General features: G+C 32.6%; 1 protein-coding gene and 1 long non-coding RNA gene across 4 annotated transcripts; both read right to left on the bottom strand.

The window, feature by feature from the left end:
- Positions 1–16,537: 16,537 nt before the first annotated feature.
- Positions 16,538–39,092, bottom strand: LOC129227690 (nucleolar protein 58-like). Of its 2 annotated transcripts, XM_054862282.1 has the most exons (9): positions 39,047–39,092; positions 38,366–38,413; positions 37,677–37,724; positions 37,036–37,083; positions 36,354–36,401; positions 33,880–33,927; positions 28,045–28,131; positions 24,714–24,778; positions 16,538–18,651 (listed from the first exon to the last, which is right to left on the bottom strand). In XM_054862282.1, the coding sequence occupies exons 1-9, from the start codon at positions 39,077–39,079 to the stop codon at positions 18,639–18,641; spliced, it is 438 nt and encodes a 145-aa protein (XP_054718257.1). In that variant the 5' UTR covers positions 39,080–39,092; the 3' UTR covers positions 16,538–18,638. The 2 variants fall into 2 exon arrangements, with proteins under 2 accessions (XP_054718257.1, XP_054718258.1); XM_054862283.1 differs by lacking the exon at positions 38,366–38,413 and having other exon boundaries at positions 39,047–39,091.
- Positions 39,093–39,762: 670 nt separating this feature from the next.
- On the bottom strand, positions 39,763–56,742 carry LOC129227689 (uncharacterized). Of its 2 annotated transcripts, XR_008580867.1 has the most exons (5): positions 56,648–56,742; positions 56,366–56,417; positions 50,239–50,286; positions 40,451–40,498; positions 39,766–39,814 (listed from the first exon to the last, which is right to left on the bottom strand). It is a non-coding gene; the product is annotated as an uncharacterized LOC129227689 (long non-coding RNA). The 2 variants fall into 2 exon arrangements; XR_008580868.1 differs by lacking the exon at positions 40,451–40,498 and having other exon boundaries at positions 39,763–39,814.
- Between the last annotated feature and the right edge of the window lie 15,347 nt (positions 56,743–72,089).

The following is a 72,089-nucleotide window of genomic DNA, read 5'->3' as shown; positions in this document are numbered from 1 at the left end:
AAAAAAAATTTCCAGCTTGTAAGAATATTTCTTTCAAAAACAGATTTTTGATTCAAAACAGTATTTTTTCAAACTTGTAATATTTTTCTACTTAGAAAATGAAATCAAAAATTTTTGTTTTCTTTAATCATATAAAATGTTTTTAAGAAATAATTTCTCAAACTTGTAATATTTTTCCACTAATTAAAAAAAAATCAATTTTTTTTTTTCAATCATATAAAAATAAATTTTTAATCTTACAACAGTAAATTTTTCCGCAAAAATATTTTTTTCAAATCAAAATAATAATAATAATAATAATATTTTTGTAACATATTGTTTTTTTTTTCTTTTCAATCTTTTTTTTTTTTTTTTTTTTTTTTCGCAAAACTATTTTTTTTTCCAAAAATTTTCAAACTTACAAAATAAAATTTTTTCAACTGAATCTTCAAACGAAATGATTTAATTAAATTTAAAACTCAATATCACTTTACTCTTAGTATTAATAACCAATAGCACTTAACCATTTACTCTTTGCACTCTAAGTATTAATTAACACACACGCATTACAAATAATAATAATAATGTTTAAGATACTTACAAATCATCTACTCAAGCTTTCAAATATCCATCTAGCATGTTATTGTTCATTCGTGTGAGGGAACTTGTAATAAAACTTTACTTATCAACCGAAATTATAAGCGAAAATATCGCATTTTTTAGCACTTAATATAATCCTACAATTAACAAATTGGTTTTAACTTTGAATTTAAGAAAAATAAAAACTATTACACACTTAGTAACATATCTATCGATGTATATTATTTCATGACAAATCACAAATAGGTGAGGATCTTTTATCGATCATGTGACCAACTAAGTTAAGAAAGAGCGTTCTTATCTCATATGAGAATTTATAAGTCTTTAATATTTCTCTTTAATGTAAGTGTATTGATACGTACGAGTTTGTGTATGTGAATATAACTGTGTATTGTTTTCAAACCATTGTCATGTTTAAGCTTTACGGTTCTAATTTTGACTTTCCACTTAGCATTATTTGAAGTCCTTCGCATGTATTAAACTATAGAAATATCACAAAAATTATATTTTCATTCAGTCTTAATTACAAAACCATACAATAAGATGAAGACAACACCGATAGTATAAAGATTACTTACAAGAAAGTGCATATAAAAAATATATGTAAGAGTGATTTCAAAGTATAATCCATCAACCATATTCAACAACTCAATAAAAACACAAGTCTCTTTTAAAATGATAAACACAATTTATTCACACACACAGTAAAAGACAATTAAATAAACTTACATCTTTAAGTAAAACTCTTCAAAACTTTCAAGCATATTTTTAACATCGATTGCATCAAATAAATCAGACACATGACATTTTAAACATGGACTATCAACATTCAAAGTAACGAAGTCACGAGTCAAGTTTTCCCAATTAACATTAAAAAGAGCCTGTTCGAAAAAAGTGTCGAACTTTCGACCCCTTGTTAATGATTCACATTCGTGCACTCTCTCTCATGTAAAAAATGAATCCATTTTTACAATCCACACATTCTTTTTTAGAAAGGTAGTTTATGTTGCATATGAGCTCATCAAATAGTCACTTACGTAGAGAATCAGCCAGTTTACGAACTTCTTGTGATGTATATGTGCTGATTTTATCACATCGACAATCACAGGGATATTTTTTCTCAATTTCCGAAAGGATGTACTCTTTTAGAGTATAAGTCATAAGTTTGTCTTTGACACTACGTGAGATACAAGGGGACGCGTAGCACAATTTGTCAATCTGGCTTTCCAAAAGTAGAACTCTATCAGGCATCAACTGGAACACTTCTCGTTTCAGTTTGAACAATCTTTGCACACTAACACAGATGTTACCATTCGCACTCGACTCTCCTTTTTTATAACAAAAGCGAAATCACGGTCTTCGATTAATTTTTGATTTATATTTTTACGTAGGCTTGAAATAAGTGATCTCCACACATCTGGTTCTAAGGAAATACCATCCTTAGTTGGTCGAAGAATACCATCTTTCCCACACGTATATCTTCTAATATGCACGCATGTACGTTTCCGAAAAGTATTCACCTAAAGTGAAAATACAATCACCCAAGTGTATCATATCATCAGGCTGTGGAGAAGCCTCAGTGTTCATTTTCATGTTCGTTGCATCCCATCTGTTCATCTTCAGGCTTCAAAGTTTCAGAATGATTTTCACCAGCCTTAGTCATTCTTAACTCTCATAGGATTAAGAGTCACAATACTAAAACAACTTCCTATGAACTTAAAAAATAAATCAAACTAGGTTTTAACACTAGCGGGTGAAGAAAAATCCTAAGTACATAGAATAAAATTTCACGACGTCTTTCAAAGCTCAGAATCACTCTGAAAATGATTCTCCAAACATCCACTATAAACCAATGAATATTCACTTTAACCAATGAGAAGTGTACATAAATCTCTTGCTACTGACGTCATAGAATATCACACGAACTTTTGAGCAGAATTGAGTTGTTTTACACAGTATTCAGATTTTTAGAAAATGCCAACACTTTGACTTCCAAATTCATCCTGACCCTACTACGAGTAATTTTAATATGGTAGCAGGTTTTCACATCACACCGAATGTCGATGACAGTTTCACATCTCATGCAAATTGACATGATCAATTACACGTGATTGACCATGTCATGCGCGAGATGCGAAACCGTCATCGACATTCGGTGTGATGTGAAAACCTGCTACCATCTTAAAATTACTCGTAGTAGGTCAGAATGAATTTGGAAGTCAAAGTGTTGGCATTTTCTAAAAATCTGAATACTGTGTAAAACAACTCAATTCTGCTCAAAAGTTCGTGTGATATTCTATGACGTCAGTAGCAAGAGATTTATGTACACTTCTCATTGGTTAAAGTGAATATTCATTGGTTTATAGTGGATGTTTGGAGAATCATTTTCAGAGTGATTCTGAGCTTTGAAAGACGTCGTGAAATTTTATTCTATGTACTTAGGATTTTTCTTCACCCGCTAGTGTTAAAACCTAGTTTGATTTATTTTTTAAGTTCATAGGAAGTTGTTTTAGTATTGTGACTCTTAATCCTATGAGAGTTAAGAATGACTAAGGCTGGTGAAAATCATTCTGAAACTTTGAAGCCTGAAGATGAACAGATGGGATGCAACGAACATGAAAATGAACACTGAGGCTTCTCCACAGCCTGATGATATGATACACTTGGGTGATTGTATTTTCACTTTAGGTGAATACTTTTCGGAAACGTACATGCGTGCATATTAGAAGATATACGTGTGGGAAAGATGGTATTCTTCGACCAACTAAGGATGGTATTTCCTTAGAACCAGATGTGTGGAGATCACTTATTTCAAGCCTACGTAAAAATATAAATCAAAAATTAATCGAAGACCGTGATTTCGCTTTTGTTATAAAAAAGGAGAGTCGAGTGCGAATGGTAACATCTGTGTTAGTGTGCAAAGATTGTTCAAACTGAAACGAGAAGTGTTCCAGTTGATGCCTGATAGAGTTCTACTTTTGGAAAGCCAGATTGACAAATTGTGCTACGCGTCCCCTTGTATCTCACGTAGTGTCAAAGACAAACTTATGACTTATACTCTAAAAGAGTACATCCTTTCGGAAATTGAGAAAAAATATCCCTGTGATTGTCGATGTGATAAAATCAGCACATATACATCACAAGAAGTTCGTAAACTGGCTGATTCTCTACGTAAGTGACTATTTGATGAGCTCATATGCAACATAAACTACCTTTCTAAAAAAGAATGTGTGGATTGTAAAAATGGATTCCTTTTTTACATGAGAGAGAGTGCACGAATGTGAATCATTAACAAGGGTTCGAAAGTTCGACACTTTTTTCGAACAGGCTCTTTTTAATGTTAATTGGGAAAACTTGACTCGTGACTTCGTTACTTTGAATGTTGATAGTCCATGTTTAAAATGTTATGTGTCTGATTTATTTGATGCAATCGATGTTAAAAATACGCTTGAAAGTTTTGAAGAGTTTTACTTAAAGATGAAAGTTTTTTTAATTGTCTTTTACTGTGTGTGTGAATAAATTGTGTTTATCATTTTAAAAGAGACTTGTGTTTTGATTGAGTTGTTGAATATGGTTGATGGATTATACTTTGAAATCACTCTTACATATATTTTTTATATGCACTTTATTGTAAGTAATCTTTATACTATCGGTGTTGTCTTCGTCTTATTGTATGGTTTTGTAATTAAGACTGAATGAAAATATAATTTTTGTAATATTTCTATAGTTTAATACATGCGAAGGACTTCGACTAATGCTAAGTGGAAAGTCAAAATTAGAACCGTAAAGCTTAAACATGTCAATGGTTTGAAAACAATACACAGTTATATTCACATACACAAACTCGTACGTATCAATACACTTACATTAAAGAGAAATATTAAAGACTTATAAATTCTCATATGAGATAAGAACGCTCTTTCTTAACTTAGTTAGTCACATGATCGATAAAAGATCCTCACCTATTTGTGATTTGTCATGAAATAATATACATCGATAGATATGTTACTAAGTGTGTAATAGTTTTTATTTTTCTTAAATTCAAAGTTAAAACCAATTTGTTAATTGTAGGATTATATTAAGTGCTAAAAATGTGATATTTTCGCTTATAATTTCGGTTGATGAGTAAAGTTTTATTACAAGTTCCCTCACACGAATGAACAATAACATGCTAGATGGATATTTGAAAGCTTGAGTGGATGATTTGTAAGTATCTTAAACATTATTATTATTATTTGTAATGCATGTGTGTTAATTAATACTTAGAGTGCAAAGAGTAAATGGTTAAGTGCTATTGGTTATTAATACTAAGAGTAAAGTGATATTGAGTTTTAAATTTAATTAAATCATTTCGTTTAAAGATTCAGTTGAAAAAATTTTATTTTGTAAGTTTGAAAATTTTTGGAAAAAAAAAAATAGTTTTGCGAAAAAAAAAAAAAAAAAAAAAGATTGAAAAGAAAAAAAAAAAATAATATGTCACAAAAATATTATTATTATTATTATTATTTTGATTTGAAAAAAATATTTTTGCGGAAAAATTTATTGTTGTAAGATTAAAAATTTATTTTTATATGATTGAAAAAAAAATTGATTTTTTTTAATTAGTGGAAAAATATTACAAGTTTGAGAAATTATTTCTTAAAAACATTTTATATGATTAAAGAAAACAAAAATTTTTGATTTCATTTTCTAAGTAGAAAAATATTACAAGTTTGAAAAAATACTGTTTTGAATCAAAAATCTGTTTTTGAAAGAAATATTCTTACAAGCTGGAAATTTTTTTTATAAGTTTGAAATGAAAAAGAAATTAATTCGAAACTACGAATTAAAATCTAAAATTTTGTTTGGAAAACCTGACATCAGGCTATTGTCGATCTATGTGCTTGATATTTGAGAAACGTGAACTAATTTTAATTGGTCAGAAACAGTGACATCACTTACAAGACGTACTTGCTAAGGGGTGAATCATACTCGCACGTGGGGTTTGTTATCTGTTATCGGTAAAGGGTAGATAGAAATATTGATAAAGTCATTTCCTCAATTCACACCGTTGTGTGTGGACCATCCGAAGTGCTGTAGGATTCCGGTAGTTTTTTTTCAACAGCCGAGTTGATTTGCGATTTCACGGCATGCCTTCTGCAAATCGACGATGGGCAAACAGCCGTATGCAGCGATTTCAAATAAAACATGTGTGTAGTTGTAATTTGTGAGATTGAGTTATAATTAACAATCCACTTATTACAATTTCATTCACTGTTTTTAAATAACTTCGCGATAGCTGGTACTTGAGAGATTTCACCCCAAAAAGGTTAGTCTTTTGTACTTAATTTTAGTCAGTATTTAGCTTTAACTTAATTTGTCAAATTTTAGATTAAGTTTCTTAATCTAACGTATAGCTGTCCATTTGAATGTATCGTTCGAAAAGGATAAAGACTAAAATAAATGATATCGATTTTGTTAAAGAAATTAGTTGTTAAAGTAAAATATTATTGGGAAAATGAAATAGTCAAAGTGATTCTAATTCATGAAGGTTGAAAATTTTGTTTCATTCTAACAAGAGTGCTTGTATGAAAAAAAAAAAAATAATAAAGTAAAACCACTATGCGATAAAATGACTAAGTTAAATACTAATCAAAAAATAATTAATAGAGTTGATTAAATAAAATGTGATAAATTAAATGAAACTCTTAAAAAGCATATAAAGTGATGAAATGTAACTTGAGTGCGAAATTTGCTTACAGGAAAAAAATTAAATAAGTTGATTTTTTTAAAATCGTGAAAATTTGTTAATGATAAGTGTTAATTACTACTAAGAGTAAATTGATTGCAAGTTTTTAAATTAACTTAGTTGGATGAAAATTGTAGACTTGATAATGTTTCGAAAAATTTGTGTGTTCGATTCCTGTTACTAATTGTGAAAAATTTCTAAGTTTAAAAATAACGGGGAAAAAAAACGATAAAGTAAAAACAAGCAAGAAAATGATTAAGTTAAATACTAAGCGATAAAATGACTAAGTTTAATACTAATCAAAAAATAATTAAATAAAATGTGATAAATTCAATAAAACTCTTGAAAAGCATATGTAGTGATAAAATGTAACTTGAGTGCGAAATTTGCTTACTGGAAAAAAATTAAATAAGTTGATTTTTAAAATCCATGAAAATTTCTTAATGATAAGTGTTTATTAATGCTAAGAGTAAATTGATTCCAAGTTTTGAAATGAATTTCAGTAGAAGTTATTTTTCGGTAAGTCTATTTTTAAAATTTGCTGACATGAAGTTTTGATACTCGACTTATAATTTTAACATTTCTTGGGTACTTCATTGATGTTTAACATTTTTGTGTTATGTGTTTTATTTTACCGTAGGTAAAAATAATTAAATAAAAGTGAAATTTATAAATTGTAATGAAAATTCTGTTAATGAAATTGGTTGGTTGTAAAGTAATATTTTGGAAAAGCTGTAATGAATGATAAATAGTAAAACGCAGTAAGTAAAATAGTAAAGTATGGTAAAGTAAAATAAAATATTCAGAGGGGATTTAATTCATGAAAGTTGAAAATTTTGTTTTATTCCATCAAGAGTGTTTGCATGAAAAAAAAAATAAAGAAAGGAAAATATGATTAACTTAAATATCGATGATAAAAAATAATTATTAGAGTTAATTAAATGAAATGCGATAAATTAAGTGAAACTCATGAAAAGCATATGTAGTGATAAAATATAACTTGAGTGGGAAATTTGGTTACAGTAAAAAATTATTTAAGAAGATAATTTTTAAAATTCATGAAAATATTTGATAGTGATGAGTGTTAATTAATACGAAAAGTAAATTGATTGTAGATTTTGGAAAATTAAATGGATAAATGTATAAAAATAATAACGTATGTGATAATTTAAAATATTAACAATGAAAAAGAATCAAAGACGATTAAATGAATCTAAATCGTAAATGAGTTGCTATTTTAGTAAACTCAAACTAGAGTGAAAAGCATTTTAGTAGGAACATGTTAAAATCTCTTGTGCTAAGAAAAATAAATAACTTTTAAGCATAATTTTGTAACTGGAATAAATGTATGATAAAATGATTAAGTTAAGTATTAATGAAAAAGTAATTATTAGAGTTAATTAAATGGAATGTGATAAATTCAATGAAACTCTTGAAACGTATATGCAGTGTTGGAATGTAACTTGAGTGCGCAATTTGCTTACTGGAAAAAAATTAATTAAGTTGATTTTTTAAAATCTGAGAAAATTTGTTAATGATAAGTGTTAATTACTACTACGAGTAAATTGATTGCAAGTTTGACATGATTGCAAAAATTGAAGACATGATAACGTTTTGAAAAATTTGAAGGTTCGATTCCTGTCACTACTTGTGAAAAATTTCTAAGTTTAAAAATATCGGAAAAAAACGATAAAGTAAAAACAAGCGAGAAAATGATCAAACTCTAAAATATACTAAAAAAAATCGAAATCACGAAAAAATAATTTAAGTCTGAAATGCTTGAAATTAGTTAAAGACTAAAAAGCTAAGAAAATAGTTGAAGACTGAAAATAATTGAAAAACGCTAAAATATTGAAAAAAAAATAATCAAAGTGCTAAATGACAGGAAAAAACGTTAAAGTTCAAAATGTATGAAAGAATATTTAAGTTAATTATTTCTTTGAAAATTTAACAAATAAGAAAAAATATTTTGTTGTATGAAAGTAAAAAAAAAAATTAGTTAAGAAAATTATTTCTTCGAAATTTTTACAAGTTAGAAAAATTATTTGTAAATTTGACAAAGAAAAAAGAAATTAGTTAAGAAAATTTAACAAGTTAGAAAAAATAAAAAATGATAAAGTTTGAAATGCATGAAAAAGAAAATCAAAGTTTAAAATATATTTCAAGTCCACAAAGCATTGAACCAAATCTAAAATCTCGAATGGGTTGTATTTAAATAAATCTTTACTTAAGTGAAAACTTTGTTATTATGAAAAATAATAATAATGACGATAGTTTCAATTATGAGCTGAAATTCAGTTAATGATATGCCATGATTAGTACTAAAGAGTAAATTAACTGATGGTTTTAAAATTAATTTAATTGTAATATTCGTTGTCATGGTACAGATTCACATTAAGACTGAAAGAGTAATGAAAAATATAGCATAGTGGTTAGCATACGTTTTTGCTAACTCAAAGTTTGGGTGTTCGATTCCCGGCACTCTGTAAAATAAAAATAATTAAATTCGCGAAACTTTGGTTGTCTTGACAACCATTCGTCGAAATTATTCAAAGTCCGAAAAAAAAAAAAGAATCACCGAAAGAATGATAAATATAACAGAGTTGGGATTTATTTTTACAAGTATAATAAATGCATGAAAATAATAAAATGACAGTGTAAACGATTAATAACGCGATTAAAACATAACTCATGAAAATGTATAAATCATATTGAATATTAAAGCTGATTGGTACTATGAAAAAAAAAAAAAGTTTTATGAAAAATATTTAAAGTTTGAAAACGCTCGAAAATAATCAAAAGAACGAAAGACGTCGAATTAGTCTAAGACCTGAATGTAAAAAATATTCGAACTCTAAAATGAATAATCAAATTCATGAAAAATAATCCAAGTTCATAAAGCAATGAAATAATCAAATTCGCAAAAAATATTCTAAGTACAAAAACGCGGGAAAATATCTAAAAACGCGCGGAAAACCTTCATAACCTTTCACGGTAAAAACGCGAGCGGAAGCGAGGAAGAGCGAAAACGTAGCCGAGCAAAAGCGAGGAAGAGCGAAAACGAGGAAGGGGCGAAATCACGGGAAAAAACCCTCGTCATCTTCTTCAAGATTCAGGCGCAACCCAAGGTCAACCCCAAGGTCGGGAGGAGGTGGAGGGGGGGTCGGCAGGGGGTGGGGAGGAAGTGATTCCACTTCACACTTCCTCCTGGCCCAGAACTGTCCTTTTCCCTCTACTCCCATGTGAGCTTCTATATCTAAAATGGCGGATCAAATATGGCTGCTTAGTACTTTTTGTTTTCCTTATAACTCGGTCAAAAATGAAATCTTTTCAGTTCTAAAAAAAAACTGTATGTTCTAGAAGTAATATTGTCTCGATACATAACTTTAAAAAAAAACAATAACAAATTTCTAACATTTGTTTTGACACCAAAAATTGAAATTTCTGTGTTCTTGTAGCATGCAGCAGAATACATAAGTTTCTAATTTTTTTTTACATTTTTCGTGGTGTTTTTTAAAAGATATTTTCCCTCATACATTAGTCAATAATTGTTATTTTTCAGTTTTAAAATAAGGCTAATGTATGTTTGAATTGGTGCTTGTGTTTCTCCGACATTGCACCTTAAAAAAATATAAACATATATAATCTTCAAATTGTGTGTGTGTGTGTTTTTTTTTTTTTTTTTTTTTGTCTGAAATGCAAAATTTTCGGTGTGAAAATTCAATGTTGATCTGTTTAACTGTTTGAGACTACCATAAGTCGTAAAGTCGCTCTAAATTCCTTTTGTAATATTAAATGAATTTAAAAAAAAAACACTCACTGAAACAATAGAAATTCGTCAAAAATCGTTCAAAACTTTTATTCTTTTTAATAAAACGATCATTGTTATCTTAAAATGGTATTTTTTTGTACATATTAGGTCGCAAATAGTTACTCAAGAATGATTTTTTTTTTAATTATGTTTCAATATAAATATGTGACAATGGAAAAAATGTGGGTGAAATATAACTGCCTTCAACTTCAGGAAGTTTTTTGGGGAAGATAAACTTCAGAAGAAAAAAAGGGGTTAATATTAAGAAAAGAGCGTTTTGTTCAGTCTTCCACAGTTTTTGACCAGGATGCTGCTGTCTCGTAAATCAATCGATAATTTACGAGATATCTCAAATATGAATTAGCCCCTCAACTACCCTTGCTTTTTGATTGGATTTCTCTGCGAAAGGATAAAATCACAAGCGTGGCAGCTATTATTGAATTAGTAGAGCCTTTTGTTAAGCCACCCACCACCAATCGCTTTATCCATTATAGATGAAGGATTTCTTATGCGCGCATTGATACGAGACAAGTCAGACGTATAATAAAAAGACATACTCCTTAAATACTTCAGGTATCTTCAGAAAAAATTTCTTTTTATGTGAAGCAGTGGTTTTTAATGGATACGCTGATGCATTTTACCAACTAGCATTGGGAAGAAACAAAGAAGAGGAATGTCGAAAATGTCTGAGACAACTGCTTTTTGAAGAAAAGGAAGTGGGAACGACTTTATAGACTGACATTTTGCTGAATTCTGAGAACAAATCAAGATTAATTCAAATAATGATGAAATACTTCCGATTAGAAGGAATGACTGTTGTACAAGTGGATTGGAAAGCCAATGTATTAATTTGCTCAACTGCGATAAAAACATGCCAGAACAGTTCCAGACCAGTCGCAGTAATAGGTACTGATACAGATCTGCTCTCGATTCTATGTGAAAGAGGTATGCCTGGAATGTCACTGTATTTTTTACCCCCAAACCAATTTAATACAAAGAAAAATGTTACAATATATTGAAAGTACAAGAAGCTTTGGATCCCTTGAATGATCCTCTTCTTTTGCTCCACGTAGCCACAGGATGTGACTCCGACTCCACGTCAGCTATATTCAGAGAGCGTAAATCTTGATCTTTCAAGTTGCTATCAGTAGGTTTCAGCTTGATCCATCCAGAAAAGGTCACCCAGACTACAGAAGTGTTGCTGAAACATCTTTTTGGTGGCGCAAAAGAATTTTCTCTGTTGATTTGATTTGCCAATTTACAAAAAGTAGATTACTAATTGATTCAAGAAGCATGAAATTATTTGCACACTTTTTCTTTTCCAGAATTTCAACGCCTTGCAAAGTGCTTTCCTGCCAGATGAAGAGAAAAAAAGTTTGATGAACGAACTGAGCTCAGCATATGGTATTAAGCCGATTTAAAAATTAATTAAAATCATACTGAGAGAGGGTGAAATGTGATAAATCAATTTTCAAGAATAAAGCCTCCTGATCTTACTTTCTTTTTACTTTTGTTTGAAACAGACAGAACCCTGTACCATCCCGGGTCTAGTGCAAATGTATGTTTCATGCGAGTCCATAAGCCATTTAACAGGGAGACTGTCCCATGTCCCAGAAACCTGAAAATGCAACATGCAGCAAGAAAGTAGGATAGAACCAGGCATGCAGAGAGCAGGGCCCCTTCCCCCTTCTGCTCAGAGGCTATGGTTTTCAGCTCCAACTTTAGCTCAAGTACCTTCAGACTATTTTCATTCAACAGCTCATATTTCAAAAAGCTTTGAGCTATGGCATATATTTATTGTTAATGCACTGAGCACTATGTTCCGATTAGCATACTTACGTGTTTTGAGTGTGTTAATAATTGGGATGCGGTTTAAGATACATCATACAGGGGTAAGAAACCAAAAATCCCTTTATGGAGCAACAAAATCAGTCGTTTCGAGTTAATTTTATTAATTTTGTAGCAGAAAAAATCCCCATTTTTTTAGCAAGACAAACTAGATTTTATATTAATATTTTACAATTCGTCATAAAATAAAAAAAAATTTTAAAACGTTAAATATTCACTAATCTTTACTAATAATAAAGCTGAACGTCTGGATCTCTGTCTGGACGTCTGTGACGCGCATAGTGCCTAGACCATTTGGCTGATTTTCATGAAATTTGACACACAACTAGTTTATAACATGGAGGTGTGCACCTCGAGGAGATTTTTTGAAAATTTGATTTTGTTCTTCTTCTGTTCCAATTTTAAGAAAATTTTACCAACAAATTATAATAACGTACACAAGTGCAAATTACCACAATGTGGTGAATGAGGAAATTATCATAACGTGGAACATGGGCGAGCAAATGAACATAGCAAATTGGCGAGAAATTCATCATCCATTATTTGTAAATATACAAGCAAACCAAAACGTAGACAAGTGCAAATTACCACAATGTGGTGAATGAGGAAATTATCATAACGTGGAACATGGGCGAGCAAATGAACATAGCAAATTGGCGAGAAATTCATCATCCATTATTTGTAAATATACAAGCAAACCAAATGACCTCCTAATTTTCTACTATGGGCAAAGCCGTGCATGTACCGCTAGTAAAGAAATAAAACAAATCAATAAGTACATAGTGTAAAAACTAGAGCATTTGTATTTTAAGTATGCTGCAATTTTTATCATTTTACTATGCCTTTAACCGAAAAATTCTTTTCTTGATAATTTTGAGAAGTAAAACTTAGAACTGAACAACTTAAATTAACTTTATTATGCATCGATTTCGATATTTTTGAATATTCTGCTAGACTAGTTTTCATTTAGCATGAAGTTAGAATTCCCATGCAGTAACACATGGCACAGCAGGTGACATGGTTAAGCCCTTCCCCATGCCAGGAATCAAGCTGGGGCTGCCAGGGAGTCCTAACACTAGAAAACATGGTATTCACAATTTGTAACACTGGATCTCCGTTTTCATTGCAAAAATGCCAAAGATAATATGAAACTATAAAACAATAAGAAAAGATACAACTTAATTAGGTAGTTTTTTTATTTTAATGTTAAAAATGTCAGAAAAATAAATAAAATGTATGAAAATTATAATTCTGAAAAAAAAAAAATAGCTTTTGCAAATCTATAGTAAAAACATACAATTGAAGCAGTGAGAAGCAAAGGGATGCAAGTGGACATTTTCAAGTTTTGAGTAAAACACTTATAAAGATAACGTCGTAAGTAGGCTTTCATTGATTTTTTTTCTAAATCATGATGTATCGCAGCAACTACCAGGAATACTAGCAGGCCCGGCTCTTGGGGTAAGCGACCGGCATGCATAGGGCAGCAGATTTTAGGGGCGGCAAATTTTGAAATTTAAACACTTTTAAAAGTATGAATATCTGTTTCAGCGTCATAGAATTCACTGCTTCATGCTAAAAAAGAATAATAATAATAATAATTTAAAGTGTGTACCAGTGCTTGGATATGCAAAACAAATTTGGAATTTAACAAGAAATTCAATTTAATTTTAGAGGCGGCAAATTGCATGATTTAAAAGTATTCTTAAAATATTAAGATATGTTTCAGTGCCATAAGTTGCACTATTTTAATGTTAAAAAAGATAATTTAAAGTGTGTACCAGTGCTTGGATATGCAAAACCTAGTTTAGAATTTAACTAGCAACTCACTTGAATTTAAAGCACTTTACAATTATTTTAATTTTATTAAAATATTATTATTTTATATTATTATTATTATTCAATGGGAGGGAGGCCGCACTTGTTAATATTGCCTAGGGCGGCAGAACTCCTAGAGCCGGCCCTGCTACTAGTACCATCTCTTGCCCCAAGACAGAGAGGTTCACCTACTACATGTACTGGTTATCTCCAAAATTTAAATTTTGCCACTTACATCCCTTTGCTTCTCACTGCCTCAATTGTGCTCTGTTAAAAAAAAAAAATCACACATGGCACAAGTGCAATGGTGAAGCCCTTCTCATATTGGAAATCCAGCTCGGGATGCATGGGAGGAAGGTCCTAAAAGTAGATCACATGATGTTCACATCTCGGAATACCGGATATCTTAGGTTATACTAGGGATGAACTAACAAACAAATTGGCCGATTACCGATTAATCGGCTGTTGATAATCAGCTCAATCGATTATGATCACTTAATTTTTTTGGAGACTACTATTGCTCTGTCACTTTTTCTTTCTTTCTTATTTCGACAAGAAATAGTCAATAGTTTTATTTCTGAGAGATGATTTATTTTTCTCCTCTTTACTAACTTTCCAAAAACAATTTCAAAATTTCTTTGAGCCAGTTTTCTTATTATTATTGATGTATTTACATAATGTTACCTAGACATGAAAATTTTAAAATATTAAGGGGCAGCCTGTGGTCAGAATGCTAATTTAGGAGCACTTTAAATTAAAAATTATTGGTAGTCATTTTATTCAAGACTTATTCTTTATAAAAATAGTTAAGATTATCCAAAAGCTGCATTCTATTGACGCATGGAAAATGCTGCAACAATATACTACATACTAGAAAGTCACACGTCAAGGTATGACAGGTGAAAATTACTTCTACTCTTCTACATTTTAAAGAAGCAAATTGTCCGCTTGATGATATTTTGATGGTTGAAATTTTAAACCTAACTCCAGTGGATTAACGCTAAACTCCAGTAGATAGCCTTCACTGTTGACCTCCTTTTTGTTTCTTCATTCCCCTGAAATGAGTCTTACGAGTAAAACAGTTAAGTGACCGGATCCATTTTAGCCTAGTCAGAACAAAGCATTTCCCTGCATGTCAAACATTACCAAAAAATATTATCAAATCATCATGCAGTGGCGCGAGTTTCATTGTTGATGACGTCAGCGTTACTCAGTTATTCGCTACTATATATATGAGGATATGTGTATAATTATTCAAAATAAAAATATTAAATTTATATATATAAATTTATATATATATATATATATATATATATATATATATATATATATATATATATATATATATATATATATATATAAATAAAAAAAACATTGCTTCAACTATTAGTTTTATAATAATAATGATAATAAAGTATGTGCATAGTTTTTAAAAAAAATCAAATGATATTCAATAAGAATAATTTTTTAAAGAATAAAAAACAAATAGTTTAAAGAGCAAATTGTAAAGTGTATAGTGTAATCCTATGTACAGTTACAAGAAACAAAATGACTGGAAAAAAAATGTTGAGCCATCAAAAGCTGGGGCGAGAGTATCGTATTCTAAATTATTTAGAAAATGATCCTGATTTTCTTTAAGAAACAAAACAAAAGCATTAGGAAATTTTTTGTTTCTCGTTGGAAAAGTTAAGTTTTCAGTAAATATTTCTTTACACAAAAAAATTCAAAAAAAATTAATTGATAGTGAATTTAATAACGATTCCAGTGATGTAATATTCGTTATTTTATCATTTTGAAAAACAAAATGGAATCTTACGTAAGATGGGGAGGGGGATGAAAAATTGTACTTATCCTTACATGGCGGAAAATGGGGGCATCGAAAATTGCTGAAATCCTTACGAAATTAATGAATAGTCCCTATGTGTAAACATACTATCAACCTTACATAATTAAAAACTGAGCGTATGTATCTATGTATCTGTGTCTAAGTTTCCGCTTGGCTCCTGAACGACAATGAACTGACCATCGAACCAGGTATCGATAGATTCGTAACCTTCCCGTTTTTATGTTTGGCTATTTAACATACTCCTCCGATAATAATTAGCCGAGATATAAATTAAAAACTTTTAATTATGCAACTTAGATTTTGACATAATTTTTCGAAGGCTTTCCTTCATTAAAAATAATCATTCAATGCTTCATCTCAATTTTCCGTAACACTGATTTTATCAAAATTTGAAGCACGAAGAAAATCATTAAATGAAAGATATGTTGCCATTTTTTCCCTCAAATATAAACAAATAAAATTTGGCGTTTGTTTTCAAGGTTTTTCCTGCAATCGGGGGGTTTAAAATGTTTACTTTTTGGTAATTTTTCCGCAGTCTACTGCAAAATTTTAGTTTTTATTTTTTGTTCAAACTTGATACTTAAAGACACGTCACTTGACAAAACTTTTTATTTTGAGGTAGACCGTGCAAAGTCAAGCAGCTAGTGCAATCATTAAAATTTGTAAAACATGTAATCACAATAAGCCTTACAGTAAAATATTCAACAATATGAATGTAGAAGAATCCTTTTTTATAACTTTTTCAAAACCTCAGTATCTCGAATTTTTCTTCTGTCCGGTGAAATTCGAGACAGAAAGGTTTGATTATGCTACAAAAATGCCAACGATAATATAAAATTACAAAACAAAAAGAAAAGATAGAAATGAAACAGCTTTTTTTTAAAAAAATTTATTTCAAAAGTGGGTCGAAATTCAATCAAATAAACAAAGTTGATTAAAAATGTGTCACACAAATTTTAAAAGTAGAACTCTACAAACAATATACAGTACTGGCCAGAATGGATGACTCACCACACAAAACTGTGATGTTTAAGAATGCACAAGAATAATTGCATTGAACTAAGTATTTATTTTATAAGGATTATTAATTTTAGTTATATAAGCACAGTATACATACATAATTGAAACAGGGTTCAATATTTGGTGTGGAAACTTTTCTTTTTTCAATACATCTTGGATACGATCAGGCATGGAAATACAAAATTTTTCGCAATAGTCTGCTGTAATTTTTGTTATCCATACTTGTTTTAAAGTTTCCCATAAGTCTGAAAGTGAAGTGGGGTTATGCTCAGAAATTTTGCGCTTTAATTAAATTACCCAACAGTTCTCGATTGGGTTTAGATCCAGGGAATTTCCAGCTCATGGCCCAAGGATCTGAAAACCTTTCTTTGCAATCCATTTCTTAACAGATTTAGTCTGGTAGCAGGGTGCTCCATCATGTTGGAAGTGTGTGCACTAGTTGATATCCATAAGCGTTGGTAACTTTCCTTTTAGCACATCGAGATAAACTGTTCCATTAATTGATGTGCCTTCAGGCATGAACCACAATCCACATCTTCCTTTGGCACAAATGGCTCTCCAGATCATGAGTTTTGAAGTATTCTTTACAGTGGGAATAATGTAGCATTGACAGTCTCTTTTATCGGGAGACTTTTGTATGTTTCTACAAAATGCCTAAAACTGCGATACTTGAGTCTCATCTGAAAACATCATGTTTCCATTGCTCTGCAGTCCACCCCTGATACTTTTTACAAAATGTCAGACGGTCAGCAGTGTTTTTTCGTTAGACAATTTTGGCTTCTTAGCAGGCTTATAGGACTTTAAATTGGCATTAAACAGCCTTCTGAGGATTGTTCTTTGGCTTGGGACAATCAAATTTAGCATCATCTTTTGGTAAATGAGCTTGGATTGCTTTCTCTGATTTTCCCGGTGACGTTTTTGCAGTCAAAATTATGGAATCATCCATGCGCTTGCTTGGGCTCTTCTGACGACCTTTTGGCTTTGAATATCCATAAATTTCGGTTGTTTTGAAATTACTTATAGACTTGGAAACTGGCTTTTGTGCCAGTTGTAATCTGGCAGCAATTTCCCGAGTACTATAACCTTCTTCGTTAAGAGTCTTTATTTTTGCATACATTTCGTGCGAATTTTTTTTTACCAGGCATTTTTATATTATTTCACCCTTCGGCAAAAGTTTGTACGTCAACACACGGCGAACATAACTATTTAACTAACGAAATGCCAAACAAGAACATCTACACATTGGTAGACAGCCCAAATGAACATCTGTCGTCAATATGTCACTATGAATTTGAAAACACAAGTGAGTCATCCAGTCTGGCCAGTACTGTGTACATAATTTTAGTTTAAATAATAAAATGGAAAATAAAATCTCTTAAATTGTATTATGATTATTATGAAAATTCAACTTTACAAACAGTATACACATAGAACAGAGGAAATGATTAAGTATTTCCCATGACAGGAATCAAGCTCAGATTATCTGGGAAAAAGTCCCTAATCACTAAACCATATAACATTCACATTTTGGGGGACTGGACCTTAGTTTACATCACAAGAATGGCACCAATAATGTGAAACTACACAATGACATGAATAGATGTAACTTAAATCATTTTTAAATATATTGATGAAAAAAAAAGTGAGTAAAATAAAATCTATCAAAAGGTAGCATGAGAAAGTACAACTTTACAAACAGCATACACCTATTTTAGATCAAAAAATTAGAAAAATAAGATTTAAACATAGAAATCCATTAAACTACATCATATGAATTTGACTGCAGAAACAGTATGTGCATAACTGTACAGCATAAATAAAATTGCAAATAAAATCCGATTTTACTATATCATAAGAATTCTAAAAGTAACAATTGACAATTTTACAAACAGTATATACATAATTGTGCAGCACAATAAAATGTATGAAACAGTTCTTAACTTCAAGCTAAAATGAGGTTCCTTTCGCAGGACAAAGATGAAACACACTCTTTAAAGCCTCCTCCTAGAAATGAACAAAAAACGTTTTAAATAAAATGATGAATTATTTATATTAGGCATCAGAAACTTTCAATCAAATGTAATCAAAAAATTTCAGAAATAATGTCTACTGCATTAAATTTTCAAATGTTACCAAAATAGATTGTATTGTTCTGCATTTATATATAGCAATTTTGACTAAAATCCCAGAATTTCACAAATCATGAATTGGTTTGGACTCTAGTGATTTATTTCTTGTACACAAATGGAAAGCAACAGTCCCCACACTTCCAACAGTAAAGAAGCCTTGCCCCACACCTCTTCTCAATTCAAAATTAAGAATCAATCGAAAAAAATTGTGTTGATCAGTTGATGTGTTTGGAGAAAGAATTGAGGCAGTGAGAAACAAAGGGATGCAAGTGGCAAAATTAAAAATTTGGAGATAACCAGTACAAATGGTAGGTGAACCTCTTGTCTATCTTGGAGCAAGATATAGTACTAGTGGCCCTGGTAGGTTCCAGTATACAACTTGATTTAGAAGAAAAATTCAATGAAAGCCTACCTAGGGTCTGATCATTAAACGCGTTTTACTCGAAACTTCAAAATGTCCATTTGCATCCCTTTGCTTCTCACTGCCTCAATTAGCTTAAAAATTTTGTGTTTTAAATATGCTTTATATAATGAATATGCATTTTATTATTTTATATAAGAAAAAATCGAACTTTGAATTGGAAGATGGTAAGTCTCCAACCATCTGTTCCGATTTTTGAGGCAGTGTCCCAAACTTTTTAGAGGCCATTTTACCAACAATGATGTGTAAATCCAATAACGCAGCCAAATTAAAAAAAAAATCCAATTTGGAATGCAACTCACCTAATATCTCCTCCCCCTATATCTCTTTTGATTTCTCATTATTTTGATGTATTAATTACCTTTCATATGACTTCTGTCCAAAGTGGAAAATTAAGCACTTAGAAGCAAAGGGTAGCAAGAACTAAAATTAAAAATTTAAAGATAATGGCAGAAGCAACTCTCATCTCTTTTGAAGCAAGCCAAGAGTAAGTCCTAGTAGCCCTGGCAGGCAATGGTTCCCATATAGGGGGGCAAGTAGGGGCTTAAGCTCCCCCCCCCCAATATAAATAGGAACCTCCTTGCTTTTAATGCATTTTTCTTTGAAAAAATATAAAAACATTTCTTCTCTAGCCATCAATGAATAATTTATTAAAAGTGTGAAACTTTAATAAGTCTAATCTGCACTGAAATCGGTTTCTAAGGGGAAATATTAGGACTGGAACAATGCATCGGCGCCAATGGTTTAACAATTTAGCCATCGGCATCGGCGGTCAATGCTAACTTGGAGGAAGCATCAGCCCATCGGCCTCAAAAAACATTGAAAAGCAGATGGAATTGGCCGATGTTTTTGAAAAAAGGACCTTTGCTGCTTTACTTTTATTTCAATGTAAAGGAAGCTATTGTTTTCATATAAAATTTTTTACTTTAATTTCAGTTTGAATTTCTATTTTAATTGGGAGCCGGACAGAACGTCTAGATCCAAAACATTCATGGACAAAACGTTCAGGTCCAAAATGTCCGAGAGACAGAACATCCCACTGAAATAACGTCCGGTGGACATAAACATCCAGAGGACATAACGTACGATGGACAGAGTGTCCACGGACAAAAAGTCCACATTTTTGGAGAGCTAGGACAAAACGTCCATTTTTCTGAGCAAGTGGGACAAAACATCCAGTTTTCTGAGTAAGGGGGACAAAACGCCCAGATTTTAAAGTTTTACCTTCGTCTCAACTAATTTTGTTGAATTATTTGTGTATAAGTTATAGAAGATTAAAATTTCCTATGTAGGTTCTGAGTACGTTCCAGCTGTCCACTTCCCATTTGTTTTCAATCGGGTGCTCTAAAAGACCTATTTACTCTTTTTTTTGTTTGTGGCTATTAACTTATATCAATGCAAAACTAATATAGCATCTTAGACTGACAATCATTTGGTGATATATTGCCAAATTGGAGACTAACTTGGAAACAAATATGAGATGGCAAAACCAGCATTTGTGACAATTTGTTAGATTCCCGATGAACCAACGGTAATTTTAAATTTTTCGATATTTGTAATATGAATCACAGAAATGCAGTCTTTTTTGTACTGCTTCAGCAGAGTTACAAGTTTGGGGCCCGTTGAAATATATTTTGGGACCCTCTTTCTCTATCACAGATCTTATAAAATGTTTATTATAAGCATTATTGTAAATACTATGGGGGCCCCACAATCATGAGACCTCTTGCGAAATTGCAACATTTGCGTTATTTTAAATCCGTTACTGCACCTCAAAACAAACTAGGGTGCAAGTTTTAAAAGGGTTTTTCTGCTCGCTCTAAGGCAGGGGTTCTCAAACTGAGGCGGGGGAGGTGCACACCTCCCTAGTGGGCAAAGAAGAGTGTCCTGGGAGACATGCATGTTTAGAAAAAATAAAATAAAAAGTAAAACTATAATTTGCTATTTCTGAGAATATAACTGTTTAGAATCAAACAAAAGGCACTTCTCCTTTGTCTAGTTGAATTCTGCCCCTGCATACAGTGATGTAACCAGAAAACAGTTTTAGAGCGGTACATTAAAGGAAGGGAAAACAAAAAAAAAGTTTTTTTTTTTTTTTTTGATCTGATAAAAAAAAAAGGAGCGGGGGGGGGGGGGGGGGGGGGGGTGCTGTCAAAATTTTGAAAGTTTTTGTATTAAAAACGCAATTTCAGAATTTTTTTGTGTATGCTCTGGTAAAATAGAGTAGTCTCAGCGAAAATTTCTAGAAATTGAAGAATTTAAAGCGCAATTACAGGCCTTGTTCGTTGACGTTATGGTAAGGGAGGGAGCTCAGAGATCGTTTGCGATCAATTTTTTTTAATTGATTGGAATCAGTTCCTTCTCCCCCCTGCAAGTTTTCGAAATTGAAGTAAAAAAACGCAACTTTAAACAAACTTTGAAGATTTTATGGAAAGGGGGATCTGTAGCATTTCTCTTGATTTTTTTTTCAAAATTACGGTCCAATAAACTTAATTAATGTTTTACATTCAAGGGCTATACCACTTGTCGTTTAAAAAACCCATTGCTTGTAATATTAAAGAAAGGTGGTATAGGGACTCTTGCCCGAATATTTTCTTAAACTCAAGTCTAAAAATGCAATTGCAAGGTCATATTTTGTAATATTAAGAACACTAATTTTTCAATAGTAAAGCTCCAAAAACGCAATCCTCAGTGATTTTCCATGTTGTTGAGTATTTGGGGGCTTTCACCTAAAACTTACAAACAAATATTTGATCAAAAGAATGACCTCTTTCATTTTAACATAATATGAAATCTGGTTATTAAGTCGGTACAAGAAAAACCAAAAAACTCTTGAGAAGAATCATTGGATGAGTTTAGAGTGTAATTTAACTTTGATGTAATTTACTGTGATAAATACAATTTCTATTTATAATTGGCAAATTATGTGTTTGTGTTCTCTTAAACTCCACCACAGTCATTCCGTCAAAACGCATAAACTTGAATTTGTCAACCTAGTGCATGAAAAAGTATTTAAATTAACAATTGCTTATTGTTACTTCTCTATCACGAAAGTATTCATCAGTTAAAAGATTGAATTAATACACAATTTCATAAAAATATTGTTTTGTTCTAAGGAGTTCAAACACTTGGTTCAGAAAAGTTGTCATTTCATCACAGAGCAGAAAATAGCACAAACATTGAAGGAAAAGGAATAGAATTTTTTTTTCACTGTCTTGTTTTTCATATTTTAACAATAAAGTGCAAAGGGGAAAAAAAAGTCAGATCGCTTAAACCTTTAAAAAAAACCTTGTTTTTCCGTTACAAATGGAATTGCTCTGAACTAAAAGGCATTATTTTCTCTATTGTACTTAATTAAAATGGCAGGGCTATGGACATTACCGTACGCTGTGGATCGCTGTAAAATAAAATCTCAACAAAACATAAATGGGAAAAGGAGCCAAGTTCGATCAAAATGAAGCCCTGGGTAGATGGTGTCACCGATAAAATAGTTAAGATCTAAAGGGTACCAAGTTCCATAGATGTTCCTCATAGAAGTTGGATTGTCCCATGTTTTCCAATTAATTTAGAAAACAATTTTTTTATTTTCCTTGATTCTGGATTTTAAACTTGTGGCAAGTTTTGGTTGTCAATAACAATTTTCAAAACATTTGACTACTCCAATTATACAGTAACTTGCCAGAAGAAAGTAAAAAGTGTTTTCAAAATGAATTGAAGAACATAGAGCAGTCCAATTTCCATGAGAAACTGCTATGGAACTTGTTATCCGTTGAGATCTGAATCTTGTCGGTGACACCGTCTACCAAGAACCTGATTTCAATGGAACTTGGCTACTTTTCACATTGATATTTTGTTTGGATATGATTAAGTTTTGGAAGCTACATCATAGTAATGTTCTTCTTTATAATTAAATATAAAAGCGCGTACAAATACAAAACTTCCATCCCCCTACTTTTACGATGCACTGATTCTTTTCATTAGTAATTTCGAAGATATTTTGATAACTGAGGGGTTTGGCGCTACCGACAATTATGGGCTGTAATCGTTTGCTTCTGTCACTATCAGCAAGGCCATGGCCGAACTACATTAGCTCTCAGTCTTTGGCGTCCACAAATTTGGCGACAATTGGGAAAATTGCTAAGACTCCTAGTTTTCAAACTCTTCCCGCAATTTCCACATTGACCGGGAGAATCATCATAACGTAGATCATAAAATATGCAGAATTGGCGAAAACATTTCCCCACTGCTTAATAATTCGGTGGCGCCAAGTTTGTGGACCGTTAAGAAATTAAAATGAAGCGAAGCTAAAAGACATAACCATGGCAATGCGAAACAAAACATCAGTAATTTTAATGGAGATTAGATTTATTCAAACTTGATTTTTAACAACTTGTAACTTTTTTTCCTGTGGAGATAGAAGATTAAAATTGTTTTTTTTCCTGTCGAAAAAAGCCTGTTTTAAAGCACCAGACTGAGGTTTTCGGTTACATTTATAACTTTAACTTGCGTTGTGACTAACAGAGCTGAATAGCTCGATCCGCAAAGCGTTCGAATGGTAACCAGAAGAACGAGTGTTCGGACCAAAGTCCGGACAATCTGCATCAAAAAATTAGACAAATACCGCACAATACATGAACACTTGAAAACAATAAATAACTCAAGTGAGGTAATAAAATGAATGAGATGGAAACGCATGGATTATTTTTTTGTCTGTATGCAAGATCTTTCTTATTTCTTGAAGAAATTTTCCCTTATTTTAAAGCTCATCGGAACAGCTAATGATGAAAAATAGACTTACGGTCTAAAAATCAATTTTTTGGACATGCCCCTTGCTGCTGCAAAATTTTGATGCAGCCTGTAGTTCTTATGCAGATTTTTTTTTTAAAGCAAAATTTTAATACAATTTTCCGATTTTTTGCGCCGCTTTCGGCGAAAAAAAAAACAATTAACCTGTTTTTATTTACTTTTTTTAATAAAGCTCAAAACTACTAGACTGAGTTGTTCGGTTTTATAAGTTTTTTTTGGTAGAGCGTTCGGCTATGAACTAGCTGAACTTTGGCCCCTTCCCGGGCTGTCCAACATTATAGCTAATGAATATAAAATAGAAAAGGAATATTATATTACATTATATTTAATGATATATTAATACATCATACAAATAGTGCATTACTTTTATTTTCAAGTATAAAAAAATAATGTTGATATAATTAGTACAGTAAACCTATTAGCAAACACCCCTCTTATGCATTTTTAATTCCCCGATTCCAAGGCTAGTCCCATTATTAAACCCATCCTGTGGACACTCCTCTATTGTGAACAAAAAAATATGCCCCGTTAATGTCCGTATTAGAGAGGTTTAACTCTACACATAATTTTTCTATTGCAAATCTCGCAGATCGAAATATAAATATTGGAAAATATCAAAACATCATGTTTTCAAAATAAATTATGAACTAAACTCCACTCTTTTAAACTGATCAAAATTTCATATTGAGAAAATTGCATTAAATTAATACCTTTTCCTTTTTGGAACCTTTAGGACTGCCCCTTCTTTGTTTTGCTTTGGGTTCATCACCAAAATCTTGGGGAGAAAGGAAATAATGAACAAAACTTGAATATTATAAAATTTTAAAAGCATGTTAGAAAGCTACTAAAGGTCAAGACCAAAGGAAATATTCTAAGTGGAGGTGAATTCCAGCTAACGTGAAACCAAGAGGTCAGAAAATCAATTTAAACAAATCCCTACGAGTTATATATCATTAGAAAGCTTATAAACCCTAGAACAAGAATGTAGTGTTACTTTTTTCTCATATCAGGTTTATTTAGTGGAGGAAGAGATGGTAAAATGGCTGTGTTCTCTGTGGTACATACTGCTTCAGTTCAGTCTGCAATTACGTCTGTTGAATAGACCTGTATTTTGCAACTACATGGCGGCAGTTGTCAGAACCCTAGTCCACTGCAGTAGTTGTGACAATTAAGTTATTCTTGCTATTTGTTTTTGAAAATACTTCTTTTGGTGAAACGTTCGCTTTTGCCTCAAGAGCTGCGGACGCCAAATTCCATTCAGATCTGATTACACATTGATAACTACCTCTTCAAATTATTAATATTGAAGTGACCGTGTTATTATAATTTTTGTTTTATAACCTCTACATTGTAAATTTTCATAATTTCACAGGGTAACTTTGAGAGTGAGTAATTCTCAAATTTAAAGAGCTGCAAGTTTGCAGCAATCTTTTGGTTTTGGTTGACAAAAACTGAACTTTAAAAAGTGTTTAAATAACATTAGTTAACTATCTGTTTTAGTAAAATTTCAAAACCCAGTTTGAAATAATACAGGATTGGTATAGAAAGTAATCGGATTGAGCTTAGAAAACATATTTATTGGCAAAATTTCTACACTTTTTCTCTAAAAATCTTCGAAGTAGTCCCTATGGAAGTCGCAACCCATAAAGCTTCTATAGCTCTCGTCATAGCGAGTTGAACAGCTTCCAGAGTCCTGAACCGCGTCCCCTTTAGTACTCTCTTGACCTTGGGAAATAGGAAGAAGTCCGGCAGTGCTGTATCCGGCACACGACGCTCCTTTTGCTCGTCCGCCAGGTGTTTCGGCACCAGCTTTGCCCAGATCATTCTTAACAATGTCGTGAACGGCCATCTTATTGATCCCGGCCTCTTCTGTGATTGCTCGGATGTTCAGACGATGGTCAGTGTTCGACACATCATGCACTTTTGCACATTTGGGTCCATGTGACTGGTTGATGGACGTCCGGCCCGCTATTCATCGTGGACGTCATTGCGGTCCTCTCGGAACTTCTTATGCCACTGGAAGACTTGAGTTCTGGATAAAGCTTCCTCACTGTAAACCTCATTGATCATTTGAAGAGTTTCTGTAGGTGTTTTCTTGAGTTTGACACAAAATTTGATGTTAACACGTTGCTCGATGGTACGCTCCATTTTCACTCTGACGAAATCCACTAAACATGCACTTCTCTCCCTCCAAGCGTTTGGAGACAACTGACTCAGGTCCGCTCCCCTTCCCTCGATCCCCCACCACCACTAGAGCACCAACAACTGGTTTACAAACGTTTTACCTAGGCATCACAAACCCAGGTGCTTACCAGGTGGTACAGTTACTTTTTATACAAATCCTGTATATGTAATCTTGAGTTTTACCTATTAAGTAGAATATATTGTTCTCACGACCTGCGCAATATAGTACTCTAGGATTGATGTAATGCACCTGCATAACAATATTGGTACAAAGTTTCCTGCTGTTTAAAATGGGGATAATGCACTGTCCCAATGTTACTCCAATCAATGGGGTATGATTAGGACAAACTTAATTTTTTTTTCATGAAATACTATATCAACTAGTGTTCTTCTTTTGCCATATCTTGTAAGAAGTACATACTCAAATGATATATTAATGATTTTTTAAGTTTTTTTACTTTGAATATAAAATTAGGAACAGAATAAAACTTTGCAAATTGTCCCAAAGTTACCCCATCTTACAGTATTTAATTTTTATAAACAGATAAAGAATCTAAAACTTTTTTTTAAGCTAGTAGCTTTCTAAAAAAATCTGTGGCTAGCAATAATTTAGGAATTACTAAAATTAAATTTAAAAAAAAACCAATCAGAAAAAGAATTAAATACTAAAATTAAAAGTACTCAATAAATAACTTACCAGACATTACCAGCTACCGGCAAAATTTTAGCATAAATAACAAATACTGAAAAAATTCCCAAATTTGTATAATTTGCATCCTTTTCATACTTTTTAAAAATTTTACCCTTTGAAATTCCTTGATTCCCATATTTTATCAATGTTCTCAACGTCCTTAATTAAATCTTTGACCAATATTATTTTCTAAAATGTTCATAAGCATAAGACACTGCTGAAAATTAATAATTTTTGTAAGTCTCTTGAATCAACTCGAATGCACAATTAGAAATCTACAAGTCCCCAATTACACAATTAGACATATTAGGAGGGTTAAAAATAATGCTAAAAACAAAATTATCCACGTCCAAACTGTATAATTGCACAGTAAAGAAAAACGAGCGAGTATTGCAGAAGCGGATGCAATCTCATTTTGAAACGTGTGAAAAATCAAGACTGAAGCGTAAAAGAGTAAGAATAGGCTATGATGCGTAAATTTTGCACCCAATCTGTAGAAGTCGATAAATATGCATGCTGTTAAACCCAAAATCCATGACCAGTTGTCATTTTCCACTACTTTTGATACTTTTTTGCTGAAAATCATGACTTTCCATGACTATTTTCGATCATTGGCTAAATCCATGCCTTTCCATATGTGTGGATACCCTGCAATTAATAGGGTCTACTTCCATCTTGCGATGACCAAACATGGCGAAACATGGATTAAACTATGACACCTAAATTAGAGCAACTGACTAAAGAAATAGATTTAATACACAAAAGATTTTTTGTTTTATACTCATACAAAAATATTTTTACGACATCCTTCAAATGAAAATTCTACACTTAGTACGACACTAGCCAAGAAGATTAGGCGTTAATTTGAAACAATTTATTCTACCTTTTATACCTAGCAGAACCCTTTTTCTGGCACTCCCCGCCCCCATATAGGTCATACAACTAGACATCATTATAAACTAGTTCTGAATTTAACTTTCGTAAAATTTTGGTGGAACTGAAGCCTTTATCAATTCTTTGAGAAAAAAAAAATCAAGGACTTCCTTTAAGAGTTACCTGCTCTATACTATCTTGTTGATATCATTTTTTATCTGAAAAGCATGGAAAATAATAAAAGAAAAGTAATATAATATTGATGCTTGAAATCATGATGGGAAAGAAAATACCTCATGAATATTTAAGGATTTTAAGAAGGCCATCCTCTCTTTTATATTACTTTGCACCATCTTTTCATAAGCACTAAGTGGTTCAACCTGCAATGATAAAATTACAGTAAATAAAATTCTTGAAATTTATTGTTTTCTTTTTAATGAAGGGCATAACATATATTTCATGAAAAATTCATGCTTTAAAAACTAAAAAATAAATAAATAAATTTATTCATAATCAATATAAATTTGCAAGTTTAAAAACACTGTTTACTGTTTTGTTATTCATCATTATTATTTTGTTTTTGATTAGGTATTTTCAAGAATACTCTTACAAACCTCCTCCAGCTCTTTTCACTCTTTTTTTTTACTATGCACCCACAATAATAACTATTTTAATAATTGTGCGTGCATGGAGTCAGTCCTAAGTAATCTTGATGATTTATAGAGAGAACACTGCTACCAATTGTGGATACCAACTATGGTATTACCATTTACTCTTTCTACAGAAATAGCTGCTAAAGTCACATCAAAGAAAGAAGAGTTTCTTATTCTCATCAACATGGAGGAAATTCTCCCAGTTTTTGAGAACTGTTTGGTTCAAGATACTATGGAGTATCTTTTTCCTTTCGCTTGTGTCTGTCCTTCAAGCTGTCAGGCAAGCGCATGTACTGTTTACCCTGCTTAACTGGACACGCTTTGTATTTCCTAATCTAGAAAATCACCAGTTTTGTTTTACCTAACTATAACTTGTAATACCACGTTAAATTATGATACACCATTTAAATTACGATACACGTGTAAAACCACGTTACACCATAACTTGTAATACCACGCTTTGTATTACCTAATCTAGAAAATCACCAGTTTTGTTATGACGAGTGCAAATTTCTTCTCTATTTCCATTTCATTATACTTGTAGAAACAAGATGAAACAAAACAAGTAGGGTCCTATTGCAATTTGTGATTGCAAAAAAAAAAAAAAAAAAAAAAAAACATTATTTGAATAAAAGACATTAAAATCCAAATGAATACAAGGGGCTGGATGCATTTTATTGAATAAATTTAAAAAACAAAATATCATATAGCCATTGACAGGAATTTTGGCAAAATCTTTCCAAAAAGCACAAAGTTGTATTTTAATTTGATAGATATGGGCGTGGCAAAATCATGATTTTAATTGCACAATATGAAGTAGAAGATGGGAATTTTCATTGTTCAAGACAGGGGCGGCATTTCAGCATTTCATTTGGGGGGTCGAGTTTCTTAAATATGAATTACCTCAGTATGGAACAAAACACATATTGGCTAACAGCAAGTAATCATGATATGGGTTTAGAATTAATAAAAATTAGTGTTCAAAAGCAATTTAAATTTTTGTGACAAAATTTGTAATTTATTTTATACTAGTCGCCTGCGGCGACCAGCTGGTTTGCCTTCTTACGCTATTCGTCTTTCTGTGCAAAGCCACCTACGGCGGCTGTTTGGCTAACTTGTCATTTAACTTTATATTTCAAGTTTGCCGCCTTCGGCGGCTATTTAAATAAATTTGGCAGCAGTATTAATCAATCGATCTCTATCTTTATTTGTGCCATTCACATTTTTACGCCAAGAGATTGCCGCCTTCAGCGGCTATTTACCTTTATGATCTATCTCTAAATTTTTCTTATCCATCTCTATTTATTTTAACCTCCCCGCCCATTACCTAACTAAAACAAAGATCACTCAAAAAATTCCTTTTTTTTATTTAAGTAGAGCAAAAAAAAAAAACTCAAATTCCCCATAGTGTGCAAAAATTAGCGTTTGACAAAGATAAAAAAATCTCGCTGTTTTTATTGAGTTAATATCGCACAACTATGAAATGTAACGTAATATAGATACAGCAAAATGTCCAGCTTGGGGGGAGGGCGGAATGGAAAAAGAAATAAAAGCAATCCCTAAATAAAAGAAAAAAAGCAAGCGCTGCCGGAAAAACACGTGGTTATCTCGTCATAAAATGTAGAAGTAAGCTATATAGTAAAAAAAAAAGATTAATATTGCTTGCGATTAAGATTCCATCGTAAATATCGAATCGAAATCCAAGTAGTGACGTCACCGGTATAAAAGATTGAAGAACGCTTTTTTCGACCGATGCGTGAAAAGATATGATGTGTTCAGCATAAAAAAATTGTAAAAAAAAACTATTGTGTCTTTTTAAGAACTTTTTTTTTAAAGACGGCGAAATGTTTTTACTATTACCAACTTAAATTTTAGAAGTAAAGCTTTGATTCTTCTCACAGGATGATATGAATCAAAGCTTTAATTCTAATTAAGCATTTTATTTTTTCTAAAAAAATAAAACCCAGGAAAAAATGCAGATTAAAAGTTTTTTCAAAAATTCATAAAAAATACAAAAATTGCTCAATCTTCAAAAAATTTTCATTTATCATATTTAAAATTAAATTTTCTACACTATAGTATAAAAAACATTTGTGTGGTGCGATTGGTTCGGGATCTGTGAGGTAAAAAGTGCAAAAAAACACATAAAACATTAAATAACTTTTTTCTAATTAAAATATCAAAAATCGAAGCACGAGGTGCACATCTTCAGCAAAAACTGTACCTGTATACCAAATTTCATCTGTCTAGGCTTTACCGTTTTCCCGAGAAACGCGCCACACACACACACACAAACATCTTATTTTATTATATGTATAGAATATCTTGTCATACAAAGTATCCTGATATTACAGTTTTCATCTTTTAATAAAGTTTTGATGCTTGATCTTTAAAATACGGAAGAACAGGAAACCTGGTTACTAATCCAGCAGTGCCCAGTGTCATGCTTTTTTTTAGCGAGTTTTTTTTTTTTTTTTTGTCCCTATTGTACCTTGAAAATAATTCTCTATTTTCCTCAGACACGAAAATGATTTTTTTCTACTAGCTGAACCGATTGGAATAGTTGAAAAATAATTGAAGTAACAAAGTTGCAAAGTTGAAAACATACGTTTCACATCTTGCTCGTTAAAATCACCCTGGTAACTTTAAAAATTGTTATGGTTTTGATTTTTCATCATTGAACAGTCTAGTCTAGTCTCTAAACAATTCTTCTTGCCTCATGCTGTAAATTTTACTCATAATTGAAACATTTTATTTTTTGTTTTCTATATCCAATCCAGATAATAGAGAGCTAACAATACAGGAAAATGTTTAACATCAAATCTTGTGCTAATTTTATTAGAAACTGATTCTATTATTTTATACAATATGTTAAATAAATATGCATTTTGGTCACCTCTTCTAAAGTCATTTGAATATTCTTTGCAGTTTTTAAAAATTATCTTGGAGTAAGAAATTTTTTTGAAATGATCCATGCTAGGTTGAAATTTACATCTGCGTTTAATTTATTAATAGTTTCAATTGTAGCTTGAACTGAAGCTTAAACATTCCAAAAATTAAGTTTAACTGATTGAAGATGTTTTGATAGAGTAAGGCATTGTTCAAAAACTCTCCACAATACAAACAAAGCGAATAAGCATTCAAACGAAGACGTGTTAAAGGACAGTAGCTTTTTCATTATTGAAAGAGTCGTTTTCCAAAATCACTGCTTTGAAATTATCGAGGAGGGTCTTTATGGTTTTAAAGACCATCTTGTGTTGTCTCTTGAAGACCCTCTTGTGTCACTTCGAGATTGAATAGTTAAAGGGCCCCCAGGAAAGATATTTGTTGATGTGATATTTTTTTTTCAAAAATAGTATATATTTTTGAGAAGTATAATATGAAATAATACTATGCATTTAGTAGCTGAAATGTGTTTCTGGAAAAAGAAAATGGTGGTGAACACTCATTAAATAGACACATTTAAAATATGAGCGTAACAATGAATGTAAAATACCAAGGCATTTACAATCGACGCTCAATATAATGACCGTCTCCGTCCCAAAGAAAAAGGTCTTTATAACGAGTGGTCGTTATAAGGGGTGGAATTAAAAAGAAAATACACATGCGTCATTCATGCGTCATACCCAAATTATTTTTACCATAGGAGTTTTTAGAAAAATCATGTGTGCAAAATATTAAACAGATTTTGAAGCAGAAAATATAGGGAAAAAAAATATTACACACTTAAAAAATAAATCATTTACTTTCTGAAGATAAAATCAGAAACATGTTTGCCTTTTTAGCACATGTTATTTTGCAAAACATAATTTTCTGTTTCAGTTATAGATGATAATTAGTGTTTTTCTTGCCTTTCAAAGAAACATTTTGAACACCTCTAGAACTCGAAACATTTTTCATATTAGGAACTTTGGTCTCAATTTCATCATCATCATCTGATCATGATATACATCAATTTGTTTTTGTGCATAATATCGAGAGGTAGTTTACCTTCTGACAGATGTTCGACACATTCTAAATCATAATTTGTTTTAGCATAATCGCCAAAGTTTAAAGATTCATCCAATTTCATTTTCTTAGAAATTTTTTACGGCTTATCATCTTGGATTGCCTCACCAATCCCTTTTTACTTTTGCTTTTTAAAATCAGCATGATGGAAAAAATTCTTGATGGTCTTTTCTGAGGATTCATTCCATGCTGCTTTAAAGAGATGCAAAGCAGCAAGGATATCCTTTTGTAATCTTCACCTCCGTGGAGTGCAGAAGCAAACTCTTAAAAACCATTTGATTCAAACACCAAACTATACCAATACATCTGTTAAGTTCTTTTTCTTTATAATCCGGAAATCTCTTTTTTCCTCTCATTTTTTTTTCTGTGCTGCGGTGAGTGATAGTCGTCCCCCCCCAATCAAAATTGGATTTTACATTGAAGATTTCATGCAGCTATCCGTAAACAATAACCAAGGTCATTTCAAGTTATACTTTTGTTTAATTGGAAAAAGCATTGGAAATAGCGACCGCTGAATTCGGTCGCTGTATTGGATTAGACAATACAGAACGGTTGTTATAACGAAACCAAATTAACATAGGATTCATAGGGATAAAGTTGGGTCTTTTACCACTGGTCGTTATATTGGGATGGTCTTTATAATGTGTGATCGTTATAATGAGCGTCGATTGTATTGTGAAAATCAGGTAGCCACACCATTGCACAGACCTCATAACCATAATTACACAGAGCACACAAGAATGAAATATTTAGCCAATATGACGAAATTACGTCTTTAGTTAAAATTAACCATGATTCTTCATCAGTTTTTTCTGTTCTGAAAAGGCTGGTAAAGGATTGATGAGTTTCTAATAAATCATTCAAAAAACCGAAAACACTCGCTCATGTTTGGAAATGTGTCAAGTTTCATCAATAATTCTGGAGAACCAGCAAGATTCTTTTTTTCATGAACATTGTTTTGTGATTTACATAAATTGAAGTTGCTCATTTTTCATCACTCCTCTCAAAAACTTTGGGGATGCGACTGCCCCCTTTTGACATCCCTATTTTCCGCCCCTGGTTCAAGACAGAGGTACCCCCCTCCTCAGTAAATATTTCAAAATTATTTATGTTCTTGAAAGAATTTCCTCCTTTTTATGTCCAAAAAACACTGAATTTCCAATGAATTTTTGACAGATTATTTTTAAGTTGATGTTCAAGGAAAATCAAGGAATGTCATGTAACTGGCTGAGCCACTCAAAAGGAAAACAGTTTGCTCATTATAACATCTGAGGGCAACCAAAACAATTCCAGAAAACACTCAGCTCAAAAAACTCTAAATATTACGATCACCTGCTTTACAGTGATGTAATCCCCCATTAAATTATTATGAAGCATAAATCACTTTCAAGTAATAACGATCACAAGAAAAGTATCATTACAGCAAAATTTCAAACAGTATTACCGTTAAATTTAAAAATATAATACCTGTTTTATATTTTCTTCCTTCTTCTCAACTTCATCGTAACATTTTTTCTGTAAATAAAATTGCAGTAAATAACAAAAATAAAACACACAATTTCAATACACAGAGTGAACTTAAAATTTTATGAAAAACTGAACTTGACAAGGCAAAGGTGTTAATAGGCTACTCATAGGCGGCTTGTACAGGGGGGGGGGGGGCAACTGCCCTCACTTTCAAAAGTAAAGGGCTCCTTGCTCCCTCGCTTTTCAGAGTTAAAAATTGATGATCAATTGAAAAATGCTTTTTTATTGGTGGATTGATTTATTTCACGAAAGTAAAAACTAGGGATGCACCAAATAGTGATTTTGCCGGATACCGGATATCTTGCATCTCTTCATTTGCCAGATTCGGATATCCGGCTTTACAGTTACTTTTAGTTATATACATTGCTTGTTCACATACTTTTATGTAATGCTGCATTGAAATAATAAACCAAACTTCATGCACACATCATTTCTTTAAAAACACATTATTATTATTGAATGTTTTTATTATTCACATGTACCTTTACAAAAATTCATAATTATAACTCGACTTTCATGACATAAAAAAAAATAGTAGAAACAAAATAATCTCTCGTGACAAAGTAATACATTTCCTTGTTTACAGTTTTTTAATGACAAAATTCCTTTTATTAAGAAAAGTACACATGTAAAAATTCCTAACATACAAATAGAAAAAGAAAATACTAAAACAGGCTATTTTCACTATTTTAAAAACAATTTAATAACATCATACTTGAAATTTTATTTTAATTCCAGAAAATAAAGTTTACATTCATTGAAGATGCAAATCAGCTTATTCAGTTTATTATTAAGATTCATGCTAAGCACAGTCACTTTTTAAAAAACAAATTAACGAATTTATACTTAAATAATAAACTTTAAATGTTACTTTAATTGGAAAAAATAGAGGCACACATTCTTAAAAGAAGCAAATTAGCATCGTAAATATATTATACTTAAATAATTAACTTAATATTTTACTTTTGCTCCAAAAAATAGTTATGCATTCTGAAAAGATGTGAAATGAAATCTGAAACACATTATAAAAAGTTATGCTAAACACTTTTCCTTTTTCTAAACAAATTAGTAAACTCTTTTTACTTGTGTAAGACTTGCACCAGTCGGATTTGCTTGAAAACTCGTTTTGGAAAATAATTTTTCCCAGCATTGACATTATCGTGTTTTTCTCACATTCATTGCCACTGCCGTCTTCAAATGTTGGATATGCCGCTCCCATAGAGAGAGAGAGAGATCCTTCCCTCTCTCTACAATCTTCTTAGCCAAAGGCGATGTATCGTCCACCTACATTGATGAACAGTCAGAGCAGGGGGCTTGACAAAAATTGCCAATAGACAAAACAGTTGCCTACAAGTCTGAGAAAATAGTAGCACATTCGAAAAGAGTAGGGCGGAGAATTAAGTGTTCTAGCGCAACCTTATCTGCCCCCACTTCACCATCAAATTCTGAATGATCTGTTCCTAATGAAAGGTAGCATGAAAAGGGTTCACAGAAAATATCCGCTCCTGCTACACCTTACATCTCTAGTTTTGAACCATTGGTATAAATATGCAGCCTGATCTCTGAAAGAAAGCTGTTAAAAACAGTTTCCATACCCGCAACTGAGCAGAGCTGCTGTATATTCCTTGGACTTCAGTATAGGAACCATAAGAACCAGATTAAATAAAATTTTCTTTATCTGCAAAGGATTTATTGGTGGCAATCGAGGCTCAGCCTGTGTTGGGAACTCAAATTTAGTTCTTTCAAGACAGCTTGCATGCAGACATAGCTGTCCACTGTCTGTGAACTCAAAAAATTTCTTTAAAATTTAATTTGAAAAAATGCAGTGCACTACCTCAATCCTGATTCACTAACAGCAAAAACTTGAAGTTATATATGTAAGTAAACCTCCACTATGACTCAAATATAATGATTAATAAATGTGCTAATTTCATACAACAGCAGTCAATTGCCACACAATCAACAAAATCAAGACACATAACAGAAAAAAAAAACTGGGTAAATAAAGAAAGTTGTGAAAAAATATCAAAACTATCTGTAAATTTTGGAAATTTTCTGCAAACAGCGTCTGCGTGTTTGTCTATGTCTCTCTCTCTCTCTCTCTCTATATATATATATATATATATAATCTGGGTCTGCTTGCAAGAAACCATCTTCTGTTTTTAGCCTACGGGGGCAGGGTCTGGAACAATGCACTGGTAATGTGGTTGACAAATTAGCTTATGATAGAGCCTTAAAGCAAATTTCTTTACTTCAAATTCCATACATATTTTGTTATTACATAATAATAATAATGATGCATCAATTAGTGTTGTTTACATTAAGAAATTAACATTAACCTATAGAAAGGTTGATATGGCAATAACATAATTTCAAACAATGAGCTTTAAATTTTAATTATCTAGAGATCTTACCAGCTTTAAGTTTTCTTTTTCTTGTACAACTTTCTTCTCTCTTTTTTCCTGTAAATTAGAAAACAAAGATTGTATTAAATGCAATTAGCAGCATCTGTAAAGCATTGATGAAGGAATGATTTTTTTTTTCATCTTAATCAGTAAAAAAAAAATTAAAAGCACTTATTTTCACAAATATGAAAAAAACAGAAATTTCAAGCGCTGAAAATTAAGCGATATTCATATGAATAGAATGAAAGTTGATCATATGAAGTTGAAATATTTTCTGAAGTTTAAATTTTTGCGATTACAACAGGCTGGCAAAAATAAATGCTCTTACAGTATATATAAATTCTGCTTCAACAGGAAAAATAATGAGAAGAAATATTAAGGTGATGATGTTAAATGAACAAACACTTATCTGCAAACAAAATAAGAGGCTGTGATAGGAGGTATTAATTATATAGGTAGGGTTCTGGAACAATCCACTGGCAACAAGGTTGACAAATCAGCTTATGACAGAGCCTTAAAGCATATTTCATTACTTCAAATTCCATGCATATTTTGTTATTACATAATAATAATGATGCATCAATTAAGTGTTGTTTACATTTAAGAATTAATGTTAACATTTAGAAAGGTTGATATGGAAATAACAATTTTAAACAATGAGCTTTAAATTTTAATTATCTAGAGATCTTACCAGCTTTAAGTTTTCTTTTTCTTGTGCAACTTTCTTCTCTCTTTTTTCCTGTAAATTAGAAAATAAGATTTTATTAAATACAATTAGCAGCATCTGTAAAGCATTGATGAAGGCATGATTTTTTTTCCATTTTAATCAGTAAAAAAAAATTTAAAGCACTTATTTTCACAAATATGAAGATATCAGAAATTTCACGCACTGAAAATTAAGCGATATTCATATGAATAGAATGAAAGTTGATCATATAAAGTTGAAATATTTTCTGAGGTTTAAATTTTTGCGATTACAACAGGCTGGCAAAAATAAATGATCTTAGAGTATATATAAATTCTGCTTCAACAGGAAAAATAATGAGAAGAAATATTAAGGTGATGATATTAAATGAACAAACACTTATCTGCAAACAAAATAAGAGGCTGTGATAGGAGGTATTAATTATATTGGTAGGGTTCTGGGACAATCCACTAGCAATGAGGTTGACGAATTAGCTTATGATAGAGCATTAAAGCAGATTTCATTACTTCCAATTCCATACATGTTTTGTTCGTTTAGAAATTAACGATAACATTTAGAAAAGTTGATAAGGCAATAACATAATGTTAAACAATGAGCTTTAAATTTTAATTATCTGGAGATCTTACCTGCTTCAAGTTTTCTTTTACTTGTGCAAATATATTCTTTCTTTTTTCCTGTAAATCAGAAAATAAAAATTTCCTTAAATACAATTAGCAGCATCTGAAGTGTTGACAGCAGCATGATTTTTTTTTTTTTTTTTCCATCTTAAATCAGTTAAAAAAAATTAAAAGCACATTTTTTCACAAATATGAAGATATCAGAAACTTCACACACTGAAAATTAAGCGATATTCATATGAACAGAATGAAAGTTGATCATACAAAGGTGAAATATTTTCTGAGGGTTAAATTTTTTGATTCCAACAGGCTGGCAAAAAAAAAAAAAAATGCTTTTAGAGTATATATAAATTCTGCTTCAACAGGAAAAATAAGGAGAAGAAATATTAAGGTGATGATATTAAATGAACAAACACTTATATCTGCAAACAAAATAAGAGGCTGTGATAGGATTATATAGGTAGGGTTCTGGAACAATCCACTGGCAATGAGGTTAACAAATTAGCTTATGATAGAGCCTTCAAGCATATTTCATTACTTCCAATTCCATACATATTTTGTTATTACATAATAATAATGATGCATCAATTCAAAGTTGTTTACATTTAAGAATTAATGTTAACATTTAGAAAGGTTGATATGGCAATAACATAATGTTAAACAATGAGCTTTAAATTTTAATTATCTGGAGATCTTACCTGCTTCAAGTTTTCTTTAACTTGTGCTAATATATTCTTTCTTTTTTCCTGTAAATCAGAAAAATAAAGATTTTCTTAAATACAATTAGCAGCATCTGTAAAGTGTTGAAAGCAGTATGATTTTTGTTCCATCTTAATCAGTTAAAAAAAAAATAAAAGCACCTTTTTTCAAATATGAAGATATCAGAAATTTCACACACTGAATATTAAGTGAAATTCATATGAACAGAATGAAAGTTGATCATATAAAGTTGAAATATTTTCTGAGGGTTAAATTTTTGCGATTACAACAGGCTGGCAAAAATAAATGCTTTTAGAGTACATATAAATTCTGCTTCAACAGGAAAAATAACGAGAAGAAATATTAAGGTGATGAGCTTAAATGAACAAACACTTATCTGCAAACAAAATAAGAGGCTGTGATAGGAGGTATTAATTATATTGGTAGGGTTCTGGAACAATCCACTGGCAATGAGGTTGACAAATTAGCTTATGACAGAGCCTTAAAGCAGATTTCTTTACTTCAAATTCCATACATGTTTTGTTATTACATAATAGTACTGATGCATCAATTAGTGCTGTTTATATTTAGAAATTAACGATAACATTTAAAAAGGTTGATATGGCAAACACATATTTTTAAACAATGAGCTTTAAATTTTAATTTCCTGGAGATCTTACCTGCTTTAAGTTCTCTTTTTCTTGTGCAACCATATTCTTTCTTTTTTCCTGTAAATCAGAAAATAAAGATTTCCTTAAATACAATTAGCAGCATCTGAAAAGTGTTGAGAGCAGCATGATTTTTTTTCCATCTAAATTTAATTTTTTTAATTTAGTTTTAATTTTTTTTAACTGATTAAGTTAAAAAAAATTAAAACCACCTTTTTTCAAATATGAAGATATCAGAAATTTCACGCACTGAAAATTAAGTGAAATTCATACGAACAGAATGAAAGTTGATCATACAAAGTTGAAATATTTTCTGAAGGTAAAATTTTTGAGATTACAACAGGCTGGCAAAAATAAATGCTTTTAGAGTATATATAAATTCTGCTTCAACAGGAAAAATAATGAGAAGAAATATTAAGGTGATGAGATTAAATTTGCAAACACTTATCTGCAAACAAAATAAGAGGCTGTGATAGGAGGTATTAATTATATTGGTAGGGTTCTGGAACAATCCACTGGAAATGAGGTTGACAAATTAGCTTATGACAGAGCCTTAAAGAAGATTTTTTTTACTTCTAATTCAATACATATTTTGTTATTACATAATAATAATGATGCTTCAATTAGTGTTGTTTTCATTTAGAAATTAACGATAACATTTAAAAAGGTTGATATGGCAAACACATATTTTTAAACAATGAGCTTTAAATTTTAATTTCCTGGAGATCTTACCTGCTTTGAGTTCTCTTTTTCTTGTGCAACCATATTCTTTCTTTTTCCCTGTAAATTAGAAAATAAAGATTTTCTTAAATACAATTAAGAGCATCTGTAAAGTGTTGAGAGCAGCATGATTTTTTTTTTCCATCTTAATCAGTTAAAAAAAATTAAGAGCACCTTTTTTCACAAATATGAAGATATCAGAAATTTCACGCACTGAAAATTAAGCGATATTCATATGAATAGAATGAAAGTTGATCATATAAAGTTGAAATATTTTCTGAGGTTTACATTTTTGCGATTACAACACGCTGGCAAAAAAAAAAAGCTTTTAGAGTACATATAAATTCTGCTTCAACAGGAAAAATAACGAGAAGAAATATTAAGGTGATGAGCTTAAATGAACAAACACTTATCTGCAAACAAAATAAGAGGCTGTGATAGGAGGTATTAATTATATTGGTAGGGTTCTGGAACAATCCACTGGCAATGAGGTTGACAAATTAGCTTATGACAGAGCCTTAAAGCAGATTTCTTTACTTCAAATTTCACACATGTTTTGTTATTACATAATAGTACTGATGCATCAATTAGTGCTGTTTATATTTAGGAATTAACATTAACATTTAGAAAGGTTGATATGGCAATAACATAATGTTAAACAATGAGCTTTAAATTTTAATTATCTGGAGATCTTACCTGCTTTAAGTGTTCTTTTTCTTGTGCAAATATATTCTTTCTTTTTTCCTATAAATTAGAAAATAAAAATTTTCTTAAACACAATCAGCAGCATCTGTAAAGTGTTGAGAGCAGAATGATTTTTTTCCCATATTAATCAGTTAATAAATTAAAAGCACTTATTTTCACGAATATAAAGATGTCAGAAATTTTACGAGCTAAAAACACTGATCTATAAAAATAAAAAAAAAATTGGCCAACAAACAAAAATATGTGATCCTAGAAGTATTTTTGATGCTGATTTCGAATCTGCATTCAGAATTTTTCTATCACCCACAGTTTTTTTGTGACACACATGCCCTACAATACAGATATACACATATCTATATATAAAGCTATTACATGTATCATAAATTCCCTTTCTGCAAACAAAATAAGATTCTGTGACAGGTGGTATAAATTATACTAGTCTACCCATGCAGAACTCCGCACTGTGCTTCAAATCGTTTCATGAGGCATTTTGCTCTTTAAAAATTTCAAAGAAAGAACATTATGAAGAAGCAGCAAAAAAAAGAAAAAAGATTTGAAGTAAACGGAAAAACGTAAGCGCACAAGAGAAGGCATGTAATTTGAAGACATCAGTAGTAAAAACTCGTCAAATACAATGCTGTGATAATTTGATCATCGTTCACCTTTTGGTTGTACGTATTTTCAATGCAAACATTAAAACACATCATTAAAAGTGTGGTTGAGTGACTCCTGAAAAAGCAGTGCATATGAAAAAAGGGTTAATTAATATATACATTATGTAACTGTAGTGTTCATGTTGTAGTATTGTAAAATAAATATTTGTCATGTGTGAATCGTATCTTTATATTTATGGCTAAACACAACAGTTTTATAAAGAAATGTGCTGACTTTCAATTGAATGAGTACAACTTTCTTTTTTTGTTTGTAATGGCAGGCAGTTAGACAATTATTTAACTCATTTATAACTTCATATTTGATTGGGAAATGTACCAAATCACAATTAGTCAAGCTTACCCGCTTCGGGCTCCTTGTTAGGAAAAAGTGGGTTTTTCAAATGTTTGAAAAGTTTGATATTAAATAAATATTGGGTTTGAAGTAACACGAAAATCACTTTTTATTTTGAAGTTCAAGAAACCTGCTAGGAAATAAAACTGAAACTTGTTGCTATAAAAATTCAAAAACTACGATTTTTAAGCGTTCTGTGAAAACCTACCCGCTTTGGGCCACCCTCCCCTAACTGAAGAATTAAGGATGACAAATTTTACATTCTAGCTCAATCAATTTTGATTGTATAATTTATAAGACCTTTCATCAATTTCAGAGATTTTTCTACATATTTAAACTTATTCAAATATTAAAACTGCCATTATATTTAACTGTGACAATTTTTATTTACTTTTATTCTTAAACTTGCAAGCATAAAGAACTATAAGTTCCACATTGCACAGGTATTTCAAAAGAAACAGGACCGTTGAAAATCATGCTCTATTAATTCCTCACTGGGGAGAAATTGACACGGAGGGTGGACAAAAGAGCTGTAGATGCCTTTCACCCCCCCACTATTCATCAATTCCTTCACCCTTCCTTTCCCGCGAGGGGAAGAACCGCTGGTGTTCTGCAGGAAAGCCGAAAGCTTTGAACGTAATATTACGTCGCAGCCGCTTGAGTGGTTTAAAAAATAAATAAATAAGTAAAAAAAACAGGTTAATTATTTTTTCCCCTTGTCGAAAGTGAGGCAAAAAATTGGAAAATTGTATTAGAACTTTGCTTTAAAAAAAATAATAAATTGCATAACAACTACAGCAGTGTGGCGACAGGAACTGGAAAAAAAAGTTCCCTGACTTTTCCCTGATTAAGTTCACCAAATTTCCCTGATTCACGTTACCAATGATAATGGTTTCCTTTCTTTGCCCTACCTGAAATGCATTGCATATTAAATAAAATGCAGTGTTTAAAACGGTTTTAAGCTGTTAATTAAAAGTATATTTTAAAAAGATGCTCCTTTTTTTTGGGGGGGGGGGGTAAAAATTGTATATTAAATTATCGACAAAGAAATATTGTAGGAAATCTAAAACAAATACTTTACGTCCAGGAAGCAGTTAACGTAAGAATTCTAAAAAATTCTTAAAACCACCCTTAAAGACATATCTAATCACGATAAAACTAAAAAATTTAAATGGAAATAATCTTGAACTGAATTTTCAAGTAGTATAATTGTTGCTGTAAGAATAACAAACAAGTGATAGTTAAGGTATGGAAATAATGTAGTTTTTACTTACGTAAATAATACTGCCATGAGAAGGTTAACGGCAGTATCTACAGAAATTAGTTTTCGAGATATTTGAAGAAATATGTGGTGGATTCAGTACTAACAATAGGAAAATATTGGAATTAAGACTTTTTTGCGCCTCTTTTTCAGGGGAGACCAAATAAGAGAGTATCTTTACAAATAATAAAGTTGAAAGTCTGTCTGTATCTCTCTCTGTCAGTCAGGATCTCTGAGACGAGCACAGCGTCTAAACTGTTCGCCCGATTTTCATGAAATTTGGCACAAAGTTAGTTTGTAGCATGGGGGTGTGCACTTTGAAGCGATTTCTCGAAAATTCGATTTTGTTCATTTTATATTCCAATTTTAAGGAAATTTTCCCAAGGAAATTATCACAATGTGGACGAATACATTACGGAATTATCATAACATGGAACCGCAACATAGGCAAGCAAATGAATAAAACCAATTGGCGAGAAATTCATCATCCATTATTTGTTAATGTACAGGCGAACCAAATGACCTTTTCATTTTCTACTACGGGCAAAGGGGAGTGGGTACCACTAGTGTACAATAAAGGTAATGTACCATAGATCACAAAAATGCAAGAAAAAATTTAAAAAGTGCAGTTTCTGCCCTTTACCTGCACACGACAGAATAGACATTTATGTAAAAAATGGAAATTTTTCAACAATCAGTCATATTGAGCTATTCTCTAATCAAGAACTTAGGTTTTAATGAATGAATACAGCATTTTAACTACTAAAAAATAATAAAAATATTTACTCGCGTACACAACTAATTTTTTAGTTGTTGAAAAAAAAAAATCTTAGATTACTTTAGTAACAAACAACATTGAAACGAAAAAACAATTATTAATTTAAAATGTATATGTATATAGTTTTAAAATAAAAGAGTTTTAAGGTCAAAAAAAAAACCCTTAGTGTAATCTGAAGTGACAGCGAATAACACCCATGGCAAAAACACAAATTTGATTTTAAATAATTCAAAATGCCAAGTGATAACTTTTAAGATTTTTTTTTTTTTTTTTTTTTGCATTATTTTGGAAAACAAAGATTGTTTCTTGAAAATGTGATAACAGTATACTAATTACTTCAAGATAATGAGTAAAAGAAAGGGAGCAAAGTCACTAATGACGACTTCCTCTTTGCCTGTAGGGTTGTTTATTTTACGTAGCATGGAATGCGTGAAGGAAAATTCAAGCTAGGTAAATTATAAACAACTTTACAGACACAGAAGCAATCTTAGGAAGCTCATCCTAAGATTGAATACCTTGAGGAAAAAAGATGCACTAATATGTGGCATTTTATAATTGCCCCCCTTATTAATTTTACTTTTTTAAAACAAATTGGGGGAAAATTCATAGGGAATCAAAGTACCTCATTTTGCATGGAAATTTTTTTTTTCTTCATTTGATCAATTTTCCCTGAATTTCTGTTATTTTTTTCAAAATTCCCTGATGTTTCCCTGAGTGATAATGCTCCCTGACTTTTCCCTAAACTGTCGCCACCCTGTACAGGCTGTATCAAGGTTTTGCAACAGCAAGGGGCGTTTCTGAAAACTTGATTTTTAGACCGTAAGTCTATTTTCTGTCATTAGCCGGCCTGATAAGTTTTAAAATGATGGGGGAATTTCTTCAAGAGATAAGAAAGATTTGCATACTGACAGAAGAATAATCCGCAGAAATAATATATAGGATAAGATATTGAAGAGAAGTATTTTTATTTTTCAAAATTTTTACATTTTTTTTATCGCAGGCTACTTGAACCGTTATGGCTTAGATGGCAGCACGTGTTCATCATTTAACTGCACGGTTAAAATACAAAATAGTTCTTTTTTAAGCGTAGTGTTTTGAATGTAGTAAAAATGTGATAGGCTATTTGTTTTTTGCCGAAAGAAGAAAAAAATACATTTTACCCATCAAGTTGTTAATAATTTTAATGTTTTACTTTGTATTCTAAAAAACATATTCTTAGTTTTTAATGAAAAGCATAATTTCAATTTGAGGTAGTAATTTTTTTATTTGTACAAAGGGTCAAAAACTCATTAGAAGAATCTATATTTCAATATACGATTTATTTTTTTTCTGAACAAAAAACTCTTTCATTGTAGTCTGAAATATTAAACTTGATACTTATGTTTTCGCTTACATTATGTTTCAATTTTCTGACCGGAACCTAATCAAAAAAAAAAAAAAAAAAAAACCCTACAATTAAGAATTAATTAAGCTCCATGTTGCATCAAGTTTTCATAACAGCAAGGAGCATTTCCATCTCATTCTATTACCTCATACCTTTTATTTATTGTTATCAAGTGTTTATGTAATGCGTGATATTTCTCTAATTTTTTGACGCAGATTGTCCGGACATGGGCCCGAACACTCATTCTTTTGGTTACCAGTCAAACCCTCTGCATATCAAGCTATTCAGTTCTGTCGGTCACAGTGCAAGTTAAAGTTATAAATTTAACTGAAAACGTCATTCTGGTGCTTTAAAAACAAGTTTTTTTGACAGAAAAAAAAAAACAATTTTTAGACCATGGGTCTATTTTTCGTCATTAGCCTGCATGATAAGCTTTAAAATAAGGTGCAAATCAAAGAAATCGATCAAGAATTGAGGAAGATCTCGTGTAGAAACAAAAAACAGGCTACAGAAATAATATACAGTGAAACCTGTGTAAGTTGACCACTTGCGGTGCAGTACTTTGGTGGTCAACTTAGACAGGTGGTCAACTTATAAAGGGGCGTAATGATTTTTTTTTTTTTTTTTTTGTCATTTCTTGCACCATGTATTCTTTTTTTGACTAATTGACACTTACTTTTTCCGCTCAACTCACTTTCATTGTTTAACATTTCTTTGAAACAATAATTTAAAATGCTATTCAAATATTTTTAGAGGTTATTTTCTCAGAATGACGTATAATGTGTCATGTAAATTTAAAATTTCAGTAAATTGATCAAAAAATAAATAAATAAATAAAAATAAATCATTGTTTATAAAAAGTTATTTGGTATTAATAGTTCCTAAAAATTTATTGCTAATCAAAAATAACAAATTTTTCGCTTATTATTTTTTTTCTCATATACATTTAATACATTTATAACCATGATGATCTACTTTTCAACAAAATAACTCCCTATTGAAGTTTGTAGTTTTGGAAATTCCATATGTGTCAGCTAATTTTCTCTGGATTTCTCCCTTTTCAATTAATTTTAATACTTCATACTTTTTATCAATCTCAAGTTCAACTAACTTTCTTTTTGAAGCCATTTTATGTAAAACTATAACACAAAGAGCAACAAGCTGGAATTTAATACATTTATAACCATGATGATCTACTTTTCAACAAAATAACTCCCTATTGAAGTTTGTAGTTTTGGAAATTCCATATGTGTCAGCTAATTTTCTATGGATTTCTCCCTTTTCAATTAATTTTAATACTTCATACTTTTTATCAATCTCAAGTTCAACTAACTTTCTTTTTGAAGCCATTTTATGTAAAACTATAACACAAAGAGCAACAAGCTGGACTCTAATAGTTCTAATAGGCAGTTGAAAATGAAAATGTCCTAGTTCTTAATCCCTTGCACCAGAAATACTGCAATGCAAGTAACTTTTACTCTAGCACAATTCCAGTGCTGCCACAAAATATTGCGACTGGAAAAAAATACTTTGTACTTTTCTACTGACACATGTTTTCATTGAACAGAGAGTACAAGAGGTAATCTCAAATAGAACAACAAAAGAAAAACAAGTTTGGAGAATAAAAGGGTTCTTAGTATTTTTCCAATGTGGGTTAAACTTACAAGGAGCTTTAGTTATGCTGCTGTTTTATTTAGTTGGTAAAATGCTGGTCTGGCATCAAAAATATTCTTGGAAAGCTATAAAAAAATAATAAAATAATTTGCTAAATTAAGTTTTAAAAAACAATCCAAGTGGTCAACTTACAAAGGGTTTTTTACAATACTCCAAACCAAATTTGGGGTACATTAGTGGTCAAGATAGACAGGTGGTCAACTTACAAAGGTGGTCAAGTTACAGAGGTTTTCCTTCATTATACGAGATAGGACTAATTCCGTTCCTGACAAAAGCGGTCAACATAGACAGGTGGTCAACTTACAAAGGTGGTCAACTTTACAGGTTTTACTGTATAAGGATAGGTAGGGTTCTGGAACAATCCACTGGCAATATGGTTGACAAATAAATTAGCTTATGATAGAGCCTTAAAGCAGATTTCTTTACTTCAAATTCCATACATATTTTGTTATTACATAATAATAATGATGCATCAATTGGTGTTGCAGAGGTCTGGCCAGAGAAAATTTGTGTCTGTTAACGGACCCTTAACGAAAATTCGATCAACTAAAACAAACCTTTCGCAAAATTCTGATCAACCAAAACCAAAACGGACCCTTCACAAATTGTTTATTGGAAAAGCATATCTGAAATCAAAATAATGCATATTTCCTTGCATAACTCAATAATATTTGGAAAAATATCATCTCAATAATATTTTTTTTTTTAAAGTTAAATTAGAGGAGCTTATACAGGATTTGCTGTTGTAGTTTTAAGAAAAAATGATCCTGCAAACGATAAATAACTAATGATACCAAATAAATATAATGCTTGTTGTTGGTTTCTTTAAACAAAATTAACAGTTGAAAGTCAGTTTTGTTTTAAATAATTTTCCATGTTTGTTTTATCATAGCTATTTTGCAGCAGTGTTGTTCAAAACTTCTCTGAAAAGGCAGTGTCAGCACGTTTCTTCCCACTCATGATTTAAACAGCAATAAATTTTAAAAATATATACCGTATTACCCTGTATTATCTGGCATGCCGCAAAATTCGGGGGTCACCAGACTTTCAATAACATTTGCCTGGTCCTTTACGGCATGCGTGAAAAATCGAGGTTAGGAAAAAGAATACTAGAAAAAATATGTGTTCAGCTTAAAACGAATACAAGTTCTATACATATCTCATTAATATTAATAAAAAGTTTAATTTTGTAAAAATATTTACTAACAATATCATTAGTTATTTTAACAAGAGAAATATTGTTTAATAACGAATAATTTTATAAAAATTAAATTAAAACTAAGTATGCAAACATTTAATCAATAAGTTACTGTCCCTAAACCAGTGCTAAAAAATTAACCATAGCTTTTCAATAAATAAAAATTAAACTTACCCCTAAAAGGAACCTAAAATAATTTATTGAAAAAAATTATGAACAAATCCCAGTAACGACAATTGCTTCTGAATTGATTACTTTATCGGCATTTAATTAAATCAATTAATAATTACCTACCATAAATAGCAATCACATAATACATTATTATATTTTTTAGTTTACTTTTGTTTTGTTGCAAAATAAACCTCAAATTATATGGCATGCTGGAAAATTCAAATTTCCTGGCATGCTGGTCAAACTGGCTTTTTTCAGGCATGCCGGATAATGCATAGTAATACAGTATACATATTAGCCAAATGAAATGACCAACAAACTTAAACTGCAAACGGATAGGGAAAACAATGTGATTGCTTCAGATACGGTTACCAGTTTAAAAATTAGCTCTATTCAGTAGCATCTAGTGTTAAACCTTTATAGTAACTTGATTAGATAATACCTTCATTAATTTACCAGCTTGGCAATGTTTGTTTTTACCGTACGATGTTTGAACATTAAATTGGGAGAAAATGATATGGGTTTCAATTCTCGAAGCTAACATGGATGATTAATTTTAATAAACTTTTTTATTTACCATTTTTATATGATTGATGCCTTTATTTTGAAAAATGCAATCTGCTTACATCCGATGTGAGAATGTTTTTTTTTTCAAGCTAACTTCAATTTGTTAGGATGCAAATAAATGAAAAGTCTCTTTATTTCTGTTTCAACACTTATTTTAAGTGTTTTAAGCGAAATCCCCCACTCCCTTTTTAAGTTAAAAATTAAAATGCTGAATCGATGGTATACTTTTATTTTTTCTTCAACTGTGTCAATAGACATTAATGACGTATTTATCATAAGTTTCTGAAATGCAATTCTTAAAAAATTTTTTACAAAAATAAGCCCTTTTACAAGCTGTCTTTATACTTTTTATGCCTTCACTTTGAAGATTGTGATCTTATTGCATCCGCTATGGGAATCAAATTTTTTGAATTTACGATGTTTAGTACGCTTTGTTAAGAGGTAAACAAATTAACTATCACCCCAAAGCAGAATACTTGGTGGTGTTCTGCAACTTGAAATCATTTGACCAAAATTATTTTGCAACATAAATTCATACATTATAAATTTACTTTCAGAACATTTGAATCGATTATTTCAGGAAGGGCTAAGTCCAATGGATTCCTATCGGACTTACGCCCTTTCTGACATAATTGATTCATTTTCAAATACAACGATCTTCCAGGATGTTTTAGGAGCAAGAAGCAGGGGCAGCAGTCAAAGATGATATTTTCTGCTCAAATCTGTGGAATTTCTGCAGACTTACTGCAAATATCTTCCAACTAAAGATGTAATTTTTCAGAAATTGTGCAGATTTCTTCAATCTGAAGATCTAAAGTTCCCGCAAATCACACACAAAACTTGACATTTTGTGGGAGTTTTAAGTTTAACTCTAATTTGAAAAAAAAAAAAAAAAAAAATCAGCAGAAATTGTGCAGTATTCTGCAAAATTACATCTTTAAATAGGAGATATTTGCAGAAAACCAGCAGTTTGCAAAAATCTGTAGATTTTCTGCAGAAAATTCATCTGAGTTTTCCCCTCACATATGAACAGATTTGTTTTGCAGTACAGGCATCTGTTCTGTGACGTACTTTGCAAATTTAGCAGTATTCCCTGCTTTTGGAAAGTATTTTATTTTTATTAAAATCACAAAATTTATGAGTTTTTAAATGAAATTCTGAGCTTTTTAAGAGTGTCTTGAGTCAAAAAGTTAAAATGCTAAACACCTGCCTTTATTTTACTTATTTTATTTACTTATTTATTTTATATTTTTGTTTCAAATATTTTAAATACTTTACACATAACATTTCTAGAAAAATTTAACGTAACATAGAATCGTATATATTGATTCTTGAGGGATATTGATTCTCAACCATCTCCCAGAGAACGATGCTGGTTCCTCCCTCAACCCTCCCCTCAAATACTAGGAAAACTCAAAAATGATAATCTCAACAGTAAACAGGAAAATACCCAACTAAAATTTTCAACAATGCAGTTTACACCATCTCAAAATTTTGAAATTTTGTTTTTAAAAAAAAAGTTTTTTTTTTCTTTTTGCAAAATTATTTGATTTTTCCCAAAACAAATTGGTTTTTCACAAAATTATTTCATATTTCACAAAAAACGGACACTAAAAAATCCTGGACAGACCTTGTGTTGCTTACATTTAGAAATTAACTTTAACATTTAGAAAGGTTGAGACATGGCAATAACATAATTTTAAACAATAAGCTTTAAATTTTAATTATCTAGAGATATTACCTGTTTTAAGTTTTCTTTTACTGGTGCAACTTTATCCTCTCTTTTTTTCTGTAAATTAGAAAATAAAGACATTTTTAAATACAATTAGCAGCATCTGTAAAGCGTTTAGAGCAGCATGATTTTTTTTCCCATCTTCATCAGTTAACAAAATTAAAAGCACTTATTTTCAAGAATATGAAGATATCAGAAAAATTTTACGAGTTGAAAATTAAGCGTCATTCATATGAACAGACTGAAAGTTGATCATATAAAGTTGAAATATTTTCCAAGGGTTAAATTTTTGTGATTACAACAGGCTGGCAATAGAAAATGCTTTTAGAGTACATATAAATTCTGCTTCAACTGGAAAAATAATGAGAAGAAATATTAAAGTGATGAGATTAAATTTGCAAACAAATAAGAGGCTGTGATAGGAGGTATTAATTATATAAATTAAACAATACATTGTTTAGTAACAAATAACAATAATAGTTAAAATTCAACTATGCACAAAAATACTTCTCACATGATTATTGGATTGCTTTAATTCTGTGGCGCCCAACCTATATTTTTTTCTCTCAAGGGCCACACCTCATATTCAAATATCTCTCGCGGGCAAGAACAATTTTAAGATTTTAAAATATTTATTTGAATAACATGAACAATCATGGTAAAGCAAAAGAAAATTACAAAATAGGAATTGTTACTACCAAATGCTTATTTTATTAATTGCATCTAGTTTCATAAAAGCAATTTTTGACTACTTGACTCCAAATTTGAAGCATTATAATGTAATCATGGTTTTAGAGAAAGTGAAGAAAACAATGGGCCACTTGGGTCAGCTTCCGGGGCTGCACGTGGCCTGTAGACCGTAGGTTGGGCCCCACTGCTTTAATCTTAAGTCTGAAATTAAATATTATAAAAATGAATTAAGAAATTGGAAAATTTGAGTAATAATTTAATCATACTTTGGAAAATAGTCGTAGTTTTGCATCTCTCATGGACCAATGAAACATGAATCGTCGCCTCAGAGCAACAGTTAGGATATCTGAGTGTTGTTCCTGGGATTCAGTGGCGTAACTACGTACCGCAAGACCCCGCAAGGCGGTGGGGCCCGGAGTAGGAAGGGGCCCGAAAATGTTTGAGTTTTGTTTTCATTCTATTTTATTAAATTTTCCGAAAATCAAGCTTAGTTTAAAACTCTGTATTGGTTCTAGGGCCCTCTATAATCCCAGAACCTATTGACCAAAATAAAATATCGGGGCCTTAGACCAAATCCTTTTTTGGGGTCCTTATAAAGGCAAACATTACAATTTTTGCAATTTGCTAAAACAGTTATAGCCATTCGAAGCCCTCGAACAGAAGGGGCTCTAAGCCTATTTCTCCTTTTCGGTAAACAGGCCCTGAGTGGAGAGAAGGGTGTGAAACCAGAGCTGTGTATTTTCTGCGGGTAGAAAAATTTGCGCAATAAAAAGACAAAACAATTTCTGTTATTTTAAAAACTGCATCAGGGATTTTTTAAGAAAATTTTTTTTCCTCTCTTTTTCCATAAGGGTTAAAATCGGTATATAACAAACTTTTATTTTGGAACACAGTGCACCTTTTTATTTCATATCTTGAAGTTTTTTCGAGGTCAGTAAACTCCATTAATATGCTATGCGTTTTGGAAAGAGAAAATATTTGGAGTATTAAAGTTTAACATCACTCTAAATATCTCTCTAAACTCTTAATTAATGAATAATTAAACATGAATGTCTGTCAAAACTTGACACGAGGTTACTGATTATATTTATGAAATGACGTACAGTAATGTAGAGGATGTTCCACCTTAAACCCTAAAACTGAAATTATTTCCTGTAAAACCAATATTTATAAAATACGGAACCGTTAAAAAAGCATTGAATTTGAAATCTAAAACAAATACATTATCTTTCCATAGCTCTGTTTTTTAATTTGATACCAAATAAGATTAAAAGGGGAGAAGGGAAGAATCGAGTTATTATCGTCAAGTCGTTACTTTTCTGAACTAAAAAGTTAGTCTAAGTTATAATCCACAATATATAAATATTACGCACAGGTCAATAATATGAAAATACGCTCACCGTATGATAGCACAAAGCAGGGAAAATCACAAAAAGACTAATTGCAAAAATTATAGTGCAACATATTCATTGCAAGAACCAAAATGGAGAAACGCAAATTTGTTGCGCCTCATGCGCTCAATCTAATGCAAGATACTCCATGACTCAATCTTATATTCTACGCAGACTTACCAAAAAAGCATTCACTGCTCCACATTAGGAAGAAAAATGCTAATGTATGCATTAATTAGCATCACATTTTTTTCAGTGCAAAGTGCAATACATTACGCTTTTGCATAGCATGTTTAGACACAACAAGGCAATAATTTTGCGGTACAGATGTGATATACCCCCCCCCCCCATTTGGCGACATCCGATTTTTTGCACAAAATTGAAATATTTTTCTCGCCAATGAGGCGATAAATTTTTAAGCATGGCATCCCTGGTGAAACTAACCTGTGGTTGGCAACGCGAAGGCAAACTTGTTCGAACTTGTTTACTTGGGTTCTTTACTTGGTTTTACGCAGGAGAGATACATGTTATTTTGTGCAATATATCTTACAGGAATGCTTATTTTGTGTTAGTTTAGATTCAGTAGTTGTGTTTTGAAGTAAAAACAATAGAAAATGCCAGTTTCTTCAAACTTGAATGTTAATTAAAAGTTAACTCCAACGTGGTGTGTATCTGTAACGTGTCATTGTCATATGATGTATTGTTTTAGACTGAGTGTGAATATTTATACCATATAAAAAGGTAAGTTCTTTATTTTAGAATTCAAAAAAAACCTCTCACTTCCAAAATTCTTTGTTTTTACAAATCCTTGAGGGGTTCTTGTAGTTTTTAACTTTATTTTTACTGTATGTAAATTAATTTTACAGAAATACTACGGTTATTTTGTTCTAAAAGTTAATTCTTATCGATGCCACGAATTATTTAGACATTCTATTAACGTGCCTCCTTTAGGTACTGAATTTTATGTTAACAATTGAAAGTTCTTTTGGTTGTACTCTTAAAAATGCTGAATTTTACTAATAAATCTGCACAATAATGGTGCATATTTCACACTTAAAACTGTGTCATTATTGTACACTGAACGGAAGGAGCCACCCTTGGGTGTCTCCATGAAAATATACATAACTGTGACCATACTCCGACTGTAATGTATATTAACAGTCGGAGGGATAACGGACCGAGGTCCTGGTGAGCCAGAGGTCTCATAGTACTTTCGTAATGAGACCGAGGCAGGTCTCATTACGAAAGTACTATGAGACCGAGGGCTCGTATCCCGGAGAAATGATGAAAAAAAAATTAATGCATTAATTTCGACTTGTAATTAATACAATAATTTATTTCATTGATTTTAATATGTTTACAAAAAACCCCGGCCTTGTACATTTTTGAAGCATATATTCGTGATGTTTTTTGTTGTGCTTTTATGTTGTTTTTATATATATTGTGTTCTAAAGTGCTTTGATCATGTTTTTTTTATCTGATTTTTTCCTGTTGGCGCTAAAAAAGCATCGCTAAGAACGATGTATGACATATGTCGTCATACATCGTTTTCTTGGCGACGCTTTCTTGGCGCCAACAGGAAAAAGTAGCCAAGGGTGGGGTATATCACATCAGTTCCAATTTTTCTTGTTAGATAGGCTGTGAGACGGAACAGGGTTGTTTCGTTCAAACCACGTTGGTTTAAACCATGGTTTTAACTATGGTTTAAACCAATTGGTTTTTTTTTTAAAAAACCATGCGGTTTTTTTTTTAATTTTTTTTTTTTCAAAGCCAAAAAAAAAATTCCATTTTACAGGTTTACATTGATTTCCCCACACATATTGAAAAATGTAAAATTCCATTTATGCTAAGTTCCTAGCTAAGTTGCAGAGATAAATACTAAAATTGCAAAGTTGTTTCTTCGAAATGTATTACAAGCTTTAATAGAAAAAAAAATATTAATATAATTTTTATTTCATATATGTGCCATAAAGCAGATTTCAGTCAACTTCCATCATTATGCTTAATTTGCATGATTAGTTAAGATTTACTAAGGATTGAATCTTTTATTGTAGATGCAATCCATTATATTGCTCACTCCTGTTGCAGGGGTGTGACATTTTTGCCCATTTATTTGCACTTTCCTGGAATTTTAACTTCGACTTGTAAGGTAATCAACAGTCTAACTTAATTGTTTGCACCTAAAAATTAAGATTTGTTCTGCAGGTGAACACAAATAATATTTTCAAATCAAATTTTTAAAAAAAGTTTATACTTCGTATTATGATACATAATGTAGGAAGATTAAAAGACAAATTTTTAAATTCCCAGAACAAAATGCAAATGTATGTGTAAAAATTGATTGAGAAATATATAAATCTTCACATATAAACTACTCTCCATTGGTGTTTTTTTTTTTTAATGGATTCTGTTTGCTCAAAAGATTTTGATTGGCTATACACCTATGCTGCTTTATGACTATTGGGTGCAGAAAATTCTTAGTTTTTTTCCCCCCTTTTGTTCATTAGAATTGGGATTTCGGTATTTGCTTTGCCTTAGCTAACCTGTGCAGTTTACAAAAATTACTTACTCATATTGTTTTAAAAAGAATGTCTAATTCTGGTAGAAAAAAAGACCTAATCTGGCTTTCATTTGATGAAATCAAAAATGAAGCCAGTATTTCGTATCAAAAAGGGTCTATATATACATGCATACTAATATGTTAATCAAGTCAAACATTTCAATCAATATTTCCCTGCAGAAAGCTATTTTAATTATTTAATTTAGTTACAAGATTTTGTTCTAATCTTTTTAATTAATCAAGAAATTAGGTATAATTTGACTATTGAATAACTGTTAATTAAATGGAACCTTAATTACCTTCCGAAAATTAATTGTTTTTCTCGCAAATAGTATTTAAACCAAAAAAAAACCCAGTTTAAACCAAAAAAAACGGGGTTTTTGGAAAAAAAAAACGATTTTTTTACCAACCCTGAGATGGATTGCTTGTTTCACTGAACAGTATAATTTCACCCCCACCATTAGATACAATGAAAAGTTCAATTTTATTTTTGGTCGGATTTTTTTTCTCCCATTTAGAGCATTTTTGTTCGATAGAGCTTGGCGCCTTTTTGACTCTGGCGCCCTCGTGAGCCGCACATCCTTGCACGTAGGGACGGCGCGACCCTGGGCGCACCCCCCTAAATATTGCAAACATAGAGAAAAAGGTATAACTTTGATATACACCCCCAAAAATTACGCGCCAAATCTGGCATTCCCTACGGACTTTTTAGGGTTGCTGTTCCTTATTTTGGTGTTGCCAATTTAGGTTTTTTCAGCTTTTAGGTTTTTACTGTTGCCAAATTTAGTATTTTCAATTATTTTGTACCATTTTTTGAGTTCTTTTAAAAGTTTTGTGGCAACAAAGTTTTGTGTCAACAAAAACAAAAAAAAGTCGCCAAATTTCCGATTTGGGGGGGGGGGGTACATCAAAGTAGTTCCGAGAAAAATACTGATCAACCCTCCCACCCAGGTGGGCACCGCTGATGACATCTTAAAATACTTTGGGGTAAATAATGTAAGCCTACATCATGTGGAAGTGTTTCTTTGGGGAAAGTTATTGTGTACATAGTTCAACAGTGAGCTAAGCTGTTAAATGAGCATCAATTACCACTCATAGGTATGCTCTAAAAATAAAAACCAGCCTTAGCAAAATTTTGTACTTTTTCTTCTTTTGTTTACTTTCTGCCGCTAAAAATCTTATGGCTTTTAGTTGTCATTTTTTCTTTTGCCCCCCCCCCCTCTACTTTTTAGTCCCAATCAGTTTCTGTGTGTAGACATTAACAAGAAACAGAACACAAGAATTATATTTTAATAGAAAAAATCTTCTGATTTCTAAAACTCTCATCATTAACCATTTAACATTATTACGGTAATAAGAGGGAAAACTTTGAATTGATAATTGAATTTAATGATTTATGTGCTTCCAGAGGAACTACAACAAATTAGATTTAAAAAATTCAGCCTTAACAATGAAATTATCTTCAAAATTTTTATCCTCGAAAATAAAAACTTACTTCAGATAGCCTTTCAAGAGCAAGCAGAATGTCACAAATAGGGACATTTGACCTAGAAAAAGAATAAAACAACGACATATATAAACGCTGATAAAATGCTGTTTTAGGTTTACAAAAAAAATTAAATATATGTGCTATACAAGAAATTAAGGGTGTATATAAAAGTTGTTCAAAAGTAGATTCAAATACATCGATTTATAGAAGTGAAATTTTATCTGGAGTGACAATCAACAATAACACAGAAATGAATAAATTGCAATCAATCACCAAGTTTTATCTTACCTTCTCATTTTGCAACAAAAATTTTTTTCACTCTAATCGAGAAGCAAAGCCGCCAAATCCACGAGCGAGCACAACAAATACAAAACTTTTTTCCCGCTGCCAGATTCTATTCTAATTTCATTTTATTTGGCACACTGGCATAGGTAAGAGTGAGACCCTGGGACTCTCCTCTTCGTTACTTATATTTAGAGCAGGAATGGGATACTTTCACGTGACGTCACAGCAGCTTTGTTGTGCATAAGCATAGGACACGTGGTCTATGAAGCTTTTGCTGCTTTGTTTTGGAAGCCATTGCTGACCACACAGCTTTAGCTACTTGTCATCACCAGAGAAATTGGGTAAAACCAGCATTTTATTAGTCACGCTGTAATATTTGAAAGATTTTAGAACAATAGATATACATGATCGTTCTAAAAACTTCAGCAAAATTTTTTCGATGCATACGAAATGAATATGATTTGCAAAATTAATGAATGGAAGTTTTTAAAGAAAAGTTTGTTTTGAACCAGCAAGTAAGTGAACTACAAACGGAAATAATGAAAAGTTATTCTTCCTGAGATTTTGCACTGTATTTTATTTTTTTAAATACATTACAGGAAAATCATGAGATGATATTGAGAGCTTAACTAAGCAAACATCCTTATAAAATAAAAAAAATTTGCAGGTGATCACAAATAAATAGCTGATTTTTTGTTCGTAATCAATATAATGTTTTTTTTTAAAGAGTTCTAGATCGATATATAGAAGTAAATACTGCATGAGTTTTCTTATTTACTCTATGTACAGTGTCTTTTTTATTAACGATATTCTAAGCATTAAAAGTCAGAATTTTGATTTCATGATGAAATAAATGGACAACTCTAATAAACAAGTTGCCTATTTTTCTCTGCTGGTTTTGTCTTTCAAAGTCAACCACTTTTTCTGTTCTGTAACTGCAGTGTAATGGATGGCGTTAGGCAGTCACGTTACAGTGGAATTTGGTGATTATTCATCCCTTGGAAACTCAGAAATGTTTCTTTTATGACCATACAAAACAACTGAAACAAACTTCACCCCTCCCCCTCTGAAATGCAGCAACATCCCTTCCAATTTTTTTTTTTTTTTTTTTTTTTGGTTACGCCAATGTTACAAGGACTTTATTTCTTGACAGCTGAAAAATTTAAAATAAACTGCAGTGGATGATGCTAGTAAATCATTATCATTATTCCGCAAACTGCTTTTTTCTAGTTTTCTTGAATTTAATGTGCCTTATGTTCAGGCGTGTCAGATTTCTGTACTGTTTAACCGGAACATCGAAAAACTCCCCCCCCCCCCTTCAGTATAGCAAGTATTCAAATGGATACACACTAGGGATTTGTCGTTCATGAACGAACGAGTCAAAAAGAACGGATCCTTAAAATGAACAGATCCGTTCACTAAAAAATGAACGACCATTTCTTTGAACGGCGAGCATTTGGAAAATTTTATTTATGCACTTGTGACAAAATCGCATTAAAAAAAATTCATTCATGATCAGTTTTTTAACGGGCAATCAATTTTAAATTTCCTTTTTCTCAATGCAGTACAATATTTTCTTTTCGAACCTTTTTACTTTCTGCGTTACTCATCATTTTTCTTTAACCATTGCAGTTAATTTGCTATTTTCCAATGTAGTATTCATTAGTGATGTTTTGTGTAACTGGTTTGGGCTACTAACAAAATGTTTGGACATTCCACTTCTTATCCCACGCACATGCTAAAATCCTCCTCACGCTTTCTGTCACCAAAGTTATTTCTAAAAATACTTTTTACCACTTTTCTGGTGATCATTTTATCTTCTATAACATTCCTATCAACTACATTCTATATTGATTTTACTTTATTTTTAACTTGCTTGGCGATTTTCAAGTTGCTTATTTTACATTCAATAATCCAGGGATTTTTAATAAATATTAATGTCTAATTAGTTCCCCAGTCAAAAAAGTGTTGCCTTTTTTTCTTCTGTCTCCATGAGTACTGCGGAATAATTTTGAAGTTCCCTAATATTTAGGTAAGTACTTTTTTTTTAATTAAGTTATTCGGTAGTCCGGTTGAGCTACCGATACATTTGTTGTTACTTTTTTCGTTTCTGCAACTGAGAAATGACTTACAAAAAAAAAAAACTATAACTGCTTTATACATCTAAACCTGAATAAAATTTTTTGATCACTTTTTCATCGGCATTTTTTTATTACTTTAAAATAATTTTAGTTATTTTTTCTTCAAAGAATATTACTGATCTAATAAAACATATCGAGTCTAAATAAGTATGTTGTGCAGAGAGATCATCTGCAACTTTTTCAAATGTACGAAGTAGTTCAAATGAACTGATCAAAAGAATGAACGATCCTCTGATGAACAGGTCATTAAAAAGAATGACATTGCCCACACCTAATGCTCACCCCTGGTTGATTTTTAGAGTTTTAGAGGGTGGTTCATTCTCAATGCTATGAATAAATGGTTACTAATTTTAAGCATAAATCAGGGGTAATAAATAATACATGACGGATCAGATGCATTTAAATATTTTATTTCCTACACATTAATATTTTTAAGTTACTTTATAGGAAGGAAAACTTTGAATGAGAATTAAAAAATTGAACAATATTTACGCATTCTTTGCATTGGCCAGGACTGTTTTAGAAAGTCTTTTTTGTTTTTGATCTCGCTGTAAAAATTCCTCACAAGCTAATCTAATACTAATTTTACAGGTCAATGTTACCTCAGAGCAAGACTAACTTAAGTCCATAATTGCTACTTTATAGGAAAAAGAAGTAACATTTGTCTGGCTCATGCAAAGGATAAGGGGTGCGCTCTTTTAACACTGGTAAATAATTACAGTTTATTTCTTTTTTTTTTTCTTTTTTTTTTTTTTTTTTTTTTTTTTTTTTTTTTTTTGATTTTTAGAATTACGTTTGCGTGACTCGATATGGACTAGGATTATACATACAGTGCAGAAAATCGCAATTTATAGACTCGCGTCAATCTGGCTCTGAGGTACAGAAATGAGTTTTTGGACTTTTTCTGTCATCTGTAATCAAATTTATCTTTCTTCGCGACGTGAAGTAAACCAGCCAGGACACCATGATTTTGTTTGAAAACCAGGACGTCTGGCAAGCCTACTTATATTCTACAATTTCACCATCCAATAATGACTGAACCTTCTGACTGTATCGTTATATTGTTTAATAAAAATATTTATTTGTATTTAATGAATTTATTTTTTCTATTTAAATCCATATTCACTTTAAAACAGCCTAGGCTGATACCACAGGAAGTTATGGTTAAGTTTGTTTCAGATATTGAACCAAAAGTGAAAACATATAAAATGCATTAAATTTGAACCCGAACAAAAGAGCTTAACTTTAAATTTACATTAATATCATACTAAGTACTGGTTTCATTTCGATGTATATTGCGACTCCGATAAATTGAAGCTTGACCTTGATAATGTTTATATTCTTTTGGGATAACAGGGAAGGGTAATTGCCACCAAATTGAGTTGGTTTGCTTTTGTAGAATTTTCTCAAAAGTATCCCAACCCAAATCCGTGCAGCAATTATACGTCCCTTTTTCATTGAAATTCCCAAAAAGAAGTAGTCAAGGTCAAGCTTGCACTTATCAGAGCCACACTAGAATATTTCCTTTCTCAACACCAACTTTTTAATTCATTTTATAACTTTTGATTCTGGACCCAAAATTCAGGGTTTTTTTATATCATGATTTAATTTTTAATTGCATTGATTGGCAATTTGACTGCTACATTACAGATTCATCATTTACACAGATTACACATTTATTTATTATTATTAAGCTCAGCGTTTTCGATTTGAAAATTTTAATGTACTGAAAAAAGTTGGATGGGTCAGTTTTTCCCTGGGTGGACAAAATCCGACAACCTTGCCTTTCGGCGATATTCCGCATGGCTTTGAACTCGAAATTTCTTTGAAAAAACTTCTCATGATACCATTTAAGGATTTTTTTCCCTCTACTAAGTGCTGGTATTTAATGGTTTTAATGGATTAAATTATTTTTTATTTGATTCATAGCATTTTATAGGATTCTAATAGAGAATTTTATCTGTTTATATTGATTGTTTTCAGTTGTAAGACATGAATTTCTTGATAAGTTGACCAAAAGTTTAAAAAGATATGATATATGGGAATTCACTGTATAATATTGTTTACACATTTTGTTTCACTAGCTAGCAGACGAGTGACCGAAGCAATGATTCGGTCACTTGTCTGCTCAGTGCTAATTCTACATTAGTTACCAGTTTGTTTGGCACTCTAGGCTTCCTAAGAGGTTTTCCACCTCCAGCTCACTCACTTCTTATGCCGGGCTGATGAGTGCAACAAGAACGAAACTGCAATCCTCGACTGGAATTGACTGAGCTGGCGGTGTATTTCATGTATCTCCGCCTTAACCCTGGCTATAGGGCGGTAACTTGCTGAAAAGTATTGTAACGGATTCCGGCGACTTCCACTTTCTTGAAAGGATGACACAGTTCTTGATAAAAACACAGGAAATTTATTTACACTATGTACAGGATATATCGTCAACAACTGCTAAATTATTCATCAGCAATTAAGCAATTATCCCACAACACCGTAAACTCAACGTTTACACACGTATTTACTTCCAAATACGAAAACAACACAGCGAAATGCCTCGCAGTAAACAGAGCAAAAATGCTCTCCAGTTCGAAATATCAATCGAAACTCCCCGTGTTTATCCATCGCTAACGGCTTATATAGACACCGAAAAGAGATTTCTCAAATATTCCCCACGCTTCTGTAAAGTAGTAGATCGTTATCAAATTTTATAAATGAACAAAAAGGAAATAGGGATCGTATACTTTAGCCATATGAAAAGGGGTTGTATATTCATTACGGGAAACTATTTACAGGTTAGGTTACTACAATAATTACTATTTACAGGATTTGTAACATTGCCCCCTTCCTAAGGACTGCACGTCCCGGGCAGTACAATCCCCAGAAAGGGTGCCAAACTTCTATCACAAGTTTACAAATATACACATTAATTAATAACTAACAGATACAGAAAACACAATAATAACAAGAAATATTACTAAACATTAAAAGCAAAAATTATCTACAACTTTTATGTTATCAACCATGGTTGTTTACGTAATACTCATGAACTATGGCCATAGTATGGGGCTAACCGATCATAATGTACAACCCTAGGTTTTGCATTAGGTGATTTTTGGATCCTCACTACGACGTCATTTAGTCGGTTAAGGACTTTGTAGGGTCCATCCCAATGCGACTGCAATTTGGGTGAAAGACCTTTCTGTCGGATGGGGTTCCATAACCAAACCTTGTCGCCTTCGTTGAATTCATGTCCAGTAGACCTTGTGTCGTATCGGGTCTTCATCTTCTCCGCCGCGATGTTGATTCGCTCTCGTGCGAAGTTATGAACGTCTTCCAACCGGGCCTGGAGATCCTGGATGTACTCCTCAGGCGATGCAGGCGCATCCGGAGGACGACCGAAGACGAGATCACAAGGTAGCCTTAGCTCTCGTCCGAAGAGCATCTGAGAGGGGGCATATCCGGTAGTCTCGTGGACAGCACTGCGGTAGGCCAGCAGGAACAAAGGTAGCTTCTTGTCCCAATCCTGTTGATTTCTGGAGACCATAAGTGAGAGATTATTCAGGATTGTGCGGTTAAATCTCTCCACCATGCCGTCCGATTGTGGGTGTAGTGGTGTTGTCCTAGTTTTCTCAATTCCGAGAATTTGACATAGGCCCTTAAACACAGCAGAGATGAAATTCCTCCCTTGATCGGAATGAATCTGCAAAGGTGTTCCATATCTCGAGATCCAATGTTGGACTAGAGTCTCTGCTACGGTGGTAGCCCCTTGATCTGGAATGGGATATGCTTCCGGCCATTTGGTGAAGTAGTCGATGGAAACAAGAATGAATTTGTTCCCATCAGCAGTTCTTGGTAGAGGACCCAAGATGTCGATCCCAATTCGTTCGAAAGGAGCTCCAACGTTGTACAGATGTAGCTTCCCTCTGCTTCTCTTCTTCGGTCCTTTACGAGCAGAACAGGCGTCACAAGAATGGCACCACTTCTCCACGTCATCATTCGCCTTGCTCCAGAAGAAGCGCTCCCGAACTTTATTGAGGGTTTTCAAGACACCAAAATGTCCTCCAGTCGCACTACTATGTATTTCTTTCAGAACATCTGAAATCCTTGATCGGGGAAGTAGTAACTGCCACCTAGATGTTTTGCCGTCGTCAGATTCCCATTTTCGGTACAGTAACCCGTTCCGTAAATGGAGTGAGTTCCATAAAGCCCAGTATCTTTTAGTTGCAGGGCTGAAGATGGAAACGTCCTGCCAGCTAGGTCGCCGACTGTCACTTTCCATGAACTCCAAAATTGGTTTTATGTCGGGGTCTTCAAGTTGATCTTTTCGAACTTGGTCATCACTCCATGGATCAGGTTCTGACGATGTTGGAGTCACTGTCACCTGATAGGCGGTAGGGCTAGTCGTTCCATACTGTTTCTCGATTCGGGAACAATAGTGGCAGTTCTCAGGACAGGGTCTCCTTGATAAAGCGTCAGCATTACCGTGAGATAACCCTTTTCGGTGTTTGATCTCCATGTCATATTCCTGGAGTCGCTGTATCCACCTGGCTATCTGACCTTCCGGATTTTTGAAGTTCAAAAGCCAAGTTAACGAGGCATGATCTGTCCGAAGCAGAAACTTTCGGCCGTAGAGGTAATGATGGAAGTGTTCTACAGCTTTCACTATGGCCAGTAACTCCTTTCTGGTGACGCAGTAATTTCGCTCCGACTTTGATAAGCATTTGCTCCAGTAAGCGATGACATGTTCATTGCCGTCAATTTCTTGGGATAAAACAGCTCCAATGCCCTCGTTGCTCGCATCAGTGTCCAGGATGAAGGATGTTTCAGGCTGAGGATAGGCGAGGATAGGCGTTGATGTTAAAGCCTCCTTCAGTCGTAGAAATGCATCTTCGCATTCTTTGGACCATTCAAACTTTTGCTTGCTCTCCGTCAGCTTATGCAAAGGTCGTGCAATGTTGGAAAAACCCTTCACAAACTTCCTGTAGTACGTGCAGAGCCCCAGGAAACTTCGCAGCTGATGGATGTTTTCGGGACGGCTCCAACCCTTGACCGCAGATACTTTCTCTGGATCGGTTTGTACACCCTCAGAACAGATGATGTGACCAAGGTAGTTCACTTCCCGGCGGAACAAATTACATTTGGACGGGCTTAACTTCAGATTGGCTTCCTGAAGCTTTTGCAGCACCTTCCTAAGATTTGCCAGATGTTCTTCGAAGCTGCGTCCCACGATGATGATATCGTCTAAGTAGACCAGACAGGATTCGTAAGAAAGTCCTCTTAACACTGTCTCCATAAGACGCTCGAACGTAGCTGGTGCATTGCAGAGGCCGAAGGGCATCACTTTAAACTGCCATAAGCCTTGTCCAGTTGTAAACGCTGTCTTCTCTCGGTCATCAGGGTGTATCTCAACCTGCCAGTAGCCGCTCTTCAAGTCCAGGGTCGAAAACCACTTGTGTCCGGACAGAGTGTCCGAGGTGTCGTCTATCCGTGGAAGAGGGTAACTGTCTTTCTTGGTGATTTCATTCAGCCGTCGGTAATCGACACAAAATCTGGTGGAGCCATCTTTCTTTCGGACCAAGACGATGGGAGAGGCCCAAGGACTGGATGACGGTTCGATTACATCATTCTCCTTCATCTCTTTCAGGAGGGTCTCAACCTCTTCCTTCTTGGCGAACGGTAGTCGTCTTGGATGCTGTTTAATAGGGGGGTGTTCTCCAGTGTAGATCCTATGCTGCGTTAAATTCGTCAGGCCCACATCCTCCGATGTAGATGAAAACAGATGCTGGAAGTCGTCCACCAATTGTTCCGCAGCAGTTCTTTGATCTTTCGTTAATGGTGCACTCTCAATTAACTTCGATGTCAACGACTCAGAAGACACAGTCTTGGGGGAATTGATTCTTCTAATGATGCAGTTTACTGGAGTACAAGTTGCCAACACTTCACCTTTTCGGATATTCCTTGGCCTTTCACTCACGTTGGCGACTCTCACAGGAATTACATCGTTAGAAATGTCCACAAGCGTAGATGCTACCAGCACTCCTTTTAGATTATTGCTTAGGTTAGGGTATTCAATGAGTCCAAATCGAAAACTATTGCTTTCTCAAGGGAGCCAGGTATTAATGATTCTGACCTTGAGGGAATCGATAAATCTGTTTGGGCTATTATTTGATGAGCGGATTTTACATCACTTTCTGCGGGAAAGACTGCTATGTCTTCTCTCGTCGAGTGCAGCTCGTTAGTCTTGAAGTCGAGGTTGAAGTCATACTTCTTTAAAAAGTCCAATCCGAGAATGAAGGGGTCCGTGATATTAGCGACGAATGCCGTATGATGGTAGGTGGCATTCCCAAACACAATTTCCAAGTCCACTTTACCGTCAATCTCGATCTTGTCACCTGTCACAGTCTAGAGACTTACGCGTGGCGATGTCCACAGCAGTTTCAATCCAAATTCACGAGCCACATCTGTCCTAATGATTGTCACATTGGCTCCAGTGTCGACAATCAGTCTGCAGGGGTTCCCATTTACTTGTGCGTAAATGAAAAGTCCATCACTGCCACTACTAGAAGAGGAAATCTGCAGAGCTCTGGTGGTGGTGATTTCCTTCCCTCGCGTAGCTTGGCGAGCCGGACAACTCCTTCGCAGGTGTCCTTCGCTACCGCATTTCCAGCACTTCAGCTCTTGTTTCTTTTGGGCTGCTATGCTGCTCAGATGTCTTGTCAAGTCACCGAGTTGTCTCTCAAGTTCAGCGAGGTGGGACGACCTGGAATCAGACTCATCAGCTTCCTGAGTCCGGATTAGATGGCGATCCACACGGGTTGCTTCTTGGGCGGCCTCGTATCTCATCGCATACACGACAGCAGAATTCAGGTCTTTGACATCCGCCATCCGTAGAGCTTTCTGGATTTCCGGATCTCGAACCCCGTCGATGTAGTAGTTGAGTGCCAGGTTGTCTCGAACATCCGCAGGACAGTCACAAAAAGCAAGATGAGACAGTCTCTCGATGTCCGCCGCAAGCTCTTGCAGGGTTTCCCCGGTTTTCTGGAAACGGGACTTCAACTGGAGTCGGCTGAAATCTTTCTGGCACTTCTCACCGATGCGAAGCTCTAACGCAGATGTGAGGGCGGCGAAATCCAGGCGCTGGCTGTCCGGAAGGGTCTGAAGAATGTCCGCTGCGTCACCTCTCAGGGATGCTGCAAGATGATAGGCCTTGGTAGCAGAGTCCCATCCGTTCGCTTCCGCCACTATCATGAATTGAGTTTTGTAAACCTGCCACGAAGTTTTCCCATCAAATGTGGCAAGTTTAATGGACGGTCGAGCAACCGATGTGGGAGCGCCAAACTGTACAGAGCTGCTTTCCGCGATCGCCAATCTCCTTTCCACGTCCTTAAAGATCTCTTCTTTAAATAGATGAAATCTTCTATCTTCTTCTTCAAATTTATTTTCTACAGCATTGAATCGGCTTTCAACGGTATCAAATTTTTCTTCAATAGCATCAACTCGATGCTCTATATCATTAAATTTATTTTCCATCACTTTACCGAAATAAGGTCGTTTTTAATTTCTTCTTGGTTAGACGTTAAGTCCTTTTTCAGCACCGTTAAATCGCTTTTTAACTGGTCTTGATTTGCCAACATACTTGCAGTCAGATCACTTTTTAATTGTTCTTGATTAGCCGCCATATCATTTTTTAATTGTTCTTGATTAGCCGCCATATCATTTTTTAATTGTTCTTGATTTGCAGTAAAACTTGCAGTCAAATTACTTTTTAATTGGTCTTGATTAGCCGCCAATTCATTTTTAACAGAGTTGATTGCATCAAGAAGTTGTTTTAATTGTTCATCCATTGCGCGAGTAATCACCATAAAATCAAAGTCCAAATTTAAAAAGTCTTTATGAAAAAAAAAATGTCCAAAGTCACACTTACTCCAAGAAAGTCTAGAAGTAGCCCCACGTTGGGCGCCAAATTGTAACGGATTCCGGCGACTTCCACTTTCTTGAAAGGATGACACAGTTCTTGATAAAAACACAGGAAATTTATTTACACTACGTACAGGAAATATCGTCAACAACTGCTAAATTATTCATCAGCAATTAAGCAATTATCACACAACACCGTAAACTCAACGTTTACACACGTATTTACTTCCAAATACGAAAACAACACAGCGAAATGCCTCGCAGTAAACAGAGCAAAAATGCTCTCCAGTTCGAAATATCAATCGAAACTCCCCGTGTTTATCCATCGCTAACGGCTTATATAGACACCGAAAAGAGATTTCTCAAATATTCCACACGCTTCTGTAAAGTAGTAGACCGTTATCAAATTTTATCAATGAACAAAAAGGAAATAGGGGTCGTATACTTTAGCCATATGAAAAGGGGTTGTATATTCATTACGGGAAACTATTTACAGGTTAGGTTACTACAATAATTACTATTTACAGGATTTGTAACAGTATATAGACTTTCAATATTTTACTCCGCCATGGAGAACAACATAGTGACATGTTCTAAGTATGAAATCTCTCACTACAGCAAATCATGGATTATACAAAGTATAGTTTTACCACGTGGACACATCAAGCCATTGCTGAGTATACATAGATTATTGTGTGTGTATTGTAATCTTTTATTTTACTTTATCCTGGTAAACTTTGCTTTTTTACTAGTAAATTGATAAAAATTACCCTCTTATCCATACTATTCACTACTTATTAGTAATCAGACTGCCTATTGTTTAGGAGGAAAACTTTTTGGTGCTTTAAATACATATTACTCATTAGTCTTAAAACCAAGTTTTAATGTTAAACAGTTTGTATAAAAAATAACAATGACACATTCAAATAAAATAATTTTATTTTCAAAGAAAAAAAAATCCATTGATTTTATGAAAATCAGCTTTCTTGTGTGCAAAATTTTTCGCTATGCCAATGATTCTGATGGGATGTTAGCCACTTCAAACTGTGATAATCTAGAAATATATGTTGCCTGCAAATCCTTCTCGTTTGAGTATGAAATGTTTTTAAAAAAAGATAAAGTTCTGCATCAATTTCCACACTACCTTAAAAAAGCATCCAGACTGGAGCATCGTTAAACAGCTTCTGAACATGAGCGAAGATCAAACGCACTCTAGTGGGGATTCCACTTTGGAGGTATGATGCAATAAGCGCATTATATTGGGAGATTGGCTAGTTTTAATAGTAGAATATTTGAAATTTACGTAAAAAATCGTAACTTTAGGCAATAGTTGGTAATGATGCAGGAAATAGAATTTGGTGTGTCTTTCCATACGTTTTTCAACACTGAAAACACTTTTAAACTATCTTTGGTGATATTAGGTGGTCAGTAGGCTTCTTCCGGAATTTTTTCGAAATTGAAGTGTTTAAAAGTGAGAAAGAGAGATGCTTTATGACTGATCTTGGAAACATTTCGAAGTTGAACCTTAAAGGCACAATATCAGAAGACAAATAAAATTATTCCCATAGTAGCTAACCCTGATGGGAAAAAAGCTCATATTAGAGTACGAAATTAAAACTAATTTTATTTTTAATTTTGGGAAAGCGTTTTTATCGATTTTTTAAGGGACAAATTTGAAAGATGTGGAATGATAACATGCAAGTCTCATGGAACCCCTGAGAGCGCTTCATGGAACCCTGGGGTTCTGCGGAACACAATTTAAGAAACGCTGCCCTAGAGCAACAAACTTAAACAAGTGCCCTTACTGTACCTGCATCAGTTTGAGTTATCATATACAACATTTACGGCAATTACGGTGAGAGACTTTAAAAATTTGAAATAAAGTTTTAATCTAAACAAATTTTAAATCGTTCCAAGACACCAATATTAATGTCAACTGTCATTTTTACCTACGAAAATAGAAATTTGACATATAAGAAAATAAAATGTGGCTGACGTACGTCTTTTTATGCAACTTACATTTAGCATATTTTACTCCATGCATGCCCTGTAGAACGCCACATAGGAACAGACATACATACATACACTGATAAACACATTACCCTCCTTTGCGTCGCGCACGCGCAGTCGTGTAAAAAAGGAGTTTTGTATTTATTTATTTATTTGTGTTCCAAAATATATCCCGCTGAACTCTTTTTTTTTTTTTTTTTTGATAGTATTCAATGTTCCTGCTGCCATTTTATTAAGTTTCGATGGCGTCTGTGAAATGGCTTCAGACGACCTTGGTTTCTTTCCGTTCTTTCCTTTTCTTTTTCATTGCATAAAAAAATGGATTCTCTGTCTAGTGAACGCGCGTTTTTTCTTTCCTTTTTTTAACATTGGAGAGTAGAAGGGAGGAGGGGGGGGGGGAGTTCTAAAGCTGCGAAGTAGATATAAAACTTTGCTTATCTAAACTAATAATTTTTACCACCACATCCTCCACCGTGTTCGGTGTATTTCTATGCAAACGGTAAATACTGCTAAGCAATTACTTTTGATTTATTTCTCAACTCCCACTAATCGGGCAGTCAATAGCTCCTATTAAAAATTTTGACTTTAATCTAATAATCAGTTATTACAGCAACCTTACAATATTCTTTTTCATTATTTCTTCTCAAAGCTTAAAGTGCAAAGCAAAAATTTGTCTGGTTTGATTTGCAAACTTACATGCTGAAGTAAAATACAGTAGACCCTCGTTTTATGCATGGATTACGTTCCACGGAAATGCCGCGTAAATTGAGACCTAATACTAGTGTTAAAATATGGGTTTGGTTCCGTAGATTAAAAAAAAGTACTTCATTCCAGTGATGACTAGTTATAAAAAAGTTTAATGTGCACTTATATCGAGAGAAAGAGAGAGATTTTTATGCACAACATGCATGAAAAAACATAAATTAATTTCGTGTTCTGTTTATAGAAAGGAGTTTGCTATGATAGTCTTTTAGCAGTCATTAAGAATTTTTCTCTGTTGTTTGCGGAGCATTAACGCATCCATGATCACTTGCGTCATTTCCATGATAGAATCTTCCTTCACTAACACATCAGAAAGATCATTTCCATTGTCTAGGAATGGCTCAAAGTTTTGAATGTGAACGTTTTGTTTGTGTCTAAAACGCCAGTATCCTCGTTGGTTTTGTCTTCCTTTGTCGCTCCTGAAAAGCTCTTCTTCTAGTGAGTTCTGAACTGTGTGAGTTTAATAACTTTACTTCTGGAAAGAGCTCTGGAACCAATCGCATAAAATGTCTCCAGTGCCCCAAGCTCAATTATTAGCACGCCAAAATGCAGTTTATTACGCATAATCTGCAATCTTTAGGAGTTTGGATTTTGAGAGAGGGGGAAAACTTATCTGTTTGTATTGCCGCATCCTCGTAAAACCGAAACTCATCCGCGTAAAATAAAATAAAGGTGTCAAATCTTAAACCGCGTATAATCGAAACCACGTGAAATGAACCCGCGTAAAACGAGAGTCTACTCTACTGTATAATACATCTCTAAACCCTTGCCAGACGTCCCGGTTTTCAGATTAAGTCCCGGTGTCCCAGCCGGTTTAATTCAAGTCCCGGTAAAAGATAAATTTGATTATAGATGACCAAATAAGTTTAAAAATAATCAACCGTGAAGGATTATTTAGGATAATTACCTTGTTGTTTGTAACACTGACAAGGAAAATTAATATCGGATTAGCTTGTAAGGATTTTTACAAGATGAAAACCAAAAAAAGCTTTCTAAAAAAAAAGTCCTATCCAACGAAAAGTATAAATGAAAATATTGTTGAAATTTTTATTATTTAAAGTGTTTCTCCTCACTTAACTCTTGAGTATTAACGTGTAAACAAAATGTTTTTGAAAATCATCTGCTTTATTTTATCAAAAACACTAAAAAAAAGGATGAGTACCCTTTTGAATACCCGAGGAGGGGGGGGGGGAGCATTCCGGTGTCTCTGTTGAACATTTCAGCAATCTGGCAAGCCTATCTTTTGCTAACATTTACATATTACATTGACTCCCACTCTAAATCTTGTTTTCTTCAAAACATGTGATACCAAAATACCAATTTTGTACATACGCCAAGTTCATTTTTGAGTTTGGAATGGACCAATCCATAACTAGAGAAAATCCTCTCAATTGTTGCTGAATAGCATAAGCTATATTGGTTTTCTTAACCGTCATGCTCTTGCTTTAGACATCCTGAACTGAGATGTATCTTCCAGGATATGACACAGATTCAAGCAATTTAGTTGTATTTCGTGCTAATATTAATTTATGAACAAAGAATTTTTATAATAGTTCACAGAAAAAAATTAATTTCAAATGATAAGAAAATAGTATCGGCCAAGGTATTTAGATAATTTTCAAATAACCAGAGTGCTAATCAACTTTGTTTACTTTTACTCAAAAGAAAAAAGACATTACGTAAATCCTGACACAGAAAGATTTTAAGGTTAATAAAATTACTTTTAATAATTGTTTTAGTTTTTGAAAACTACTAGTCTGAATTACTTTGAAATCTGGATTTAACAGTTACAATATCCGTAACTAGTTTCACAGCATAACAAATTGATGGAAAATTTATAAATTAGTTTTAAATTTATTAATTTAATTTTTATTTAATTTTATGGATTCGATGTGTAAACTTTAGTTGAATTATTATTCAGCATCAGGAAATATATGTATATAAAAATTATCAATAATCACTGTATTTGAGAATAATGTCAGTATTTAACAGTTTTCGACTAGTTTTTGACACGTCATGTCGCAAACTGGTTTTCGACGTCAAAAACCCGACCCTGCTTGTATCTGTTCTTGGCAGAACTGCGGACTTTTGCGACTCGAAAGGTGCAGTGAGAAAATTCAAATTCTCCACAGGGTTCACGAATCCGAAAAGTTGGGGGACCTCTGGCACAGGGGCGGATTTACAAGTTTGGGGACCCATCGCAATGCATTTGAGGGGCTTTGTCTATATGTAAAACATTTATCATGTGTATTTTCGTAGCTCTTTTTGGGGCCCTTATAATTGTGAGGAGCCAGTTACAGCGCTCGAGACATGGTAAATCCCTCAATGCCTTGGCCTCTAGATCAAAGATAAAGTCGAACTCTCAAAAAATCTCTGAGGATTTTTGAGATCAGTTTTATAAAATTCGTTTGGAGTATTTGCTTTGCCTCGAGGTTTTTAAGCTTGTAGTGGAAAATAAAAATGTGTTGTTTTCTTAAAATTTTTGTTAGTTATTATTAGAGACGTACCGAGTAGCACTTTGGCTGAGTACCGAGTACTCGGCCTTTCACTACACGGCCGAGTACTGAGTACTCAACCTTTCATTACTCGGCCGAGTAACCAAGTACCAATTATGTTTT

Source organism: Uloborus diversus, chromosome 8, assembly GCF_026930045.1.
Source record: "Uloborus diversus isolate 005 chromosome 8, Udiv.v.3.1, whole genome shotgun sequence".
NCBI classification, from domain to species: Eukaryota; Metazoa; Arthropoda; class Arachnida; order Araneae; family Uloboridae; genus Uloborus; species Uloborus diversus.
Note: the sequence above shows the minus strand (reverse complement) of the source record. Positions and strands in the feature narration are given on the sequence as shown.

Excerpts from the sequence above, each read along its gene's own strand:
- LOC129227690 (XM_054862282.1), bottom strand. The coding sequence starts at position 39,079 with ATGGTTGCACAAGAAAAAGAGAACTTAAAGCAG. Across the intron at positions 37,725-38,365 it reads TTAAAGAAAACTTGAAGCAG|GAAAAAAGAAAGAATATATT; the intron begins GTAAGATCTCCA and ends TCTGATTTACAG. Across the intron at positions 33,928-36,353 it reads AAAAAGAAAACTTAAAGCTG|AAAAAATGTTACGATGAAGT; the intron begins GTAAGATCTCTA and ends TTTTATTTACAG.